Source organism: Lotus japonicus, chromosome 1 (assembly GCF_012489685.1).
Source record: "Lotus japonicus ecotype B-129 chromosome 1, LjGifu_v1.2".
Classification (NCBI taxonomy): Eukaryota; Viridiplantae; Streptophyta; class Magnoliopsida; order Fabales; family Fabaceae; genus Lotus; species Lotus japonicus.
In genome coordinates, this window is record NC_080041.1 from 83,808,044 (window position 1) to 83,880,132 (window position 72,089).

The 72,089-nt window shown below is 35.6% G+C and overlaps 6 protein-coding genes and 1 non-coding gene across 7 annotated transcripts in view; 6 read left to right on the forward strand and 1 right to left on the reverse strand.

Annotated features, from left to right (window-relative positions):
- The window catches only part of LOC130723702 (uncharacterized), a 6,005-nt gene extending 5,822 nt beyond the window's left edge, over positions 1-183 (forward strand). Inside the window, exon 11 of the mRNA XM_057574826.1 lies at positions 1-183. This exon is cut by the window's left edge and continues 245 nt beyond it. The gene's annotated coding sequence lies outside the window, so the exon portion shown is untranslated.
- An 8,016-nt stretch (positions 184-8,199) lies between these two features.
- Positions 8,200-12,145, forward strand: LOC130723716 (uncharacterized). Its single transcript, XM_057574845.1, has 5 exons — positions 8,200-8,892; positions 9,006-9,052; positions 9,150-10,480; positions 10,660-10,729; positions 11,718-12,145. The coding sequence occupies exons 1-3, from the start codon at positions 8,465-8,467 to the stop codon at positions 9,659-9,661; spliced, it is 987 nt and encodes a 328-aa protein (XP_057430828.1). The 5' UTR covers positions 8,200-8,464; the 3' UTR covers positions 9,662-10,480; positions 10,660-10,729; positions 11,718-12,145.
- A 1,068-nt stretch (positions 12,146-13,213) lies between these two features.
- On the forward strand, positions 13,214-13,298 carry LOC130734939 (small nucleolar RNA snoR8a). Its single transcript, XR_009018272.1, has one exon. It is a non-coding gene; the product is annotated as a small nucleolar RNA snoR8a (small nucleolar RNA).
- Positions 13,299-21,257: 7,959 nt separating this feature from the next.
- LOC130748986 (caffeoylshikimate esterase-like) lies at positions 21,258-22,193 on the forward strand. Its single transcript, XM_057602238.1, has 2 exons — positions 21,258-21,268; positions 21,551-22,193. The coding sequence occupies exons 1-2, from the start codon at positions 21,258-21,260 to the stop codon at positions 22,191-22,193; spliced, it is 654 nt and encodes a 217-aa protein (XP_057458221.1).
- Positions 22,194-38,945: 16,752 nt separating this feature from the next.
- LOC130749003 (uncharacterized) lies at positions 38,946-39,458 on the forward strand. Its single transcript, XM_057602260.1, has 2 exons — positions 38,946-39,082; positions 39,128-39,458. The coding sequence occupies exons 1-2, from the start codon at positions 38,946-38,948 to the stop codon at positions 39,456-39,458; spliced, it is 468 nt and encodes a 155-aa protein (XP_057458243.1).
- A 2,740-nt stretch (positions 39,459-42,198) lies between these two features.
- LOC130723767 (heterogeneous nuclear ribonucleoprotein 1-like) lies at positions 42,199-43,871 on the forward strand. The gene is made up of 2 exons (XM_057574896.1): positions 42,199-42,517; positions 42,636-43,871. Exons 1-2 carry the CDS (start codon positions 42,284-42,286, stop codon positions 43,500-43,502), a joined length of 1,101 nt encoding a protein of 366 aa, XP_057430879.1. The 5' UTR covers positions 42,199-42,283; the 3' UTR covers positions 43,503-43,871.
- A 10,927-nt stretch (positions 43,872-54,798) lies between these two features.
- On the reverse strand, positions 54,799-59,040 carry LOC130723777 (AP2-like ethylene-responsive transcription factor ANT). Its single transcript, XM_057574908.1, has 9 exons — positions 58,002-59,040; positions 57,311-57,914; positions 57,097-57,179; positions 56,912-56,920; positions 56,715-56,803; positions 56,539-56,612; positions 56,397-56,447; positions 56,236-56,312; positions 54,799-55,738 (listed from the first exon to the last, which is right to left on the reverse strand). Exons 1-9 carry the CDS (start codon positions 58,312-58,314, stop codon positions 55,098-55,100), a joined length of 1,941 nt encoding a protein of 646 aa, XP_057430891.1. The 5' UTR covers positions 58,315-59,040; the 3' UTR covers positions 54,799-55,097.
- Positions 59,041-72,089: the final 13,049 nt, after the last annotated feature.

Sequence of the window (72,089 nt, forward strand, 5' to 3'; positions counted from 1 at the left end):
GAAAGAAACTAGCCTCGGGTCTGCTGAATTGCACACACACACCGAGCAACTCCTCTAGAAAATAGTGTTTAATACAAGGGACAAGTGGATGAATTTCTTTGTAAAAAAGAATTTGATTGCTTTTTATATTTTTTATTCTTTGAGATAGAACATACTTTTAGTCTACTATAAATTATAACTTCAGCCATCGATCTTGGTACTAGCTCACACACATATTCTGGAAGTTCCACAGTCGAACTACCAAATAAATAAAAAATGGAATGGGCTGAGAATAAAAGACCTAAATGGTAAACGTTACTTTCTATTGAAAAAATCTTATTAGTCTGTTCATGTGAATCTAATTTATAGAAATTGTGTTCAGTAAAATGGAAGAGTTATAAATCTTCGAAATAATAGAGATATTGCAAACATCACCATTGCAATATTCATCAAAGTAGTTCGAGTTTTCAGGTCACAGAGCGATTAATTTACAGTTTCACTTTATTTCCATATTCACTATTTATTTATTTCTCTTCTTTTTCAATCATGTTACATATAACATCTTTTATTTTCTCTCTTTTTTCTGCTTATCACATCTTTTCACTCCATTTACACGTTATAGGAGTGTGAATGAAACTTAACATGAGGGTTGACCTTCTCATTATGCTCTGACCTGTTGTGTTGAAGATTTGCTTCCTATGATCTTAATAAGCAAGAACTAACGAATTAACCCTTTTTTTAAGGTAATGAATTAACCTTATAACATAAGATGTGGTTGTAAATTGTAATGGTATCGCCCCTCAAGGTTGTGAAGGTTAAAAAGCACATGCAAATATAGTGCGAAGGAAACAGAGCAATAGCTTTAGGGACAAAACCTGCACATAACAGAGAAAGGATCTATCAGGAGCACCTAAATGGTACTACTCCTTTTTCAGTTAATTTTTCTTGCAGCACATGCAGCCTACTTTAGATATGTAGAGAAGTGATTGCTTAATTATCTTTTTTCTTCATTAAATTAATCAAGGCTAGCTGAAATGGCAAATAGAAGTAATTGCATGTTATCCTCCACTCACTCTCACTTTAATAATAGTCCCACGGGAAACCAACCTCCAACCAAAACAAAACTGCCCAAAAGAATGCTCAACTAAGAAAACTACCCAACCAAGAATATTCCTTTGGTTTCTGTAATAAATAAATTGAAGGTCATGCATTAAATTGAATTTTTTCTGGAAGTTTTCTATTTTAGCCATGACCTCATTTTAGATGAATTAATACCGTTTAAAATAAGTGGAATGGAAATTACACTCCTATTTTTACTTGAACTTATTAAAAGAACACTAATAGTCAACTTTGAATGGATTTAACCTTATTTATTAGATAAGTTAGACTACGCGAAAAAGAAAAAGAGTAAATACTCAATTTCGTCTTTAGAATTATAAGTATCAAGCAAGTTAGTTCCTAGAAGTAGAAAATACTCTCGCGGTCTATGATTGTATCAAATGTCGGTCAAGTTACTCCCTACATTTGACATCATTAGGGACTAACTTAATTCACATTTGACACAGTCAGTCGGATATTTTTTTCTTTTATAAACTAATTTGTTTGATAAATTTCATAGACGAAATGGAACATTCACTTCAGTTTTTTTTTTCTTCTTTAGTTAACTTTCTTCCTTCCATTTTCTTTTAAGTACAGAGACTAAGACCTAACCGTTCATTGGTGGCAACTTTCACACCTCAAATGTGCGTTTCCAAAAATGACTTGGGGCTCATGCACACTAGCTAGTTGTAGACATGTAGTGTCCGGCAACTTTCAAATCCAATTTGTTGTTTAACCATTTTTGTTTGATCCTTCGTCATTAAGCTAAATCTAATCTTCCCAAAGAAAACCAATTCTAGTACCATTATAACAAAAAGCCTATACCCTCATCCAATTATCCCCACCACCACCATGCTTTGCTCCCTGACATTAAAGTTAATTAATTTGCATGAAATGGAATATATAGCATTTGTTTTAGTTAACAATAATCAAAAGACACACCCATACGTACATCTGAAACATCTCTTAGTTAATAGATTTTTTTTGGGACCAATTAACCCTTTGTGGCCCCCCACGTGTTCCCCCGCTTCCTCCTTTAAATACCCCTCTTCTCTACTTCGATTCCTCCCTTTTCCCTTTCTTTCCTCTCTCCGGTTCACTCTTTTGAACTTCATTGGGTTTTTCTCTCTTACTTGCTGCTTCAGCCATGTTCCTCCACGGAAATGAACCGGTCCGGTTCTCATGTGCTCCGGTTCTTGAAACCATGTTGCTGACCGAAAGCGAAATACAAGACCTGTTTTCCCTCATTAACCAACCGGCAGACCCGGCCAGCCCAAGCTCTGGTTCAAGCCGCTCGGTCTACTCGGCCGAGGAGAGAAAGATGAGGCGCATGCAGGCGAACCGGGAGTCAGCCCGACGGTCCAGATGCAAAAGGAAGAAGCATTTGGAGAAGCTAACGAGCCAAGTGAACCGGATGAGAATTGAAAACCGTGAAATGAAAAACCTAGTAGCCTTCACAGTGCAAGAGCATCTCCTTCTATCCCTACACAATGATGAGTTGAGATCCGAATCCATGACCCTTTTGGCCGAACTTTCAGATCTATATGCAATTTTAGGCACCACACTTCTACATTAATAGCCACTACTACTCATTTGAAACAAAAACAGTAGTAAGCAATGAGACCATATATATATAATTTATATGTTGATCCCCCCATATCAAATTAAGTTCCTAGCTACATGAATATATCGTTTAGTTTAGAAGCTATTTAGTTATATAGAATCAAGTTCTCTTAGTGAAGAAATTAACTATGGAAGTTGTTGCATCAAGGTTGGGAAGAGTAATATAATGCTAGCGTGCCAGAAGCTACTTTTTTTCCTTCTTTCTTTTTGTTATGTATTAACTATTAAGAGATGGAGGAGAACATGGGTTACGTGTGTTGTAGTGGCTAAAAAGAAGCCCTGCGTTATTGGAAGTGAAAAGTGGGGATTTTGAGGATGATGTACTTTTTATCATGTTGTGAACTTTTTCTTTTCCTTTTGAATTGGTAGCTTTTGTAAATTTGGTTCTTTTTAATAAGCCAAAGGTGTATTGAATTTTGTAAATTTGGTGTGTCAGTGAGTGGTGAGGGGAGCTAATGAGCAATACATATAAGTGTTTGAGGCTCGATCCACTCAGTTTCATGTAAAAAAATTAACAAAGAAACTGTTGGAATAAAATGAACAAACGCAAATGTGATAATATAGTAGGCATGGCAACGTGACGGGGCGGGTCGCATTTTGCTAGCTCTGTCCACCCCATCCTTGTTAAGAGTGGGATGGGTTAGAAGCAGGATTTAGAAAAGCGAAGATAACATTGTAATATCCAACATGATCTCTGAATCTGTGAGGTTTTTCAAGACTTCATTAATTTTAAATTTTTTTGTTTAATTTAAATTTTTACTTTTCTAAATAAATCATGTAGAAAACACATTTTAATTCCAATAATTTTTAAAAAAATATACTTCAAGTTATAACAAATCAAATATTTAGCAAATCATATATTTTTATGAGCATGTTTAAAGTCAAATGTTTAGCAAATCAATTTATAAAATCGTTTTGGATGATGACTCCAGTTCATTCATCCATGATCCATCTTGAATCCTAAAAATTCAGAAAGGTTTGAAATCACGAGGGTTGGTTTCTTTTTTTTTTTTTTTTGGTCAAAGAGATTGAGTTTCATTCGATAGGTAATTTGACCCAAATATTGCGACATGAGTTTACTGATCTACTTTCGTCCAAACAAAGAACTTTCAATTCATAAACAACAACAAAACGGACATAATAACATAGAGTACTTGGCCCATTAACGCATCCCATTTTCACTATTTGCCATCTATCTTAAAATTATTGAACAAAAAAAAGAACAAATCTATCTTAAAGTTTAAAAATAAAATGATGTTAGGGTGTGTAAAAAACAAAAAGAGGGATGTGTAAATAAATAATCCATTGGAATGAGTAGTATTTCCGTCAAATGGGGAAATTCAAATCTCATAGAAACAAAACAAAAACAAGGAATCAAACTTCTATTCTACACTAGTTGTATCTCAAGGAAACTCAACGATCACAAAATCAAGAAACATTCCTTGCACCATGCTCCACATCCCAAACAGTCGGAGGATTGACATCCCTAGCAATATCATGGATGAGTGGCCTCAAGCAGTAAAACCTGCAATGTTACTAATTTGCGATTAGTCAACAACCATCCCATAATCGGATTCACTGATCAAGTGATGAACTTGCATATCCCAAAGAAAGTTCACGCCTTCTTGATTGCCGGAACTTCTGCAACCAAAGAATCCATAGTACCCTCGAATGCTTACCATAGAAGCCTTTCACCCAAACACCCATTTCATCCGAACAACACCACCAACCCTCATGAGCTCATTTCTTGGATAGTAGCTAGCATGGGCCGGGTAGATCCAATGAACCCGTCCAACCCAATCCGATCCAATAGAAAAAATGCGGGTTGGATCGGGCAATCGGGTTAATCGGATGGATTTTACTACAACCCAACCAAGTTCGGATCGGATTTCGGATTCAGTCCAAATCCATCCAACCCAACCCAGAATCCATACATATAATAATATTTTTTTATAATTTTACTCATACTTGTAGTGCTAGTGTCGAAGTGATGACTTTTGAAACTTTGAGACTTAAGTATTTGTAGTTATTTGTCATATTTGAACTTAGAGTATTTGTTACATGTTTATATATAGTTATTTGGCATGTTGGAGACATCTAAGTTCTAAGTGTCATGCCATGACATTTAGTGTTGTTTTTCACTTTTTAGGTACTATTTATGTTAGATTGTTTCATGTCATTTGGTAATGAAGTTTTATGTTTTCATGATATTTGGCTATATGTCATTTATGTGGTATTATTTCATGCTATTTGATATGACTTTTTATGTCTTTTTCATGTTATTTAGTATTATAAGATATTTAGTATTTTTTATAACTTTTTCTGAATTTATAATAATTTTTGCAAGAATTTTTAATATTTCAGAGATATTATTACTTTAATATAGCGACCCAATCAATCCATCCAACCCAATCCGAACTTCGTTGGGTTGGTTCGGATCGGGTCCGAAGAAGAAATTCGTGAAATCCAACCAAACCCAACCCAGACAATTTTGATCGGTTCGGATTTTATTTTGACCAAAATCCATCCAACCCAACCCATGTGCACCCCTAAGTTGTATCTCAAGGAAACTCAACGATCACAAAATCAAGAAACATTCCTTGCACCATGCTCCACATCCCAATCAGTCGGAGGATTGACATCCCTAGCAATATCATGGATGAGTGGCCTCAAGCAGTAAAACCTTCAATGTTACTAATTTGCGATTAGTCAACAACCATCCCATAATCGGATTCACTGATCAAGTGATGAACTTGCATATCCCAAAGAAAGTTCACGCCTTCTTGATTGCCGGAACTTCTGCAACCAAAGAATCCATAGTACCCTCGAATGCTTACCATAGAAGCCTTTCACCCAAACACCCATTTCATCCGAACAACACCACCAACCCTCATGAGCTCATTTCTTGGATAGTAGCTACCGTCAACATTACACTTCATGAAAAGAGCAGGTGGAGGTTTCCATATAACCTGCAATAGACCATACACATTTAAAGGAAGGTGCTTTAAAAAAAAGGAATTTGTCTAGTTAAGAAGAATAAAAAATATAGAATTCTTTTCAAAAAAACTATATGCTTGATGTAAGAAAAACTAGGATGCTAATAGAAAATTTAATTCACTATCAAGAACAAACCCTAGCTAAGGCAGAAAATAAATTCAACAAAAGGAAATGGTAAGAGTGCTACACTTTATGATATCTCTTCCACACCCAGTCTTATGTTGTTAGGATTAAACCCTTAGTCTAAGGAGAGTCATACAAGTGACATCGTCCTAGTAGTAGAAACCTTTTTATTGTCAATTGTTCGTAATTCATTCAATAGCCAAAGGGTTGCCTAATGTCACATACAATATGTGAGATCACATCTCAACAAGCGATGACACAGTGTAGAACATAAGTCGTTTGAGTACAAGCATGCACACTCAAACAAATAAGCTAAGACATCCAGTTTAAAACATGATGTAAGAACCCTAAGTTGGGGATCCCAATTGACTCCTGGGCGAAAAAGTTTTTACCTTCGGTTTTAAACAGGGCTTCCAAAATAACAACTCACTCTACTCTTCCGAAGTTGCAAATTGTGTGTCTATCATGAAATCCCAAGACACGACTTTAGTGGCACCAACATGGGGACAGTCCCGCATCTTTGAGAAATGAGGAGTGAAAAAGGAAGTTTTTTGTAGATTAAGAACAAAAAGATCGTGGAGCCAACAGAGACAATGTGTAGGGAGAAACAGGGTCAATGATCCACTTCGGTTTTGAAAAAACACATTTGGTACTCGTGTTTGCAATTGAAGATGGCCCATTTGTGTTTTGGCCATCAGACACATTGAAAAAAATGACATCAATCTTTATTAGTATATAAAACTTGACTGAACAACGTTTATTATTGTATTGCATTTTAATGATGATGTCACTTTCAAATTAATTAGGGCCAGTCCACTTGTCCTAATAAAAATTGAAACAAAACTAAAACCACACAATTGAGAGTTGTTACTACCTAAAACGTAATTTCTATGGCATTTGTCATCTGATCATCACTTTTTAGTTTTTATATGCTTCCATCCCGACAATGATTCAATTCAATGAATCAATTATACTTATCTCTCTCCAATTATGCGCGGGATTAGTATTTTATTCACAGACAATAGCTACGTGCTATAAAGGTAAGTAACAACCTTTGTGTCCTATCAATCATTAACAGCATTACCTTCAAAAGAAGGAATCATTAAGAACATTGAGCCGTGTACTAGCATTATTATTAGTTCTACAAAGTGCATGGCTAATATTATTTGTTATTATATTGGACCATACAAAAGTGGACATTTCTGATTTCATATCTTGTGTTAAATCTAGATATACGGACAAATTGAATAGAGGTACACATGTATTTTAATTTTTAAGACAAAAGGGCTCATAGTCAAATATATAACTTAATTTTAAAGAAGAAAACATGTGTTCTTGTGTTGTAATCAGCATGTTGAACTGTTGAAGTGATTTTCATGACCATAAAAAATTATTTTGAATCATGGCTTTAGAAAAATTTAAACTTGAAGCTTGGAAACTTTCTGAACTCATACTCAAGCTTTGAGCTTGGTAATATTTAGAAAGACAATTTCCAAAATATATATATCAGCTCAAATAAATTATTTTTATGTAAAAATACAGGTAAAAAATCAAAGCATTGAATGTTTGAATAAAATTTGAGTTAACATAAAAACTTAACATCCAATTCATGAAAATAGTTCTGTGAACTTTTTGCCTTAAAAGAGTGTCAATGTATGTTTCTTAGGATTAAGATAATCTCAAGTAAATTGATAATATTAATTGAAATATTACGCCTACTTCTCTCGTTATAAATGTTTAATTAAAAGTCTCATATATTTAATAGGTATGAAGAGAGAAATTTATACAAAATTTTAACTTGTGAAAACTTGAGAATATTTACACTTGGGAGCATCCTCTATTTCTCAATTTGAGTAGAATATCAAATTTACTTTTCTAAACTTAATGCAATAAATCATGTGTAAAGGATGTTAGCACTCACTTCAAGACAAAATATTAACATAACTATTTTTATAAATTGAGATTAAAAGTGATTTCGCATTAACTCAACTGATATTCAAATATACATTTACTTACTGCAAGTGAGGTATTATATATAAAAAAAATCTTTTGATTTGATAATAACAAATTTGAAGTTTAAACTATCAGCAGTACTGAAAGGAAATGGATGGCAGAAGGGAATAGTAGCTATTTATTATTCATGACAATTGCATTTATTACTCAAAATAGGTAGCCAAAGTCATCTAAATTCAAATTGTCGACCCCAGGGTAAGTGGATTTTCAGATTCAAGAAAGCTTTTGGAAGTATATAGCAAGAGACAGAAGAGGGAGTAGTTAAATAAGTAAACCCATAAAAGCTAGAGACCACATCACATAACTCCCAAGTATCCTTCTCTCACTGCAATTGCAGCGTCAGATGATGTTGTTGTCAACCTCGAGTTGTGTCATGTTGGTTGTTTACCTCATCCATTAATCACAAAGTCGGGTTCGATCCTCGCTCATAGCAACATAGCACATTTTTTATTAGTCGTTTATCGCTTAGTTCGAACACACACGATCAGAGGTCCCAATCAATAAAAAAAGATAATGCTCTTGTCTATCCAAATTTATTGCTCTGCTCCTTGTCACGCCCACATTTAACCGCCACATCTTTATAATATATTCCTACCAAATTCAACTGTTTCAATTTGAACTCCTTATTCCCATGGCTTCACCAGAGAAAAAACTTGGAGAATTCCTAAAGGAGCAACAAGAACCTTTCATCCTAGAGGTTTACCTATTAGAAAAAGGGTGTTCAAGAAAATTGAAAAGATCTGATGCAAGCTCTTGCTTCTTCAAGCCTCTCTTTCCACTTTCCAAAGTGCTAACAATCCTACATAAGAAGCTTCACTTTCAAAACCGATCAAAAAGTGCTCTGTTCAGGGACCCTGAAACCAGAACAGAGCATGCCCCTCATGAAACAGTTGTGGAACTGGAAACAGATCGGTTCTCAACCGCTAGCAGCTCAACGGTATTCAATTCATGCTCAGATGTTGATGAAGATGGAAATTCTTTTTGGTCACATGAGAACAATCCTTTGTTTTCTTCAGACAATTTCGAAGTTTCCAGTGTCTACAACATGGAGGTACAGAGGTATGAAGTTGAATTTGAACCCAATTTCTGATTTACACAAATCTTATTTTGTATAAAACTCAATCTAAGTATGATCAGCATATTAATTGGTTTTATTTCTCTTACAAACAAAGCCAGCAAGCTATCAACAATGGAAATCAACACCAAAGATGCATAGAAGGTAGCCGTGTTCCACATACACAATCTAGAAACATTCTTTTGTTGTTTGTGGTTTTTAACTTGTTGTGTTGTTATTTACTTTTAATGACATGTACTAGGTTCTGTGACACATGAAAAATTGAACCATGATGTTTGTGTTTGGGGAAAAGAACAGAGAACAAGGAAAATCACAGAGGATTCACTATTATCAGCTGCTCTGTGGAGTTCACTTATTCAATCAGCAAAGAGATCAGAGAACTATACTAAGCAATTACAAGGGCTTCTTGGGCCAAATGTTTCACAGGTGTTGAAATCTAAAAGGGTGTTACACGAGACAAAGCAACTTCTATTTGATTGTGTGAGGGAGATTACGATGAGTCAGAAAGGTTGCAATAAGCAAATGGTACAATTCATGGGAGCTGAAAATCTGGGGAAGGTGATGTGGGAGAGGACAAAAGAATGGTGTGGAAATGAGAGTTTGGATGATTGTGCCAATGAATGGAGTAGTAAATTGTTGAAGGCGCAGGTGATGGAGATTTGCGTTGAGATTGCCGATGCAATATTGGAAGGTGTGAATGATGAGGTTGTATCAGAGATGATTGAAATTGAAATTTTGACACCAACCATGTAATGAACTTAATTTCGATTGCAGTATCTGTCCACTGCCCATTTCTGACCATTACCTCTTGAGTGGTGTGAGGTCTTTATGAACTCAAAACTTCAAATATGAGCTGCTGAATTTGTACACTGCTGAATTTTTTTCCACAGTCAATTCCAACATTAAGGAACTATAACGTGTCTTTTTCATACAATTGTTCGAGTCAAATTTAGGAGTATATTTAGTTAAAAAACTCACCCACAAAATATGCTAGGCCTAGTTAAAAAGTCCATACATTTGTGGCTGAAAAAACATGTTCTGCACATTAACACCTTATTTAAACTCTAAGTTTTGTTTCATTAAAATATATAGTTTTTAAGTTAAATTCACACTTCCATTAATGCCAATTGGTAACACTGCATAAGATACTTGACAAAAAAATATCTAGGTCAACAAGAACATCCTTAATCCCCGAATGATAGCTCATGTGATAAGAGTTAGGGATATAAAGGTTGAATGGGATGAAGAGTGAAACGCACCGTTTCAGTAAATGAGGGTAAAATAATAATAATAATAATAATAAAATAAAAAGAAGACAGCAACGTAAAGGAGGAGAAATGGGTTGAATACCCATTACTTTCTTCCTCTGGTACCCGAAACCTCACTTCCCCCTTCTGATTCCATTCTTCTTCACCTCAAAATTCTCATTCTTCTCCTTTAATACTTTCATCCTCATAATTTATGTGCTATCATCAACTAAAAAACGTGGATACCCATTGTAGATTAAGTTTGGAAATTGAGTGATTTGAAGGTTACTCATTTTCTGAGTTGGGTTCTTTAGGGTACTTTGAGGTAAACTCTACAACCCAAAAGCTCATAATCCTATTTTTACAGCATGTATGGGTAGTGGGTACTGTCATAGTATAGAGAAATCAAGAGTTTGATTTTTTTTCATGAATTCTCTAAAACCCTAAGTCTCATAAATTGGGGGTTTTTATCTAATCTCTTTGCTACCCATTATTGATGCTCAGATTCTCAAGGAGGCGCTTCTGTTGGTCAAACTGAGGGTGCAGAAAGAGATTGAGCTAGCTCTCCATAGTTGTGAGTGCATAGTTTATAAAGTGGCAAGTTTTTACATTAAATTTTTAATGGGAGAAGTAAAAACCATATATTCAGCTCTTAATAGATATTATCTTAAGTCCATGGGTTTTATTCTATGTTGGAAGCATATGAATTAATTGGTGCCTAAACTCAGTTTTGTTCTTGCTGCCATTTTCCCTCTATATGCAAATTCTTGACTTTTGACCATTTGTGATGTTTTTTTTCTAGACTCTATGTGCTATGATTTTTAAGCTTTACGCTTTTAATGATTTTAGAAGTTAAATTCATGAGGAGGGAAATGAAGCTCAATGAGATTTGAAACGTTAGTACATGATATATATAAATATATTTGTATTTGAGCTAAATCTAAAACTAGATTCTATCAAATCTTATGTTTGGCAAATATATGTGATCAGTTATATTTTGGTGCCGTTAGTCGCAACGAAGAGATAATGCGACATATGTACCGTTCGTCGCAACGAAGAGATAATGCGACATATGTACCGTTCGTCGCAACGAAGAGATAATGCGACATATGTACCGTTCGTCGCAACGAAGATATAATGCGACATATGTACCGTTCGTCGCAACGAAGAGATAATGCGACCTATGCATTGTATGGCATAGTATAATACCGTTCGTCGCAACGAAGAGATAATGCGACCCATGCATTGCATGACATAGTATGATATCGTTCGTCACAACGAAGAGATAATGTGGCCTATGCGATTCGTGCTTTATAGTAGAACATCGTTTGTCGCAACGAAGAGACAATGCGGCCTATATGCATATAGTTTATGGAAGTGATTGTTGTTGAATGGAGAATGTTGACTTAAAGTCTCTTATATATATGTATATATACGGTTTGCCTAAGATCTGATTTTAATGATCATGCCTTAAGTGCTTCTCCTTTCCGCGCACTTTATTTATTCTGCCTCACTAAGTCTTTGTGACTTACCCCATTATTATTTCCCTCAACCATAATCAGAGGAACGAGCCACGACCGATTAGACAAGAACTGGCCTTTCTTTTTGTTAAAGAAATAAGACAGCCGGCGCAAAAGCAACAATACAGGAATCATAGAAGCTCAAGCCCTCAACTCGACCTGAGAAAACAGCATTTCACAAGCAGCTGTGTAGTAGATTTCTGGGCCTTGCTGAGTTACCCATGAGTCTTCACTTGTTTTGGTATGCCTCCATTGTGCGGTGGCTAGTATGTTCTTTTTGGTCGACTCCAGTATGATGCAGCCATAGGGATAGAGAGTCATTTTCTGGTTCTGAGTTGTAATTATTAAACTCACTATGTTAGCGCTTTGTTTGGTTTGTACTCTTAAGACCCTTTGATGGGTGTTATTTTGTTATGATGTAATATCTGGTTGCTGGGTTTCTAGATATATGTTATGACAGGTATTTATCATTTTGATGAGGTTGATGTTGAAAAAACAAAGAAAACTCTATCGAAATTTCAGTAGAACTTGATACTTTGATTTATGTGTCCATACTGTGGTCATATGTATAGGCTTGCCAGGCTAGTAGAGAGTTTGGTTGTTGCTAGTCTGTGCGCCGGTCATGCACCTAGAGTGGGTCGTGACAAAGGGTGAAGGGTTCATGGTTCGAACTCTGAGGAAGACTAATTTACTAACATTACTAACAACTAAAATTTCTCTATAAAAAAAATAAAACATACTTAATCCAAAGAAAATCAAAGACAAGCAAGCTTAGTCATATAATTAGTTACTTTATTACATTCCTCCCTACATGGTAAGTTGACACGAAGCAAACTAGATGGAAAAGACCTTGCAGGTATTTGCAATAGGTGACACAAATCAATAATAAAAATAAAAATGTATCTTAAATAATTTTGTTTAACTAAACTCGGAACGTCGTCTACTTCAGCTAGTTGGTTCGGGATGATCCTGTGGATGGTGTTGCAGATTTGTTGAGAGCTGGCCTCATGAGCACTTTGTTCAGGAGAGTCTAACCTCCTTTCTCTTTATTATTTCTTTTCATTTTTGTATCAAAAAAATTGTTTACTTTAATAATAGTAATATTTCCTAATTTAAATGAAAATTATTCATTTACAAGAAGTCGTTTTGTCTTGTTTGTTAATTTTTTCTGATTTTTTTGTAAGAATCCAATCTGAATTGAAAATGGGCTTAGCCTAGGGTGTATCAGTCCAAAAAGAAGCAAGCCCAAAACCACAAACTCTTAAAACTGAACGAAAACCTACCCATGTAGTGTGCAACTAGCAAGCAGCCGCACTGAACTGAAGCGAGTTGGTTAGGTTAGGGTTTTGAGGCCTCAATTTCACCTTTAAATACCACCACCACAGTTCCTCTCCATTCATCACCTGAGCTTCCACAAATCAAAGCCGAAAGCGGCGTTTACAGAAGAAGATTCAACTTTGTTTTTGAGATCCTTCTGTCCTTGTAGTTAATCTTTGTTTCTTTTTTCAATTGATCTATACAATAGAAAGCAATAGGGGTTGATTGCGATGATTATAAACAATTCCTCGTACTGAATGCTATATTGCATGACAGACACCTTTACACCCATAGAATATGAGCATCGCCCCCTCTTTCATAATTTAATTTTTACTTTTTTTTTATTTGTTTGCGTTTTTCTGATTATATTTTTCTGTGTGGAAAATTTGATCTGAAACGGAGTTGGGTACATGATTTGCAGAGCATGTCTTTTGACAACAGCTTTGTGTTAAGCCCTAACTCCACACACTTATTGAGTGGTGTTTAAAGCCTAACCTGGATTCATTGAGGTTTTGGTTACGCACACCGCCACATCTGGATGTTATAGTTCAATATTAGTGTGACTCATTCATAGAGATATCATGGACAAAACCTTCCTAATTGTTTCAATTCGATTATCATTTTATAACATCATTCTGTAGAACCTATCAATCCAAAATACATTCAAACTTTTCCCAACCAATATTTCAATTAGATTTGTCCAATGTTTCTCAAGAATCTAATTATTCAGTTGTTGCTTTTGGCCTTTTACATTGAAAATAGTACTCCCTTTGTTTTTAAATATAAGACCTAATACAAAAAATTGCGCTTATTAAGAAAACATTAAATGTGTTCAATTAGTGTATTGGTTTTTTAAAAATGCATACATTCTTCCATATTTATCCTTTGTCATTTTCTCTCACTAATTAATGGTAAGTGGTAATCAAAACTTGGGAATTGAAAACATATAATTAATGTGGAGGGTAAAAATGGAAGAGTACAAAACCTTTTGTTAGATTATTGTAACTAGGTCTTATATTTAGGAACTTCAAAATTTTGAAACTAGGTCTTATATTTAGGAACGGAGGGAGTAAATATTATGATCGACTAGGCCTCCAAAATGAAATCTTTCATATTTTTGTTCAAAGTGCAAAATGGTAATTTGTGCGAGGTCACAACCAACATTTACTCTAAAATTCTCTTTTCGCTAATTCAGTAACATTTTTGCGGGTTTAACTACATTGGTTGTGGTTTCATATTTTTAGGGGACTTGTAAGTGTTGAAATAGGTATATTGATTGTTTTAATAGCTTTTGTTTGTAGATTTTTAATATCAATGAATGCTATCTAAGCTATTTTCTTTTTTTTTAAATATTATGAGCTTCAATAAATTTAAACAAAATTATATATTACAAAATATTTCATGGATATTTATTTTGTTTTTATCTAATAGTTTGTGAATTTTTGTGGGCATTATGCCACAAAACATAGCCTTCTTTAGTAGTAAAAGCCAATATTTTATTATCTCGAAAAATAATGCTTGTATTTAAATCCTACATTTTCATCATGATCTTTAATAGAAAAACATGATATTGCAATGCTAATAAGTAATAACCATATAACAACTTACATAAACTTTTAGATTCAATAAACTCTTAGATTCAAACAATTATTGAATATTGAACAAGATTGTTTTCTTTCATGATGTATTGGTTTTCTTTCCTACTGAAAACAAAAAAAAATTGTTTCAAATTTTTTATTTCATAGTTTAATCACTTGATTCTTAAAAACTAATTTTATTTCTAATGTTCCTAAACTTATATGTAGGTAAATGCCGTGAAAAAACGTTTCAAACACATCAAGCAAAAAGAAAAAGTAAGAGTGGAAGGAGTTAGCTACTATAAAAAAATGATTAAAACTCAAAAGGTAACAATATACAACTTGTTTCATAGTGAGTGAATTGTCATTTTGGTCCTTGAGAAAGTAAACGTCGGTCATAGTAGTCTCAAAAAATCTCTAAGTGTGTTGACGTCGGTCATCGTAGTCTCTATCTATATTTGGCCGTTAGTTTCTGGGACGGAAAATGTCCATGTGTCAAGTTATGTGTCACGTGGGTTTTAATTTGGTCCCCGACATTTTCAAAAGATAAAAACCAAATAATTAAGAAAAATCTAATAAAAAACTTAATTACAAAATATCAGATCATTCTTCTTCCTCATCATCTTCAATGTCATCTTCATCTCAACAACACCACCCCCCACTTAAAAAAAAAATCCCAAATCAATTAACATTAAATTATCATGTTTACTATCATGTTGTCATCTTCATCATCACATACTTCACCGTCACAATCATCATTTTTACTATTACAATTTCACTATCATTAAAATCATTAACCTAATATAACCGGAAACTTAACACCACATTAAATTAAGACCTTAATTTACTCCAAATTTGTGAAAATTAAGTGAGAACACCAACTTGTTCGCACTTGAATCACTTGACTCCGGAAATTGAAAATGCCTCATCATGTGGAAAGAAATTCCTTCTCCTTCTCTTTCACCTCTCCTCACCACCACCCCTTTGTAAAAATCCCTTCTCCTCTTCTCACCCTTATTCCTCATCCTCTCCCACTCTGAAACACCCCCATCATCTGAAAAAGCAGCCATCGCCACCTAAGTCCATGGGAACTACAATCAGATCTGGAACCTTCGACCACATTTCACATCCTCTTTGCTCGATCTAGAACCTTCGACCACCGTTCACCGTTCTGGGCCTCCCTCCGTTCAGCGTCATCGCCACCTTTTGAATTAGTGTTTTTGGGTTTTCAAATCGATGTTGTCGTTTCTGGGATTTTTGAATCGATTCTGCTGTTTTAGGGGGTTTTGGGTTCAATTCGATACTAGACAGGGAGAACGGAGGAGCTGGATGGGGATGAAATGTGGGGGAAGTAGGAGTAGGAGCAGGGAGAGGAGGAAGAGTTGTGGTTTAAGGTTTTTTTTTTGCTATTGTTTATGCATATCTGTGATAGATCAAACAATGGAGGGCGAAATTGCAGCATCCATACTTTGGCTTAGAACTAAAACCATTGTTTTCTATTGTTTTTAATGTTAATTGATTTGGTGTTTTTTTTAAAGTGGGGGTGAGGGTTGTTGTGGTGTTGTTGTTGAGATGAAGATGATGTTGAAGAAGATGATGATCAAGAAGATAATGATATGTTGTAAGAAGATAATGATCTTGCTAATTTTTTATTTTTTGTAATTCATAATTTTAATTAAATTTAGTTTGGATTTTCTATTTTTTTGTTTTTTTAACTCATTATTTTAATTAAATTTAATTACCTAGGGACTAAATTGATAACGTCGGGGACTAAATTGAAACCTACGTGGCACATAACGTGACACATTGACACTTTCCGTTCCAGGGACTAACAGTCAAACGTAGATAGGGACTACTATGACCGACGTCAACACTTACAGGGATTTTTTTAACCATTAATGATCTCTAGGGACTAATATGACCGGCGCTTACTTTCTTAGGGACCAAAATGGCGATTCACTCTTCCATAGCACAACGTTTCTATATCAAACAGATTTGTTTTTCTCTTTTTATATAAATATATTTTTTAAACAAGATTGTTTAAACATTCTTAAGAACACGTTCTACGTTTGCTTTTCTTTTTTTTTTATTTCGTGAATATAAATTGCACCCGCCCGGAATCGTGTTCTAGACCTCTTGCCACTTGAGCTATCTAACGGGGACTACATTTGCTTTTCTTGAAAATAAATGGTTCCCGTTACTAGATTTGCAAATTTCGGAAGGTAAAAGAGATGGATTTTGTTTTGGGTTCAATGTTTTGAATTTTAATCCTCAGAATCCAACATTTAAATGTTTCGTGAATTTGAATATTGATAAAATGTATTTTGAATTTCGGTTTAGAGAACTCGGAACGTGAGACCATTCAATGCGTTCTGGGTTTTAAAAGATATTATCTCATTTGTTTTAGAATTTAAACTAGTTTAGACTTTGATCAATACTTTGATTATAAAAAAGATTAGATCATAAGAATGAAAATACAATCATCATAATAAGAATATGGATAATTCAAAAACATAAATTGAGACACTCAATTATACTAATTTGAACTCATACAACTGTTAACAAATACTCTCTCTGTTTCTTAATATAAGAATCAAATAACTACTTCACACCGCTTAAGAAATTAAGTTAATTTAGGTAATTGCATTAAAGTTGTTCTCAATTTATATCAACTTTCCAAAATTACTCATATCTTACTTTCCTTAATCTTCATGCATCACTAATACTTTCAAGAATGATAGCTCAAGTGGTAAGAGTTAGGGCCATAAGGGTTGGGTGGGATGAAGGAGGAAAGGTCTAGAATTCGAACCCTGAGAAACACTATTTACTAACATTACTAACAACTAACATTTGCAAGTTTCAAAAAAAAACATTTGCAGGACCTTGATTGACCAACTCTTTACCTTGATGGTTAGTGGATGATACTCAGTCTTCGTAGTGAGAAGTCGGATTCATAAGAGGTGCTAGAGTAAGAAACAAGAAGGTCAGAGTTGTGATTTTCACTTGGTTTATTTTCCTAGCATACTGTGGAACCCTTAGGACCTTACCCTTATAAGGATAATAATTTAGTGTTAGTGTGAGACGACAAAAAAAAATTTGGATAGAGTTGCATCTGACCTTGGGACTTATACCACGACCCGATTCTTGAGTAGAATGTATAAGGCATGATGTCAGATAAATCCTTTATCACCAAGGATTTACCCTAGTAGTAGTTTTTGTCCTTAATAGGTTGGAAAGAGGGTCTTATTTGTACATTGCAAGGTAAGCAAGAGGTAGTGACACCCGGACGTTGAAGGAGACGCTTTAAGAGGAGGAAAATTAGAGAGAATGTCTAAAGTATGGGTTTGAGCATATATCTTCTTGTGTGATCTCTTTAGATTCTATTAGTATAAAGAGTTGTGTGTTACCCTAAGAGCATATGAAGACAACAAGTGACCATCAATGCAACACCTAAGTACGGTTATGTAGCGGCCCCTGCCAGGTCTTCTAAGCGGAAAGAATCATGGTTGATTCGTTTGAGCACTATAACATTAGGTATTTTGAAGATGTATAGGTATGAGACTATATAGTCAAGCGTAACTTTTAAGATTTAAAGGGTACTACGTCTGCTTTTCTAATGCTTAACCCATTGAAACTCAAGAGTGAGCTTGTTTCTTGGGAGAAACGTGAGAGAAGTGATCTCCTGAGAATTACTCCCAACGAGAGCGTGAGTGAGGACAAAGCTTGTTGGGAAAGACTTGTGATGTTACAATGAAGACAAACGAAAATTTGAACCCACGATACGAGTATCGATAGTTCTAGTTTTGGATTCAATATAATTAATGGCATTGTAAGTGAAGGTTAGAGAATTTGAAAATAAGGCTATGTTTAGTTGTTGCTTACCATGTTCTTATATGTGAATGATTGTTGCATTATTGTTCCTTGAAAGCATTGTTGTGTGGTATTATGAATAAGCATTAGAGTGCTAGATGATATAGCTAAATGATATATACACATTTGGATTGCATAATTGTGAGTTATTTTATGCTGCTGATTGATATAAAACTAGTATGTGAGTCCCTATATGACCAGAGAGTTAAGTACGTTTCCGTGGTAGCAACTACCGTTATAGAGCTTCGTTCAATTTTTTAAGATCCTTAGGATTTTATTTCAGTATGATGAGGTTGTATTGCAATGCATAAGTTGTAGGTATAGAAAACCTTCAAGTCACTCGTGTATTAGAAGTGAAGCTAGAGTGTAACTCCATGCTTTATACCATGTAGAATTAAGTATCTTAAGCCAATCTCGGGAGACGTCAAACTTAAGATTCAATTTAGGTGATCAAAGAGCAGAGCTGAGAGAGAGGTTTAATGATACCGTGAGGTGAGGGTGAATATTCATTTCAATTTGATTGGTTTACTCTATTATATGATTTAGAAATTTCAGTTTTCATCTTGAGGTGAGTTTTTAAGGAATCTCAAGGACCTTAGGGGATCTTTGAGAAATGAAGGTTGTAAGAATCAATGCATGCACAAGAGGTCTCGCACCAAGTTTCTAGTGATGAATGAAGTTGTATGAGGTAAGGTTTTGAGAACTTAGGCAATGAATGAACTTTAAAAAAAGATAATTATGGATGAGATGAATTTTGAGGACAAATTTCTTTTAGGGGGGGGAGGGAGAAATGTAACACCCCAAATTTTATATCTAAGTAATTATAATTATTTATAGTTTTTTAATATGTAAAAATAAGTTAAGAGGTGGTGAGTAATTTAATGAATGATTATTTAATGGGAGTAAGAGGGTTAAGTCCTAATCTTAGAAGGTTTGAGAATGAAATGCAATATATGAAAGCATGAGAGGGGTATTGTAGTAATTAACCTTAGAAGAGAAAATTAGAAACCCTAATCCTCCCACTAATATACACACACGGTTCAGAAAAGAAAAATAAGAGAGGAGAAGAACGAGAGAGGAGAAGAAAAAGAGAGAAAGAAAGAAGAGAGGAGAAGGAAGAAGAAGTAGGAGGAAGATGAAGATGAAGGAAGAGTTTCATCAAGCCTTTCATGGAGGATTTAAGCATTGAGGAGCTTGAGTTCATGTTAACCTCTTACTCAAGAGGATGAAGGTGACAATAGAACCCCTAAAGCCTCTTTGTGTGTGTGTGGTTTCTTGATTTTATTAGGTATGAATGTTAGGGTTTTTAGAATGAAAACTCGGCAGAAATTTATGAACTCTTGAACCATTTTTTGAGTTGTGTTAATGACCGAATTTGTAGAAGTTGTATTCATATGAATTGTAGCCCTTTCTATTAGGAAAAATTTCCTGTTGGTTTCATATCATTTGAACATGTATAGCTCTCATTATGCCCCATTTAGTGACCGAAGGTCGAGCTGTTAAATGAAATCCGTTTTCTCACAAAGATCAATTCAGTTGGGCCTTAAAAAGTTAGAAATGGAAAATGTGTATCTAATATGAAATATTCTCATGGATGTTATGGAACTTTTGACACTAATCTCATGTTATTTGGATATATTTTGGTTGAGTTATGACTAATTTACTTAGCAAAAGTTGTTTTGCATTATAGATTTAGTCTCACCCATGAGGTCTTTGACTTAATTTCTAAGTGAAATACATAGATTAAACTTGTTTGTTGGATTTCTAGGAACATATATATCATCCAATTCGGTGTAGTTTAACGCAACTAATGTCATGAGAAAAAAGATAGGTAAGTCAAAATATTTGAGTTCAGTTTGTGAATTGGTTGAGTTATGTGTTAATATGCTTGTTGTCTCGTAACCTTATTGGATGACTTGGGTAATGAGAATATATTCATGATATGGATGTTTGGTAAGATTGAGTGAGTCTTATTGTATATTACTATGATACGCATGATCCTATAACTATCTTGTATAAGTGATATGTATGTTTGATTTAAACTGTTCATGAGTGATTGTTGTATGTTATGCGTGATAAGATTCACCTCTAAAGGAAATGTTAAGGCATGACTTATGAAGAGTAAAAGTAAAGAAAGACATATTGCATAAGCAAAGAAAGACTATAACATTGCAGAGAAAACCTAGCAACATAAAGAGGGCTCGTATAAAGGCGAATCTTGAATGTTGAGTAAAAGAGAAAAGAAATACCATAACATTTTGGGTAAAACCTACTGACCTTAAAGAGGGCTAGTATAAAGGCAAATCTTGAATGTAGAGTAAAAGAGAAAAGAAAGACTATAACATTGCAGGGCAAACCTAGCAACTTACAGAGAACTAGTATAAAGGCGAATCCTAAATGTTGAGTAAAAGAGAAAAGAAATACTATAACATTGTGGGGCAACTCTAGTGACCTTAAAGACGACTAGTATAAAGGCGAATCCAGAATGTAGAGTAAAAGAGAAAAGAAAGACTATAACATTCCGGGGCAAACCTAGTGACCTTAAGAGAACTAGTATAAAGGTGAATCATGAATGTAGAGCAATAAGTGAAAAGAAAGATTACAACATTGCAAAAATGTGATATGCAAAAAGTGTTTGTGCATGTTGTATGTGTTTGAAGGAGGATTTTTCATACCTTCCACACGGGTATGTTGGAATGTCATTGTTGTAAATGTTGTTACTATTGTCACTGAGTTTTACTCACTGAGCTTTGGGGTTATGACATTCTAGGTTTTTACAGAGAAGTTTGCATCATAGTTCAAGTCAAGTAGTCAGATCATGGTTATAATGTGAGTTGCAAACTTTATGAAGTCGATGCACTTATGCTTTTAAGGAGTTTATTTTATTGTAATTATATTTGACACCCATATAATACTCTCTCTTCCTAATCTAATAAAATACTCTCTCTTCCTCATATAAAAAAAAAAACCCAACCTAACAAAATCTAATATAAAAAAAACCTAATCATCTTCTGGAACCTTCCTCCTCCACTTTCTCCTAATCAAAACTCAATTGAACCCAAAACCCCTCGTGTCCCTTTCCCCTACCCTGTAATGCTACCCAGATTGAAGCTCTGAGAGAGGAAAAAGATTCTGGGATGGAGGCTTTGAAATAGAGAAACGCAGCAACACAGCAACACATCATTCGGATACAAACCCTCAAAAAGGAAACGACATCTCCTGGACCTTCCTAGCCACCCCAAACTTCCTAGCCCAGAAGGGTTTCGCTTGCTTCGCCCTCGACCTTCAAGGCCACGACCACTCCGGCGGCCTCAAAGCCTTCGTCCCCGACGTTGACCTCGCCGTTGACGATTGCCTTTCCTTCTTCACCTCCATCAAGAACCTCCCTCGCTTCAACGGCTTGCCCTGCTTCCTTTACGGCGAGTCAATGGGCGGTGCGATTTGCCTCCTTATCCACTTCGCTGACCCGAAAGCGTTCCAAGGTGCGATATTGGTGGCACCCATGTGCAGAATCTCCGATAAGGTTAGACCCAGATGGCCGATTCCTCATATCCTCACTTTCCTTGCGAGATTCTTCCTTACTCTCTCTATTGTTCCCACCCGAGATCTTCTGTACAGGTCTGTGAAGGTGGATCACATGAAGGTGATTGTTGCGATGAACCCGTTGAGGTATAGGAGAAAACCCAGGTTGGGGACTGTGTTGGAGCTGCTGGGAATCACTGATGTGTTGAGCAAGAAGCTCTGTTCTTATTAGGGTTCAATTTGAGGATGAAAATTTATAATTGGGTTCAATTTGGGGATGAAAGGGTTTAATTAGGGATTGGTTTTAATTAGATTATTAGGTTAGTTTATTATTTAGATTATTAGATTGTTTAGTTAATGATTATTAGATTAGGTTTTTTGTAAGTTTTTTTTAAAAAAATTCTGATTAATTAATTGAGTTGGAATTAATTTTTTTTTTTTTTTTTAAGTAAAAAATTATAAAAGCCACGTGTAATTGACGACTATGACAAAATTGAGATCTGACACACTTTGTCTTTAATTGAATTAAAAAACATTCCTATGGACCAAATTTGATATAAAAAAATTCCAGGCCCTGAATTTGATTCCCTTTACAATTACAGGGGCCTTCTGATGTATTAAGCCAAGTTTTTATTCCGCAAAGTTTTATAAACTCTATTTTCTATAGAAAAGTAAGCTTCTTATAAAAAGAAAGTATTATTTTAGTATTTAAAGTTAGAGTGTTGCAAAGGGGGACAATGGGTCCCTTTGGCGGAGACCTTTTTGCATAGCCAAGAAACTTGTTGGAGAGTCGTTGACTAAAATCGCCAGAGATGCCGAAGAAATGCAAGAGCTTGAGTAAAAAGCCACCTCCTTGTCTTTTTTTTTTTTTGCAAAAAATCAGCTACTTCATTGGCAATTAGAATGCAATCTGAGATCTGCCTCGCTTGAGTAAATGCGAATTGATTTTCAAAAATTACCTTAGGCATGAGAATTTGCAACCGCGATGCTAGAACCTTGGAGATGAGCTTGTAGGCACTTCCAATCAAGCTAATAGGTATGTAGTCGAAAACCAATTGGGGATTTATGTGTCTCGGTTGGAAAACAATTATTAAAATCTGTTTTGAATTTAAAAAAAGGTCAACACACAATTTTGAAAATAAGCCAGTTAGAGTTCAATAAGGAGAAATCTTAGTTTTTTATATGAATTAGGATCAATCTTTTCAGCTGTTAGATTAATCAATTTAACAACATATAGTTAAGTAAGTGATTTTTTTAGTAGATATTTTTTCTTTGATTGCCAAATGATGAGAAGCAAAATAAGTGTTTCCATTAATATTACACATAGATATGCTACTAAATAGAGTAGCTTGTTGCCTAATATCTTCTAGAATTTCCCAAAGTATGGATTGACAATCTTCTGCAAGATTTTTGAATAGATTAACCACCTTTAAGCAGTCCATATCTACTTCTACAACTCGTAAGCACATTTCCCACTATTTGTATTCCATATTGAAATCATTGTGCTTGCCTTTTCTTGTCCAAGTTAACCAAAGTAAGAGAGTGGTTGAATCAGGCTGGCGAAAAGAGCATAGAAAAATGAAAACAAAGGACAAAGAGTAGACCATGCACTATAATTTTTTTTTTTGGAAAAACAATCCATTAGTATAATTGCTTTTTTGAAAAAGTACAGTTGAATGCAGGCTTTGGAAAGATTAAGTTTTAATTCCCTTCATCATATTCTTGCATAAATTTGCTTCCAAATTAGTAGTGTTAAAGCTGAACTATTTTTCTACTGAGCATTTTCAACTTCAGGTTGCTTACTAAGCAGGCTGGAACATTTACAACTTCAAATTGCAATTAGAAGTTTAATGTTGGCAGCAACATTTAGGACAAAATAAGAGTTTGTGGAAACTTACAAGCCTAGGAGTTACACAGAAGTTTAAACAGAAAAAATATGCTTTAATTGAAACATTATAAGATACAAACCACCTAATTACAAAAAAAATTTGTAAAGTTGCTAACATGCACCTTTATGTAGTTTAAGACCTTGAAAACTTCCTTGCTCAGTTGTAAGGTTTGTTTTTTGAACATTCTGGCTTTTGAGTACTTTTAATCCAGCATTGCCTCTTTAATATGTATACGAATTATCGGTTAATGCAGAAGATGGTATTGAACATCCACTTTGTCTATGGGGTTGGGTTGTAAGCATTCCTTGCAACCCTTGATGTTCTTCGGCGACGTAAATGTTAGTGGCTGCAACAGAAACTTCTGAAACCCACTGCGAAACAACCCAACATTCACACCATAACCATGTAATGCTAGGAGTTAAGAGCAAAAATAAATAAGAGTAAAAGAGAGTAACAACTAGAAATGAGAATGAAAATATATCATATATAGAAATTTAAACATTTAAGTGTCTAATAATCACTAGCTAACAAGAAACTTATTCTGATTGGTTAGTTTGTGCAAATACCTCGCATAACATCTGCAACTCTACTTTTTCCTTAATATATGGTTGGTTTTACCCTTTCGAAGGATATTGTTGTAATTGTTTTTAGGCTCTAACCTTAAAGTATGGATGCAAGATTCCATTGCTTATTTTTCGAAAAAATATCACTCGTGAGAATATTCTAGAGGTGAATTGTAATTTCAATTCCTATTGTTAATTGTTTAACCTAAATCATTGTTTAATCCTCATACTGCATCTTCCATAGGTTTTAGAAAAGCGTTCGGAGGAGGACCAAAGTTGAAATTATCGGATGGTGATTGGAAAAAGGAGGAAGTGTATGACATTCTTCAAACATTCATGCTATAAATGAATTCTGAATTTTTTTTTTCGAAAACTGAATAATATTGATTGAATGAAATGAACTTACAGAGAACAATCCTCTCACAAAGGATAAACCCAAAACCTCTCATTTGGTGAACACTACAAGTGAATGAGCATCATTAAAACCTTAATAGTAAAAATTCAATGGGAAAAATCCTTAATAAGGAATAAAAGTATGATAGAACACTAGAAGTTAACTGATGAAATATGGTACTACACATAACACACAGAACATACATACAACAATTTACTTGCTGTCCTAGAGACTAGAGTCTCTCCTACAGAGAATGTTATCTGTCCACAATCTACTAACAACAACAACAATAACCCTATTCTCCCTAAAACTATATATATATATATATATATATATATATCCCTGATACTGGACACACATCAGTTACTCAGTTACTTTCTACAATAACTGCCAACAAGCAGTTTTCTATTATTAAATACACTTTTAAACTAAAACTGCAGATCTACCATTAGTTATTCTCTACAAATAACTGTCATCCAGCAGTTAATCTGACCCATTCCCATCATTTCCTCCCCCTGAAAATACAGCCTTGTCCTGAAGGCTGAATGCAGGATATTGGTTCTTCAAGATAATGTCTTCTATCCAATTTGCATATTTAGTTGACATTCCCTTCCATTGTACTAAAAATTGTTTGATTTTTTTCCTTGCCTTCTTGTTGTCTTGGTTGTCAAGTATTTTGTCCGGCGGTACCTCATCATCTAACTGAAGCTCCAAACCTGTTGGAAGTTGTTCTGCTGTATAAGATCCAATAGTCTTCTTGAGTAAAGAAGCATGGAAAATTTCGTGGGCCCACAATGTAGGTGGCAGCTCTAATTCATAGGAGGCTGTATTACTACCAATACATCCTTTTTTCTGCACTTTTGTTAATTCAGTTGTGCCCTGCAGCTTGACTACACTACCCTTGTAATTGAAGGTCATAGATTTTTCCTTCCAATCCACCAACACCTTACCCAATGTTTCCAGCCATGTTACCCCTAGAATCATATCCACATCTCCAAGATCCAAGACATATGCATGTATGGTGATATTGATTCCCCCTAATTGCATTATCAGACCAGAACACTTCCCTTTTGTCAGCCCTCTATGACCACCACCAAGCTTCACTCCTAACTTCTTCGAAAAATTCACCTCCAATTCCAAGGCTGAAGTCATATGTGGATTGATGAAATTGTGACTTGCTCCACTATCAATCAATACAACTGTTGGTACATGTTGTCTTGCATTTTGTAAAAACAACCGATTGTCGAAGCAGATGCCTTGTCATCTGATTTCGTGAAGCTAGGGCATCAGTCCTCAGCTTGAGTTTCTGTTGTGGGCCCTCTGAAGATTTGTTGCAAATATGTTTTATGTGTTATTTGGGGATCAAGTAGCTATTCCATAAGAGTTTTATTTATGGGTTGTTATTTGTTGAAACAATCTTTGTTAAAAGATTGGTTTCTATCTTTACTTGTGCAATAAGTAAACAAAATCTATCAATATTGCGTTTTGAATTGCTGTTGCTGCAATCTGTTACTTCAGCCCATGCTAACCCTAGAGCCCATGCTACCGCTGCTGAAGTCTATAAAAGGATGAAGACCTAAAACATAAAGACCACCAAAGCTATTGAGAGAGATCAAGTGTTTTAGGATTTGTGATTGTGTTTTGTCCTTTGTTAGTTGTGAATCATCTTTGCTCACTGATTCTATAAAGCAAAGTAGGGTTCTGTGTGTTTGATTGCATTCAAACTTTGATTGTTTATTGTGTTCACCAATCACTGCGGCAGTGATTGAGAGAAAGTAAGAGGGGCTCTCATACTTAGGTTGAGATTCTAAGTAGAAATACACTGGATAGATTAGGAAGTGAACTATGAACTGTTGTGTTCATGAGTGTCTGTAATTCCTGAATCTTGAGATAGTGGATTTCCTTTATTTGGGTGCAAACCCTCCAGACGTAGGTGAAAGTTTTCACTGAACTGGGTTAACAATTCTTGTGTGTTATTGTTTCTGGTTTAAGTTCTGTTTTATCGTTAAGCGATTGTCGAACCTATTGTCCCAGCATCGTGCAGGACATTTGTACTACAAGGAACCTGAATTACAACAACTATAGGAACTCCTTTAAGTCTTCCTCCTATACTGAATGTTTTCACTTCTGAAAGAGTGTTGCTTGAACTTCCAATTACCCCCAAAGCATTGCATTCTAAAGGTCATTTTTTGTTGTATTCATCAACTTCTATTGCAACCACTTCTCCTTCTTCATTCAAATCTTCATTATCTCCTAAGATCACCAATCTTAACTGCTTATCCTTGCATTGATGAAGAGGATGAAATTTGTCACCACATCGAAAACATAACCCCTTCGACTTCCTTTCCATTAATTCTTGATAAGATAAATGGCGTAGGTTTCTACCCTTCTCTACTGAGTTCCTTTGATCTTCTCCATTTATCGTTACTACAGAACTTGAAGATGAAGCAATACCTTTAGTTTGTGTGAAACCTGAAACCTTTGACTCTGAATTATCACGGTTATTTCCCATCCAAATGTTGTTTGGTTTGGTAGAAGACGTAACTGAAACATTTTCTCCTTCTTTCATCTCCAAACTCCATTTCGGATTCTTTCCAACGCTGCTCTTCTGCCAATATTTAGGTAGAAAACTATAGTCACTTACTATTGTAGTAGTTTCAGTAGTTTCTGCTTCTATATCCCGTGCTAACTCCATAGCTTGCAGGCGGGTCTTTGGCTTGAATGTATGGACCCTGCGTTTGATGTTTGGTTGTAAGCCTCCAAGAAAATAGCCTAAATACTGTTCTTCGGGTAATTTGTTTACTTGGGAGGAGAGAAATTCAAAAACCTCAATGTATTCATCTACACATCCGATTTGCTTCAATTCAGTTAGTTCTTCATATGGATTTTCCACCGAATCTGGCCACCATTGTCCTCTTGAGTTTTTCCCAAGTAAGAGGATTCTCAGTCTTCCGCATCAAATTAAACCAGTGGATGGTAGACCCCTCCATACTTAGTTTGGCCAACTTGATCTTCACTTCCTCTGAAATATTTTGAACTTCAAAGTATGTTTCAGCCCTTGTGATCCATCCAACAGGGTCTTCTCCACAAAAAGATGGCAGTTCCACATTCTTAACAGCCATACGATATTCATTAATTCCCCTTGATCAGAATCTTCTCTCTTACTATTGGAACTCTTCTCCATTCTGCTATAACTCCCCTGTTCATCTTCATTGCCCTTGCCCGAAGTCTTTCTAATTTAAGACAAGAGACTTTCCTTCAAAGTTTCTATTTTCTCCTCCACATTGGACATCCTTTCATCAAAATTCCTCTTCATTTCCATGAATTTATCCTCCAAAGAATCCACACACCTTAGCCATTGTTAATGATTCACTTTGCTGGTTGCAGTTTTCCTCCTCTGTATCCGGCAGGTCGGACCAATTAATAGAACACCTAAAGTTAACTAATGAAATATGGTACTACACAGAACACACAGAACATACATACAACAATTTACGTGTCGTCCTAGAGACTAGAGTCTCTCATACAGAGAATGTTCTCTGTCCACAATATACTAATAACAACAACAATAACCCGATTCTCCCTAAAACTATATATATAAGAAGGATCGCATCTTGCTGTTTTCTGGTTTCTTGCATCTGCATCTTGCTTCTCGAATGAAAAACAGTTACTTTGGACCAAGTCACATCCTTCTCGAATCTATTTGAAATTAGACCAGAAAGGAAAAAACAAAGGTAAAGATGAATGTGCAATCTCTTCTTAATCTGTTGTAATCATTTCTTTACTTGATTTTCTGAATTCATAAAGCCCTTGCTTTTTTCAACTGAAATATGGTCTGGTGTAGGAATCATATTCAAATTCCATGTCTTTTGTGAGTGACAAGTTACAAAATTCTGATAATTCATAGTGTTTGTTAAACCACTATGCTATATTGTTATGTATGAATCACTCACTTGCTGTATCTGCCTGAACTCATAGGGTTTTATTGAGGGACTGAATTTAATTATCTTTCTTTTGTAGGATAAAACTCAGAGACAACCAGTTAAGCTTGCTTCAAGCTTAAAAAAGCTTGCCAAGCTTAAATTGTCTACTGAAAAAATAGATATATTAAGGAACTCTATTTTTTCTATGTTAGCACAAATTAAACATGACAAAGAGAGTTCTGCAACTCTCATCTCACAATTTAGTAAATTGTATGACCCGGACCATACAATCTTTATCTTAAATAACAATGTGTCATTCCGTTTTTGGACCCAAGAGGTTGCAAATGTCCTTGGTATAAATAATACCGGGACTGATTACGTACCCCCTACTTCATCAAAAATCCCCAAGTTTCTTTCTGACCTCCAAAGCGAAAATAAACCGAATGGAAACAAAATCACAGCAGCAGATATTGTGAGTCATTTGGAAAATATGCCTATTAGTGATGAGGCAAGCCGATCCAACTTCATAAAGTTGTTCTCTTATTTCGTCATCGAGCAGTTTCTCCTATGCTCAACGAATCCAAAATGGCCCCGCACTTCATTTTGGAGCATAGTAGAGGATTTAGACGCTTTTGCCCAAGTTAATTGGGCAAAAGCAATTTTTGAGAACATATGTGAAGCTCTCACGGATCTCAAGAGTTCAGGGTCTGCGATGGATCAGCAGCTCGTCTTTAAGGCGTGTGCTTCCGTTCTAGAGCTAGTAATAATTTCAGTTTAATGTTCAATTTCTTTTTTAATTTTTGATATTTCTCATATCATTTTTTCCCCGCTATTGATATTTGACAATAATTTTAGGCTATTATATATGAAAGAGTAAAACCAATACAGCCAAAGGTATTGGTAAAATTTTCTGATTCTCCAATCCAAAAGTTTGGTCCTCAACGGAAGAAGGATTTTGGACAGGTTTTGGAAACAATCGAAGCCTCTCAGGTACAGTTTTTTTGCACTCATTTCATGCATAACTAACTATTATAAAAGTATATTGGCTTTGACGTCTGCTTCTTGGCCTGGGTTCGTTGTGCAGCTGCTGTTCTTCATGTGTCTTGTCTTTTTATTTGTTCTGTTTTGTTTCTTCTTAGATTTTGTTTAGTTTTTCGTGTCTGCTTCTAGTTTCTGTTGTTGGTTTGTATTGTATCTTGTTCCTTGTGTTTCTGTTTGTACTTTGGTTCTATATTTATATAAAATTTGGTTTCTCCAAAAAAAAATATTGATAGGAACCTAGCTTCTAGCACAAGTCAGAAAGACTTCACCAGTGTTTCTTCCTTACAATCTCTGATACCTATCATATATTCATTTATTCAATTTTTTTCTGTCATGTTTTCAGATAACCCCATGCCAATGGTGTGGGAATGTAGTAGAGGCACCTATGCCGGAGTCAAATCCTTCTAGGAACCTAGCTTCTAGCACAAGTCAGACAGACTTCACCAAGTCTTACACTCGAAGACAACAACACTAACTGTGGAGACAAATCCTTCACCCGAGCCACCTATGGATGTTCAGCTTGAGAAACCTAAGACGGAAATGAGGAGGTCGCTAAGGATTGCTGAAAAGAAGAAAAAATGATAAGTATCAATCATCACTAAGGATGTAGGCCTGTGACTGTGACAATGTGTTGTTGTTTTTGCTGACTTTAGGATTTTATGAATTCAATTAGTTTGTTGTAACTTGAACTCTCCCCTTTCTACTTGGTTGCGGATCTCATTATGAAGTGTAGGCAAGCTTGCAGCATGTTATACTTTGATAGATTCATCACCTCTTGGTCTTAAAATTTAAAAAATGATTTTAGTCCTCTGTAAACTAATTTTTGATGAATGCAGGAACTATACCCTGATACAGAACACACATCAGTTATTTTTTACAATAACTGCCAACAAGCAGTTTCCTATTATTAAATATACTTTTAAACTAAAACTGCAGATCTACCATCAGTTATTCTCTACAAATAACTGTCAAGTCCCAACTAAAGACAACAATTACACCCATGATATCACCCTTCTAAGCACAAACTAACAAGTCCCAAAATCATACAGTAACCACACAACAATCCCAAATTTAAATACATATCAACGGCAAAACAATATAAATGACTCAATAAACAAGTCTCATTCATGTCTTAATATTATTAACTCATTCAATGTATCGCTACTTGAAATCCCACATTTCTGTCTTCATACCAACGAAACAAAGTCCAGCATGCACACCTGCATAAAAGAAATTCTCGACCTAGTTTTTCAGAATAAGACAACACCTAAACCAGAAGAAAAAAAAGAGTCACCCATCGATTCAAACCCCACAATGCCACAACGGTACCACTCGTGAGAATATTTTAGAGGTGAATTGTAATTTCAATTCCTATTGTTAATTGCTTAACCTAAATCATTGTTTAATCCTCATACTACATCTTTCGTAGGTTTTAGAAAAGCGTTCAGAGGAGGACAAAAGTTGAAATTATCGGATGGGGATTGGATTAAGGAGGAAGTGTATGACATCCTTCAAACATTCATGCCAAAAATGAATTCTGAATTTTTTTTCAGAAACTGAATAATATTGATTGAATGAAATGAACTTACAGAGAACAATCCTCTTACAATGGATAGACCCAAAACCTCTCATTTGGTGAACACTACAAGTGAATGAGCCTCATTAAAACCTTAATAGGAAAAATTCAATGAGAAAAATCTTTGTGAAGGAATAAAAGTACTACATTCACAAGCAAGTCAACCAAAACATAACCTCTAAAACGTCTCACACAACTAAAGACAACAATTACACCCATGAAATCACCCTTCTAACAACAAACTAACAAGTCGCAAAATCATACAGTTACCACACAACAATCCCAAATTTAAATACATATCAACGCCAAAAAAATATAAATGCCTCAATAAACAAGCCTCATTCATGTCTTAATATTATTAACTCCTTCAATGTATCGCTACTTGAAATCCCACATTTCTGTCTTCATACCAGCGAAACACAGTCCAACATTCACACCTACATAAAAGAAATTCTCGACCTAGTTTTTAAGAATAAGACAACACCCAAACCAGAAGAAAAAAAAGAGCCACCCATCGATTCAAACCCCACAATACCACAACGGTACCACTCGTGAGAATATTCTAGAGGTAAATTATAATTTGAATTCCTATTGTTAATTGTTTAACCTAAATCATTGTTTAATCCTCATACTGCATCTTCCGTAGGTTTTAGAAAAGCGTTCAGAGGAGGAACAAAGTTGAAATTATCGGATGTGGATTGGATTAAGGAAGAAGTGTATGACATCCTTTAAACATTCATGTCATAAATGAATTCTGAATTTTTTTTCCAAAACTGAATAATATTGATTGAATGAAATGAACTTACACAGAATAATCCTCTCACAAATGATAGACCCAAAACCTCCCATTTGGTGAACACTACAAGTGAATGAGCCTCATTAAAATCTTACTAGGAAAAACCTAATGGGAAAAATCCTAATGAAGGAATAAAAGTACCACATTCACAAGCAAGCCAACCAAAACATAACCTCTAAAATCTCTCACCCAACTAAAGACAATCATTACGCCCATGATACCACCCTTCTAACAACAAACTATCAAGTCCCAAAATCATCCATTAACCACACAATAATCCCAAATTTAAATACATATCAACGCCAAAACAATACAAATGCCTCAATAAACAAGCATCATTCATGTCTTCATATTATTAACACCATCAATGTATCACCACTTGAAATCCTACATTTCTGTCTTCATACCAGCGAAACACAGTCCAGCATGCACTCCTGCATAAAAGAATGGTGGGTACCTACTGGTTTTGGGAAATGGAGATGAATACTTTTATTTTTTTATTTATCCATTTGATCAATAAAATTCCTATTATTATTGTAAAAAATATGTTTTAGGTAAACAAATCCAATACACGGCCTAAACAACAATGCATAATGGAGAGACCCTTTGAGATAACGAGGAAGAAATGAATTCTCATTAGTCATTACATCTCTTTGTATAAGATAAGATACTACTATTAATAACCACTAGCTAACAGAAAAACTTTTTCTGATAAGTTAGGTTGGGCAAATACCTCACACAGCATGTGCAACTCTATTTTTCCCTTAATATATGGTTGGTTTTCCTCTTTTGACGGATATTGTTGTAATTTTCTAAGCCCTAACCTCAAGTATGGATGCATGATTCTGTTGCTTATTTTTCAGAAAAAATCTCATTCGCGATAATATTCTAAGAAATTTCAATTCTTATTGTTAATTGTTTAACCTAAATCATTGTTTATTTCTCATACTGCATCTTCCGTAGATTTTAGAAATGCATTCAGAGGAGAAAAGTCCAAAGTCGAAATTGTCAGATGGGGATCAGAGCTAGGAGGAAGTGTATTACATCCTTCAAACATTTATATGTAACATATATGAGATAATATTTGAAATTGCTTTAGTACTCCTACACGGATTTCCCACAACATTTTCTTGGACTTATCTGCAATTCAGTTGCGAGATTCCTGATATTTCCTCCAACAAGCATCTATATAATCCACATAATCAGTTTCCGACTCTTCTAGCATTTAGATGTTGTTAACCTTGTTAGTTAGAGTTAGCAACATTTGATATGTTAACACCTCATAGTCCATGTATGTGCAAATGCATGTTGTTTTCCTGTAAGTGTATGATATCTTTTAAACATTTATGTCATAAATGAATTCTGAAATTTTATATGCATTGTTGTAAAGTAAGAAGATCTAAAGTTACACTGGTAACTTTTTTATATTGTTTGGACATTTTAAAAATATTATCTTCTCTACATTAGAATCTCATTATATTTGGGTAGAGCTTTCTCTCAGTTTACCACCACTAAACGTTACTTTTCCGCCAAAGGACTATAATTGAACTCACTTATAAAAATTGGTGACTAATTTGATCATTAACCATTCATAGAATGTAGAATTCCTCGAAGTGAGAAGAAATTCAAATTTCCAAGAATTAATATTTGAATCAAAACCACTTGAAACCGAATTGAAATTCTGTATGGAAGTTGAGAGTGAGAGCATGGAAGGTATGATCTCCGGTGACCGGCCAACGCCAAAGCCACCAGAAGAGACTGGAAGGAAGGCGACGTTCAAAGAGAAGATGCTTGGTGCTACTGCGGGCAACAGGAAGGAGGTTCGCAACCTAGTGAAGGATGGAGTCATGAAGAGGAATCAATTGGGAGGCAGCTGTCTATTCCCATATTTTGATTTCACGGATGACGCGATTTACTCGACAATCTGCAAGCCATTCGAGCAGTGCTTGGTGGTCAAGTTGTTGGGCAAACGGATAGGTTATGGCATCCTTTGTGTGAAACTGAAGCAAATGTGGAAGCCGGTGGGTGGCTTTGAGGTGAAAGACATTCATCATGGGTATTTTTTGGTGAAGTTTGATCTGGATGGGGATCAGGACAAGGCGATGGCCGGAGCCCCGTGGATGATATTTGATCACTATCTCTCCGTCAAGCCATGGAATCCTGACTTTGTTGCAGAGAACACTAAGATCAACACCACAATGGTGTGGATACGCATCCCCGGGTTAGGGTTTCAGTTCTATGATGAAAGCATTCTCATGACTTTAGCCTCTGGGGTGGGCGAGCCGATCCGAGTAGACACAAACACGGTGGATATGCAGCGTGGCAGATTCGCTCGTATCTCTGTAGAGATAGATCTTGATCAACCAGTTATTGGCATGGTAGGGTTAAGAGGGACATGGTACAATGTTGAATATGAAGGACTCCATCTTCTGTGCTCCCACTGTGGATGTTACGGGCACCTTGCTAGGAATTGCACTAATCCACAGCTACCCCCAATCCCTGTAGATGCGCCAGCACCTGTTGCCGTTTCTGGTGGAGTGGCGGTGCAGCCAAACCTGACGTCGATGGTTGCGGGAGAACAGATGAACATGGCCGAAATTGGTCAACCAGAAACGCCCCAAACAATCAATGCTATGGGGTCAATGAGCGTGGAAGGGGGAGGAATTCCCGGGCCTGTTAACAAGCAGATTCAAACACCCGTAACGACTCATGGGGAGTGGCTGATAATTGACAAAAGAAGAAAGAATTCAAACAAAAATAGAGAAATTAATGGCCAATCAAATCGTGGTCAAGGGAAGAAGGGATCTATGCCCGTGATTGTAGCAACGAAATCAAAAACGGTGGAAAAGGGAACAACCCAATCATTAGTATTTAATGCAGGTGTTACCACAAAGACCCACAGTAATGGTGCGACTGGCATTAATGGAAAGAAAAGAGTACGAAGGGACCCACCAAGTCAGTCTCTTAATGCTCTAATCAAAAAATCTGATACCTTGAATGGAGGCATGTCAGCGGCTAGCCCTAGCGTCCAAAATCCATCATTGATGGGACCCAGGGTGCATATGCATGGAACGACACCAGTTTATACACTTCAGGATGGCACGACGTCAACTCTGCCTTTGCAACAACAGACTGGAAGCCGTTACAGAATATTAGGTGAGGAGGACATTGGTAATTTGTCTACCTTTGACTCAGGACAACAGAGTGGTGCCAATCCTAAAACAACAGAAACATAGCCTCATGGTTGCGGGGACCACACCAACTACTGTGTTTATGGATAGTGATAATCTGAATATTATTACTTGGAATATTAGAGGAGCAGTTGGTGCTCGTGGTCAGAGAAGGGTGAGGGATTTGATTAAATCCTTTCATCCTACTATTTTTGCAGTTTTGGAGACACATTGCCAGTTTGCAAGAGTTGCATCATTTTGGAGAAGTGTGGGTTATGAGTTGGTTTGCGCAGCGGAAGCGACTGAACACAGTGGAGGAATATGGGTCCTTGCTTCTGCATCAAGCTCACTTGTGTTTCAAACTGTTGACATACATGCACATGTTGTTACAATTTCCATTTGTCAAGGACTGCGTAAGTGGAATTGCTCTTTTGTCTACGCAAGTCCAAATCCAACAAGGCAGGAGGCACTATAAAATCATATGAGAACTCTAAGACAGCGAACACTGGATCCTTGGGTAGCCATAGGGGATTTTAATGAAATAGGTGCCCCTAGTGAGGTTGTGGGTGGCGACTTCTCTGAGGCAAGAGCAATGAGAATGCTAGGGATGATGGAGGAATGTGAACTCATTGATCTAGGGTTCACAGGTCAAAAATTTACCTGGCAACGTACTCTGAACGGAAGTCGCGACACAGCTAAGCGACTGGATAGGGCGTTGGGAGACATCTCGTGGAGACACCTTTTTCCGGAAGCATATGTGGAGCACTTGGCACGTGTGTATTCTGACCATTGTCCTGTTCTCTTGAGATGTATTGTACGTTTGGGTAATGGTGGAGCACGACCTTTCCGATTCCAAGTAGCATGGGCAACGCATCCGTCCTTTGAACCACTTGTTCGTGACACTTGGAACCGGCCTCCAGATTCCATGGTGGGCAAACTCCATAATGTACGTGAGGCATCCTTAAACTTCAATAAAGAGGTGTTTGGTAGCATCAATTTGAGGAGGAAACGAGTAGAGCGACGTTTACAGGGCCTGCAGGCGGAGCTTAAAGTTTGCCCATATGAATCTACTCTACGCCTAGAAAGAACCTTGCGCCAGGAATATGAACAAATTCTATTATAGGAAGAGATGATGTGGTACCAAAAATCCAGGGAGAAGTGGGTTAAGCTTGGCGACAGAAACACTAAATTTTTCCACACACAAACAATCATAAGGAGGAAGCGCAATATGATTCATGGCATGTTTGTAGGAGATAATGTGTGGTGTACAAATGAGGAGACCCTGAAAACGGAGGCACGACAGTTTTTTACTAATTTGTTTGCTAATGACATGCAGGTACGCAGAAATACTATCATGGAGAATAGCACCCCCACTCTTTCTCTGGAAAGTAGAGAGGGTTTAGTTCAAAGGGTCTCCTTGGAGGAAGTCCGGCAAGCTGTAATGTCTATGAGCCCATACAAAGCGCCTGGAGCCGATGGCTTTCAAGCGTTCTTTTATAAGCAATATTGGCATATTCTAGGCACTGATCTGCATCTGATGGTGGATCAAGCTTTCAATACAGGACATGCAGATGCTTCCCTTCTAGAGACTCTCATTGTCCTCATTCCCAAGGTGGATAACCCTCTTCGTTTCAAAGACCTCAGACCAATCAGCCTTTGCAATGTGGCATACAAAATTATTACAAAAGTGCTGGTAAACAGGTTTAGACCACTTCTTGCTGATTTGGTAGGGCCTCTTCAGGGTAGCTTCATCCCAGGTAGGGGCACGAAAGATAACATTGTACTAGCACAGGAAGTTATGCACACTCTTCACACTCACAAGAGAGGTGGCAGTCTAGTAGCTCTGAAAAATTGATCTCGAGAAGGCCTATGATCGGGTCAATTGGGACTTTCTTAGAGCCACTCTCTATGACTTTGGATTTCTCCCATCTATTGTGGATTTAATCATGTGGGGAGTTCAATCTGCATCTATATCTATTCTTTGGAATGGGTCCAAATTACCTCATTTCACTCCGCAACGAGGTCTTCGGCAAAGCGATCCTCTCTCCCCATATCTATTTGTCCTTTGTATGGAAAGGTTGGCCATTCAGATTCAGAAATCAGTAGCGGAGGGAAGTTGGAAACCGATCGGAATTTCAAAGGGAGGCATAGGTATTTCGCATTTATTCTTTGCTAATGATGTTCTCCTTTTTTGCTAAGCTACAAAGAAGCAAATGCAGGTGGTCGCCGACACTCTGAAGGACTTCTGTGATGCTTCTGGTATGAGGGTCAATCTTGAGAAATCAAGGATGTTTTGCTCTAAGACATTGATCAGTCCACTCAGAGGAACTTCTCTGAAATGATGGGCATCAAGCGAGCAGCTAATCTGGGTAAATATCTTGGTAGCCCACTTCTTAAGGGTAGAGTGACAAAGCATGAGTTTGCGCCTATCATGGAAAAAGTAAACTCAAGGTTGGCAACGTGGAAAAATCGGCTCTTGAACAAAGCTGGTCGCCTTTGTTTAGCCAAATCAGTGTTGACCTCCCTCCCAGTTTACACTATGCAAGCGTTATGGCTTCCAGAGGCTGTCTGTGATTTTGTTGACAAAAGGATTCGAAATTGTATTTGGGGAAAGGGAGATAACACTAGAAGCTGGAATTTAGTACCTTGGGAAGAGATAACTGGTCCGAAGCAGAATGGTGGCTTAGGCCTCCGCAGCACCCGTCTCAACAACATTGCTATGCTTGGTAAACTTGTGGAGGACCTTCTTCATGATAGAGGCAAGCCTTGGGTGATAGCTATGACTCAGAAATATCTTAACAGAAACATGGCCTTCGATGGTGTATACAAAGCAGGGGACTCTTATATTTGGCGTGGAATAATGCGAGCCAAAGACCATGTTAGACATGCGTATGGACCAAGACTTGGCAATGGAGCATCCTCATTATGGTATGATAATTGGCTTCGCACCGGCAAGCTGTGTGATAAGGTTCCCTTTGTCAATATAGTTGATACTGTTTTCAGAATCTCAGACGTGTGGGAAGCAGGACAATGGCACTTGAATTTGTTATCCATTATGCTTCCAGAGAATGTGAAATATGAAATTCTTGTTGTTCAGGTTCCGTTGGCACCGTCGGGACGGGATAGTGTGAGATGGACAGAATCAGCTGATGGCCGTTATAGCACCAGCACAGCCTATGACTTTCTGGCAGGTTTCTCTGATATGAATCTTGGCCCTTGGAAGCGAATCTGGCGTTGCAAAGTCCTGGAAAAAGTTCGCTTTTTCCTACGGTTGGCTTGCAAGAGAGCGCTACCAGCGAATGAGAAATGGAGAAGGAACCACTTGAGCGCTCATGCCAATTGTCCACGCTGCAATGCAGAGATTGAAGATGTGGAGCATGTGTTCCGAGGTTGCTCACAATCCCGTCTACTCTGGAACCAATTTCGTGCTGTTCTACCAGACATCGACGGTGGCCTTACGTTTGATCAGTGGCTCGAGAATCTTCTTCAGCGACGGGAGTGTGGTTTAGAGGTCTCTGTTTGCTGGTGGAACTGGAAAATGGCGAAACAATTTTGTTTTTGGCGACGAGGAATGGCATCTCAACCAGGTTACCCGTAAGGTGCTGTTGGATGCTTCGACATGGCGTGTAGCGATGGACAAGGACCTCGCGGGTAGGGAGAATAGCACCAGTGCAGACCACATTTACTGCCTCAAAGTTGATGGTAGCTGGAACCCGTCCACTGGCATGATGGGGGGAGCCGCTGTGCTTCTTGCTCCTGACGGGTCTTGGTGCGCTGCAGTCTCGAAAAGTTGCTGACATGGCTCTGCGTTCAGGGCAGAATTATGGGCTGTGGAACTTGGGCTGAGCCTCGCGTGGGAGATGGGAATACGCAGCTTGAGCCACGAGTCGGATTGTCTCCAGGTCGTAAACATCCTACAAGCTCCAGTTGTGGCGGACTCCTTCTGGGATCGTGACGCAATTCTGGATGTCAGGGCATGGTTTCAGCGGGAGTGGCAGATAAAGCTCAACTCTTTGCCAAGGGAACAGAACAACACAACAGATTTCTTCGCCCGAAAGGCGGCACGGGAAGGGACACCGTATCAGATATGGCGTCAACCACCAACTGCTGTCTTTGAGTTATTGTACTTAGACGCTACGACGTAGTTTCTTAGTGTTCGCCTAATTTTCCTCTGTAGCAAAAAAAAAACCACTTGAAACCTTGTTGTAATATAATACCTCATATTTGAATCAAAACCACTTGAGACTGATTTGATCATTAATCATTCACAAACATGTTGTAATAAGATAACTCATATCTAGTAGAGTCATATGCTCATTCTCAATGATTATTTGTCCACCTTTCAAGCATAGTGCATCATGTACCTATTCCTTTGGGGAGTCCCATTGACTCAGATCCCAATCGGACCTGGAAGTAGAGTGCAACAACAACAATGGTGGAAAATTAAAATGAAAATGATTCATGAAACACAACACAATGTTGAAGAAGATGAAGATGAAAATGAAGAAAAGACGAAGAATTAAATGAATGGGAAATTGTTGGATGGTGAGGGAGGAAAGTCAAGTAGAATGAAGAGGAGAAAAGAAGAGAAAGGGAAAGTGTATGGTGTGGGGGTGAGGAATGAAAGTGAAGGAGAATGAAGTGTGAATGTCTTAGGAGTTGTTTGGTAGAAGGTGGAATGGTGAGAGAGAGAGATAGAGTAGAGAGAGTTAAAGTGGAGATTATAAAGTAGTCTTGTTTGGTTTGATTAAAGAGAGGGGAGAGAGGGAGTAAAATGGCGGGTCATGTCTACTTTTTGGAGTCTCTCCATTTTGAGAAGAGATTGAAGATAGGAGAGCCATTTTCTTCTTTGTTCCATTTATACCCCTCTTTACACATTTCTTGAACTGTTCAACTGTTTTTTTTTTTTTTTTTTACATTTCAATTTAATTCCATTCAAACTTTGTCTATTATACAATACAAAAAATATCATAAAATATATTTTAAAGAATTAATTAAAATATATATTTATAATAAATATCATACAAATTATTCTATAATAAATATTTCATATAAATATTTTTAAACGAAATATAACTATAATTGAGTTTTAATATTTTACATTTAGTGTAATATGTCATTTTATAGAATAGTAACCCTCTCTCTTCTCTCTTTCTATTTAACCAACAGAAATGAGAGAGATTTCACATCATTCTTTCTCATTTCGCTCTCCTATATCTCTATCATATCAAATATACTATATTTTATACTTATTTCTCTCTACTCATCTTCTCTCTTCTCCACTCTCTCTTCTCTATCTCTCTTCTCTACCAAACAAAGCCTCAGTGAGAAGAAAAGGATGAGAGGTAGTTTTGGGATTAAAATGTATGGATGGGATATTAAATTTAGGCTTAAAAGCAATTTTGGTCCCCCACGAATGTGATGTGTGCAAACATGGTCCCTAAACTTTAAAAATAGCATTCCGAGTCCCCCACGTTACCATCCGTCAACAAAATTAGTCCTTCCGTTAAAAAATTAATGGTTTTAGGGACAATTATGTAATTTAATCCAAAACAATAATTGAAAAATAAAAAACCATGAAGAAACCCAGCAAATACCTCATCTTCATCTTCTTCTTCCATCACATTCATCACTTTCTCTATCTTTAAACCAAAAATCCCAGAAAACTCCATTATCATTCAGATTCATCTGAAAATCATATTCTACAATGTTCCAAAATAACACTTAACCAATTCATTTATGCAAAGCCCTCAGAATCAAGAAATGTTTACCATCGAAAACAGAGGATTGGGAAAAATCTCCCTAGTAAGATCTGGTTTCTCGTTCTCACCAACAAAACGGTTTCTCTTTCCTCCAACTGTCCAAATTTGCTCTTTCCAAGCTTAGGTTAGGTGCTCTTCTTCATCAAACAAAAACATAATAAAATGGGTTGAACTTGAAACACAAACCATCCCCAAAATTTTCTTCAAATGCGAATCACCTTCTTCAACCCAGACCCAGCAGCAATATATTGTGAAAATGATGATGAATCCTAACCCCCAAATCGCCCAGAAATTTGATCGAACTTGGAGAAGAAATCGCCCAGAAATTTGGGAAAGGAAGAAGGGGAGAAAAAGGGCATGCTTCACTCACTTTCCTTACTCTCTAGTTTTTAGTGTTGAAGGTGGCAGGACGAAGGTATGGGGTTTGGAGGTTTTCAGTTTGACGTTTGAGCTTTTTGGTGGGGGCATGGCACGAAGGAGGAGGAGGAGATTTCAGATCCGGTGAAGGAATGACGAATCTGATTTACAACCTAAGCCACACACCCACACACTAAGGAAGAAGAAGTCGAATCTGGGTTTTGAAGAAGGCATCTTCTTCCTTAGTCGTCTCCAAACTCTCTCGATCACTTCTAGGTTTTGATCTTTCATGATAATGAAGATGGAAGAACGATGAAGAAGGAGGAGGATGCATATGAAGAAGATGATGAAACTGATGCAATTTTTTTTTAAAAAAAAAAAAACTACCACACAGGATAATCTCTCCTAATAAGCATCCATGCCAATTAAAATGTGCCACATAGGATAAAACGTTAGTTTTTGGACGGAGGGACCGATTTTGTTGACGGAGGAAAACGTGGGGACTCAAAATGCTATTTTTTAAGTTTAGGGACCATGTTTGAACATATCACATTCGTGAGGGACCAAAAGTGCTTTTAAGCCTTAAATTTAACACCCAAAGAAGTTTGGGCCACAAAGAGTTTTTTTTGGTAGAAGGGCCTCGAAGTTAAAATTGATAGTGAGGTGTACAAAAGGGTAAATGGGCTTATTTGGGGCCGAAAAGAAATCCATTTCCATTTGATGTACAATGAATGATGTTGTGAGAGAGGAGTTAATTTAGGAGCGAGTGAAGGTCAAAAGTGATTGTAGAAAAAGGGAAAGTGGGTGTTTTTGAGAGTGAAATTGGGGATTTAGGGTTTTGTACAGTAACCATGAATTGGAAGATGGATTCTGATAGAGCCAAGCTCTTTGTAGGAGGCATTTCCCGCGACACCACCGAAGAAATTCTCAAACACCACTTCACCAAGTACGGTAATGTCTCCGATTCCACCATTTCCATTGACCGCACCACTCGAAGCCCTAGAGGTTTTGGCTTCGTCACCTTCTTCGATCTCTCTGCAGCTCACAGAGCCCTTCAAGATACCCATGTCATACTTGGAAAAACGGTTCGTTCCCCTCATTTTCCCTTCAATTTCGCACTGTTTCACTCGGTAAAAATTGAATCTTGTTGAAATTTTTGGGAAATTTTGATTTATTGTTAGTTCTGTTTGGTTGTGTGTATAGGTAGAAGTGAAAAAAGCAATACCCAGAAGTGAACAGCAACTACAGCATAACCAATTTCAGAATAATAGAGGGGGAAGTAATTATAGTAGTTATGACTGTAGCAATGACTATATTAGGACTAAGAAGATTTTTGTGGGAGGTTTGCCTGCTACTATATCTGAGGTGGAGTTTAAGAATTACTTTGAGAGGTATGGTAGGGTAACAGATGTAGTGGTGATGCAGGACAGTGTGACTCGTCGGCCGAGGGGGTTTGGGTTCATTACTTTCGATTCGGAGGAGTCGGTGCAGAATGTTATGATGAGGAGTTTTCATGATTTGAATGGTAGACAGGTGGAGGTCAAGAGGGCTGTTCCGAAAGAGGGGAACCCTGGTTATGATGGTTTCAATGGGTTAAGGTATAAGAGTGAAAGAGGAGGCGCGAAAAGTTCACCTCATTATAGTCCTAGGAACATGGTTCCTGGCTATGGTCCTTTGCCTTGGTATAATAGTGATGGAGTATATCCATATGGATCAGACACGTACGGTAGCTGGTACACTATGGGTGGGTATGTTGGGAATGGATATGCAGTTCCATCTGATGCTTATAGGAACTTTTGGTATGGGCAAATGGTAACTGGTCCTCAGGTGCCTTATGCTAGTGCATCGCCGTCCTTTGCATATGTGGGTGGTGGTAGGGTTGGGATAGTAGGTAGCGGTGCTGTAACTTTGGGGTACAATGGCGTTCCTGGGTATGCAACAAATATGAAGTTTGATCAACCTTTTAATGCCAATGGATTTGTTCCAGGCAGTTTGACAGCACCTGATGGGGTTAAGCAGGACGTTGACTCTTCAAGTTTGAAAGGAAGCAATGGTGAAATCTCTAGCTAACAAACGTAATGGTCCTCGGGCCTTAATTCATCTAGGTAAATACTTGCTAACTGCTGCTTCTGGTCTATGAAAGGTTGGTATATTCTTGTTAGTTCTAATTTGTGAAGATACCTTTCTATGTGTCTTAGATGTATAATTTAGCAACCTGTCATGAGTAGCTATGGAGTTTTATCAGTAGAGGATTCAGGCATCTGTAAAATAATTTCATGCATAACCTTTTTTCTTTTCTTTTCTCATTTTAACAGTTTGTGCACTTTGGTTTGTTTGCAGTAGCTCTGTTTCCCTTGCACTATCACATACTGTTGCTTCATGGGTTCTTTGTAGTTTGTACCTTTAGTAAAATGCATTTTTTTCTTTGCTAGGCTTTAACTAGTTGCAATGCTTATTATTTGTTTCATAGATTCAATCAGTTCATGAATATGTGTGTATGAAAATGCATGGATTTTTATTTGGTCAAAAAAATGCATGGATTTCAACATCATCTTTTTCTTATCTGATAGCAGATTGCTCTGTTACACCACCGTGGGTTAAATGTGGTATTAATTCACATTATGTTATAAGAAAGATGCTAATTACACATTTTGCATCACATTCTTTATTAATGGGTGAATTTACATAAATCTCGTTAAATAAAGATTATCTAGTGTCACTAACATCAAATTCACCAGATGATAGTGTTTTTTTTAGCTTTTCTGGAGTAAAACCTTTAATGTTCACATGGATAGACTGAGCTAGTTATTACACTATTCAATGTTGGGTTGGTATTTGCTGTCCAGATTGTAATAGAACAGCTGTAAAATTTTCACGTGATATAAATGCACTTTCCATCTAGAAATAGTAAATTAGCTATTGGTGAGAAAGAAAAAAGAAATTTGTGCTGCCAAATCTATGCATCTGCCTTTGAACATATATAATTAGAAACTATACTTACTAACTTGACTTCACCTACGAGGTGCCATTATTAGTTGAGTTTGTTAGTAGTTCTTTAATTCAACTGCATAGATTGTTATCATTAGGTTGAAATATATTCTAGCGTAGCTATGGACAATGGATTAAGGGAAGTGCTGATTCCGAAGTGGGGGAAGTTGTATCTAATTGAATTAAAATTTTAATCTGAGAACTCAAATTTAAACAGGTGTTTTTGAGGTGCATACATTTTTGAAAGCTCATTGACTTTTGGCTGGAAGCATTTTTTTCTGAAGGACGTAAAGAACTATTTTACTTTCTATTTGTCGTATTTGTATCAGCTGATGAACATGTAGTCATCTGCTTGATCGTGGAATCCGTTTGGTGCTTCTATGGTTTGGATCTAATTACAACCATTATTCTTGGTAAAAGTTGAAAAGACCTCCATTCCAGAAAGATTGGCCTGAACTAGGCATCTTAATGCCACGTTTTTTAATTGAAACCATTGATTTTTTTCATCACCGAAAATGGTGACTCGACTTTCAATAGGCTACCAATATTAACTTTAAATAATTTGTAATTTAGATAGTGAAATTAAGGAGTTCAAATTTATAAGAAAGATATAAGGTATTTATTTTTATTCCCTAGGAAAATATGAAAGGCATAAGGTATATAGAAAACTAGATAATTATTTTCAGAAAATCGTAAAAATTACACATTTTTGCTCAATACCTATGTTGAAAGTTGAAACCTAGAACCTTAAAGAGACTATAAAAAGGAACAAAGTGTTAAACTTTCCATTCATTTAAGTTAGAGTTGTCACGTTCAAGCTGATAACTATAGGACATTATATTATCGTTCTGGGCTGACCCACAATAGTTGTTGTTTGACAATTTGACAATTCAACCTAGCCCTTTGAGGGAACCAAACAGGCCTACCTACCCCCACTTCATTTTTTTTATATAAATATGCTAAATTAACACATTGCAAGTTGTGTGCAGAAAAGAAAATATGATAATGAAATTCATTTAACCATGAAAATATATAGATGTAATGTTGTATAAAAACACTGAAGTTACCATGTTAATAAAATAAAAATAATATCAAATGTTAATCAACGTATATATTTTGGAAGTAAAAGAGACCAATTTATGTAATTGGTTCATCTTAAAATTTTAATAAAATATTGTATCGAATCCCTCACTTATGATTTAACTAATTATGATAAAGGCTTAGTAAATGGTTCATCTTGAAAATGTATAATGAAATATAGCATGAAACCTGTCACTTTAGACTAAATTAATTATGAAAAAAACGACGATAAATGAAAAAACAAAACTGGCCTAATGGATCAATTCTCATTGGGCCAAAAATATATTGGGATTTTGAATTTTACAATCTAACCCAGCTTGACATCCCAAATTTAAGGGTTATGGTTGACCACCACCAAGATTACAAACACACATGCATTAAACAATAAGGGAAACAATAAGGGTATGTTTGATTACAGTTTTTAGAACAATTTTCAAAAACAATTTTTTAAAATAGTTTTCAGAAATAGAAAACAAATTGAATGGTATATTTTCCAACATTTAGAAAACTGATACCTGAAAATTAAAAACTGAAACGAAAAACATTTTTTAGTTGTTTTGGTTTTTTAGTTTTAAAACTAAAAATGAGAACAGAGTTTTTGAAAACATGTCGTATCAAACAAGTATACAGACGTTAAATATTACGTTTATGGATTTAACTCATCTTTTTTTTTGAACATAACTGAATATCATAAATTAAGAAGAATAGAAACCAGTACATCAGAGCTCAGAAAGACATTCAAACCCAGAAAACCTTCCTCCACCCAAACAACATTCGACATAGAGGAAGCATTCCGCGAAATTCTCTTCTCTGCGAACAAATGAAACGTCTACTAAAATTGTGAGTAAACATCATAATCATTAAAAGTGATTGCACACTTAAATAAAATTAATAAAATAGTTCAATGCTTAATAGTTGTGATGCTTACATTACTCCAAGTTTATTACTTTTTTTTTTTGGTACAAACTAAGTTTATTGCTTATTTCTTTTCTTTTATGTTTACTTTTTCGCATTTCCAGAAAAAAAATGTTTACTTTTTCGCTTGAAATATCTACACTTGATAGTTGTACCCGTAACAATTTTCAAATCTAGTCAAGACTACTGTGAGAAAAGTTGAAATGGGCAGTGGACACCTAGTTACATTTTTTATTGGATGTGAAAAAGTTACACCTTATATAAAAGTAAAATTAGATAAAAGGTGATAAATTATATCAGAGTGAAATACATATCATTTTTTTCCTCTATTGGAAATTTTTATTCAAAGAATCACTAGAAAGAAGATCCTTTTCATATATATCATTTTACATTTTATATCTCTCTTCTATGTATCATCAAATATCTAATATCACATCTATCACTTATTTTTTCTCTCTTTCTATCTCACTTTAGGTAATTATAAAGATGTTGTGTTTTTTTTACATAATTACAGTTTTTATAAAGTTAATTTCACAAAATTATTTTATTCTTTTGCATTATTTTCCATCTCGTGTATTCGCTGTATCATTTCTTTCTTTGCTACTTGACAAAACAAGCTTTAACCAAAATTGTAGGTTTATATATATGAATATATGATAGACCCTGTCACACCGCCGACGGAAAATGAGGCAGAAAAGAGCGGGATTACGGCGGCGACGGAGAGAAACGGCGTTAGCTGCCACGTAAATAATGAGAACCGGATCACGAGGCATTATTGTCAGAAGCACAAGATTCTCACTTAGATACGTGATGTTGACACCTCGCTCTTCTATTCCCGCCCTTTTTCTTTTTTCTTTTGTTTAATGAAAATAGTTTAATCCTCATTCTATAATGCATGTCTTACACAAAAGTCAAAACCCTCTATTTAGTTTAGAAAAATCCATAAACTCTTCATATTTTCCTTCCTTGAGTATTTATATTTTATTCACTTTTAATACATTCATATCTATTTTTTTCTTTCATTTATTTTAATTCACTCTTTTTTTTATTTTACCTTTTTTTCTGTTACATTATTCATCATGTCTCCATTTGTTTTATATGAGATGTGAAGTCATTATTTTCCTTTTGTGTTATATGAGGGTAGAATATACTTAGCCAAATAAAAACATTAATTGTTAAATTATTTAACTATTTTTAACATTTTCATAAAATATAAATAATTAATTTTTTAACGTAATTAGTTGGTATAATAGTTAGCACAAATTGATGAACTGTTTTTTCAAAGTAAATTCTAAATTATGTGTATTTTTTTGTTATTATTAAAAAAACAATAGTAAATGTTATACTTCTGCAAATTATGATAACAAGTTAACTTGGGTATGTAAACATGCCCGAGTATATATATTTCCTACCTATATATTACCACATTTTTTGGTTGGTTTGTTTAAATGACCTATGAAAAAAATTGAGTTAAATCATTTTAGTTTTATGTATGTAGATCAATGATATTTAAGATAAATTGAATTTTTTAGACATCAATGATATTTAAGATAAATTGAATTTTTTAGACACTTTTCTCAAATATCATTGGTTCACACATATATATGAGTATATGATAGTGTGATTGAACCAGGGGCGGATCCAGACCGTATATATCACTGTGGCTAAACATAAAAGAAATTATAGACTAAAATATATTGAAAATATTTTTTTTTCAAAAAAGAGAAATATTATAGATAAAACCATGAGAGAAAGTTTCTCATGGAAATAGAATAGTTCACAGTCCAAGGGTGATTAGATGGCAAACACCCTCTGTCACAAAGTGATCTCCCATGGATTTAGAGACATTCTTAAACAAAAAACATGGCAAACAAAATGCAAGGTCATTAGATTCACTATAATTAATCGAATCATACAAATCAAATAAATTTAATAATCAATTATGAACTATGTAATATATTAACACAGTCCAAAATTATATACAAGATATCAACAAATAACAATCTTTATTTACTTTCATTCTTGTCATCTCTATCTGACTTCATGACTATTATTATGTATTAATTAAGAGTTACCACTAATAATATAGTACAATTAAAAAAAAACTGGTGTGGCTTTCCGTCCATGGATTGAACCCAAGTTTTTATACGAGTCATTTAGATAATTCTCTTTTTTCATTTTTTTTAGTAAGCAAACTTATCTTTTTTTTCATAGTTTAATTTATCTGATTACATATTTTGTAGTCGTATATTTATTTTCACAGTACGTATAGCTAGCTAGCTAGCTGTTTTTTATATCGTCAAAATCTCCATGGAAGGAAACAGAGAACGCGCAGTATGAAATTTCTGCCTTAATGGATGCATGTTCATATTGTATAGCAAGCAAAAACGTTATACTCCATTTCCCACTGCCATTTCCAGAGAACCTTGCACCTGAGAAGGACAGGACCAAATTCAAATGAGGATTATTGAGATTTCGAAGAAAGAGCCAATAATATCTATTAATATTTGAGGCTTCCCTCGATGAAACATGGCTTGTTCATAGGGAACAGACATTATTCTTTCGTTTCATCACAAAACATTCACAAGGGGGTTACCTAGGTCCCCCTACAGTACTATAAATGAAGAATACGACATTTAATTTGGAGTATCAATCAAGTTGTTGTATAAGATAAGTCTTCACCATGTTTATTTCCGGGACCATCTCTGGTACAATGCACGCACCCTGTTTGTATTTTTGTATTTGTATATGTTTTGTGGGGGACCTTCCAGCATTTAAACTATCAGTTAATGCATATCAATACTCGAAAAATAGCCAAACATATAAGAAGAAGAAAAAAAAGAGGTTATATCAACTTGGAAACTTGGGCAATGTTTTTGTTCTTACATAATACATGTCTATTTTTTTGATGCAACACTCAATATTGTAGCCTTGTGGGGATGCACAAGTAGATTATATAAATAACTAGTTCTTGTTGTCTAGTTAGAAATACAAGAACAAATCTAAGCATCCAGTGATTTGTTCAGGTATTACATGTGTTTTTTTTCTTAAGCAATGTTTCAGATTTGGGTATTTCAAATGTAAAAGAAACATGAGCTTCATTGCATTTTGGTCCCATTAATTAGTTTATATCGTGTGTGATTAGATATTTTCCTCAATTTTCATATGTGTAATCAATAAATCTTCAATGTTAATTTGGGTACTCCCACCGCTAATACCCGTAAGACTAATTTTCCGTCTCAAGTGTCAGCACACTTCTTTTCAAATTTATGATGTATTTAATATATGATACAATTTTAAAACTTGAAAATTTGTGAAATATTGTTTAATTTTGTAGGATATTTGGGATAAAAGATGTAAGAAATTGAGATTTTTTAATTTTTATTGAAATTTAATATTTTGATTAATGACTTTACCGAGAATACATAACATATGCAATCATTAAACTAATTCAATTTGTGAAGAGTTTTCTTAAAAAATTAGAACTTGAGAATTTTAAGTAGAGTAATAGAGGCACTCAATTTTGCAACAATGGAAAGTTGAGGGATTAAATCTGTAAAGAACATGAGGGATTAAAATTATCCCTCCCTTAAAGATAATTATGAAACTAAAAAACAAGAATGAACATGGTGCACCTTCATTCAAGGATGTCACAGAGCAACTACTATACTATACCCCCTCAATCATGCAAAGTGTTTTTGACAAAATGGGGGCCATGGGATTTCACTGGCTCGATCACGAGGGAGTTAAATAAGGGTCGCTGATTTTGACCTATGCCTCCATGCCTTTGTCCCCAATGAAACATGCTAGCTGATCATCTTTATTTTCTGGGTGCCTTGATGTTCAACTTTAATTATACTCATTTTGAATTCACACCTACCTCATTTACATTCTTTAATTTCCATATCGCCAAGTCCTTTCAATGTCTTTAAAGCAACAATGTAGTAACCCCCCCTGAAATTTTTTCTTCATAAGTTTTCAACTTGCTAGCTAGCACTAAAATCCAGCTCATACGCAAAGAGTAGTGCTTTTTTCCAAAGTTGTCCTTAGTGAGAACTCTTTTTGTTTGTGATTGTTTGCTTAGGTTGTCCACAATTATAAGATTTGTAATCATATTTGTTGACTAATCTATGTGGATAGAATGAAAAACAATAAAATTGAAGTGGATCTTACTTTTTTTTCCCTGTTAAAGGATGAGGTACATCTTTTACTTTCCTATCTTTTTCTAAGAGACTTGCTAGCTTTTTGACCATCGATCATATTCTACAGTTTAACTTATTGCTTTTCATGCAATCTGCTAATTGTTGTGTTTCACTTTTAGACATGCCCTCTTTTCCTTTGTCAAAAACTCAAAAAATAGGGGCTTCTTTTCTATTCAATAAATTTTATTTGGATAAAAAATTAAAAGAAAGGATAAGAGCATCATTGGTTCAAATTCTCATTTCACGGTTTCATTTTATGCTTTAGTTTTTTATCACTAATTAATAATCTAAAAACTTAAAAGATTTGGGGCTTGAAGCGTGGAAAATGCATAACATCACAAATCGTGTGCTGAAATTCAATTTTTATTAAAAAAATTGGGAGCGGCAATAATTGAACTCTAGACCACTTAGTCATACAACCTCTGATAGCATGTTAATCATCAATTATCCCAAAAGCTTAATAGTATTTTAAGAGAAACAATGCAAAGAAAAGAGTGACCAGAAAAAAGAGAGAAGAGAAGTAAAGTGAAGCGAAAGTGCGCTAGGGTTAAAACTGTGAATCATTGATTGATTAAAAGATACAATCTATATACATATTTATCGTACCCCTAATCCTAATTAAATAAGGAAAACAAATATAAGCAGTAATCTAAGTTACATAAAATAAGGTCAGGTTCTGATAAAATACTCTGAAATATGACCAAAATATTATAAGATATATTTATAATATCCTAACACACCCCCTTAAGCTTATAGCTTTAAGCTTGATATAAATATACCATTTAGGAAAATGAAAAACTAATGAGAATATTGGCATTGCCACCATTGTCATTGAGAATTGTTGGGGGAGACAGGGGAACCCATGGGCCGAGCAGCAAGACACCAAGAGATCTCGACGCCACATCTTAACCCAAAACCTTAAGGTATATATTAGGTTTATGGGTCACATCTCTTATAAACTCTTCTCTTCACCCATACTTAACCAATGTGGGACTCCAACTCCGCACTTGAATTCTCAACAATCTCTCCCTCAAGTGTGAGTCACCTCCACATTATCATGGCCCCCTCCGAGGAAGCTTATCCACTCTTGTACCGCCGTTTGCTTCACCGCGTCAACGGAACCCGCCGCCTAGCTACACCGCTAGGAAGACTATCGACACAAGGAGTCGTAACCATGGGTACACCAACCATCGGCTCTGAAACCACTTGTTGGGGGAGACAGGGGAATCCATGGGCCGAGGAGCAAGACACCAAGAGATCTCAACGCCACATCTTAACCCAAAACCTTAAGACATTAGGTTTATGGGTCACATCTCGTATAAACTCTTCTCCTCACCCATACTTAACAAATGTGGGATTCCAACTCCGCACTTGAATTCTCAACAAGAATGCCACAGAGAAGAGAAGGAACCAAAGGGTAAAGAGTTGAAACCATTGTTATTGTGCACTACCAACCTCCGCCTCCATCATGATCAACACATTTCAAAGACAACAAACTATTTTCAACAACACAAAGATTCTAGTGAAATAGAGTGAGATAGTGTAGATGGTGGTCGTTGCCGAAGTTGCAGTCGCCGGACACCAAGGAAAAATGCACCATTGTTAGGAATGGCCGCAACAAAACTTGCACCATTGTGCGGGGAAGGGTGTGTCCTTGTGCCGCCGCGGAAGGAGACCTTGTGCCAACGGGAGTAGAGGAAGGGAGATATAGAGAGCGAGCGAGAGAGAGAAAGAGAGAGTAGCCTCGCGCCGCTGGAGAAGGCATTGGTGTCATTGAGCAATGCCAAAAGTGTATCATGGTTTTAATAAGCCATTGTTAGGACAAGAAAATGGGTGAAGAGGCAGATAGAAAAACACACATAGTCTTTGGGGAAGAAGAGATTGAACCTCCACTGCAGAATTGGATCCACAAAAGTGTGTCGAAGATTAAACCTACTCTCATACTATGTGAAGAGTCAATTATCTTAAAATTTTAAGTTGTTGAGGAAACGACGAATAAATTGTTTTATATTATATTTCTAAATATTTTTCTACTGTAATAATAAAAAATGTTATATATCTAACTTAAATGAAAAAATTCACCTTAATTATTTTCATTTTATTTTCAAATTTTGAAGCTTTACAAAGAAAACCAAGGACATATGTAAAATTTTATTTTATTTTATCTATTTTTAGATGACGATTTTATGAGTATAGTTAAAACTGAAATTTTTTATTTATATTTTTGTGTTATTGAACTATCTCATTATCATCCCCATCATCCCTATTATATTTTAAATTAAAAAAAATATACATCAGATAGAGAAAAATAATTCTTTAAATTCATCATTTTTAATGGATTTTTAATAGTCCTCGTAGGATAGCTCAAGTGGTATGAGTTGGAGACATATGGGTTGGGTAGGGGGAGATCTAGGGATCGATTCCTGACGGGTGCAATTTATCTTTCTGATGTACAAAAAAAAAAGAATTTAATGTATATAGTATTAAATTTATAATTTATAATATATTTTCTAACGATACAAACAACCAACCATTGGATCTAGTAATCTATTTGTATCGTTAGAAAATAAATTATAAATTAAAGTTAAAATAACAAATTATGTGTCCCATTGTGAATATTTAAGCTGATGTGATAAGAAATAATTGAATACTAGTGAAAAAAAAATTACACTTGGAGTAGGTGCATGAAAATTAAACTTATTTTTGCACTCCGTCTAATATTGTCTTTTCATGTTTGCACCCTAGTTATGAACGATTATTATATCAATAATGATAATAATGATATGCTAACACTCAATTGTCTCTTTCATTATCATATTCATGTTTTTTTTTTCACTTTTTTTATATCACATAACACATTATATCATTTAATTATCTCTTTTCTCATTATATTTCTCTTAGGTGGGGGTGAAGAAGTGTGCCTGAGTCATTTTCCTTATTATATAGGCCCAAATAAATAAATGTTAGTTTTACTTGCTAAGAATAGTTAGTTTTCTTTTTGAAACAAAGAATAGTAAGTTAATTTTACTGATAAGTCCAATCATATGATAGAATGCTAAATTTAAATTAAATGATTGTGCAAAAGTTACTTACATTAGCACAGTTACTAAATTTAAAAAATACTAAAAACTGGACAAAATTGTGTTGAATAGTATGAGCATATATGATTTGTACCTAACCAATCTTTTTGATTTGTGTGGCTGCACTAATTTTTTGTTATTGGTTAATGAAAACAACTTTCCAGAGAAACTGTAGCAGTGAAGGTAGCTGGATTCCTTAATGAAATCACTAATCCAACCCCCATTATAGATCAATCTCTAGAAACTGTCATTTTCTCCTCTTGTTAATAAAATTATTTGGATTATTAACACATTATTATATATTATGCATCAAACAGAGAAAGAAACAGCTATTCCCAGCTTCAACTTGGAACTACTTCCAGCTTTCCCGCCATTGATTCCTCCTTGTCTCTTCCTATGGTCAAAGGATCATGAATATAGCAATCAAGCACAAACACTTTGCACACGAGGGGTACACACGTGTGAAAGCACAAACTCAAGTTTGTTATGGCATCCACACAGGACATGGAATCACTTTTACCGCCAAAATCCCAAAGGATTTGGGCAATTGGAATGAATAAAGTAAAAGAAATTTTCAACTAAGTAATGCCTTTGCTTTCTAAAAAGAAAAAGGAAAAAAATTAGAAGTAGTGTCCGTAGTTAATCATGTCAATTTTCATGCATGAATCTTTCCTTTTTGAATAATGAGTGGAGAATTTGTTACCTTTGAGGAAAGGTAGCTCAAATGAGAAAGGTTTATGCAATGATGGTGGTAAGGGGATTGAGGAACACATAAGTACCAAAATGTGATGATGTGGTCAAAGGTGAGTGAGTGTGGTAGCCCTTTGCTTTGTGGGGAACATTGAGCTGGTTTTGTAGTTGGCAGGACCTAGTAAAGTTGCAACTTCAAACATAAAATTCAATAATGCAAAGCCCCACTATAACCTGTACGTGTAGATCAAATGACATATGGTTGTTTCATCTTAAAGCAGATAAAATTAATGTGTTAAATACTTTTGTAAATAGTTTTTCTGCTTATAGCTAATAGTCGACTCTTACTCGAACAAAATTATCCCATGGAGATTACAAGTACTATAAAACATACATAATGCAAAAACATCATTGCTGAGAATTTAATCATTAGTCTCCTTTAATTAGTTCTTACTTCTCTTTCCTTGGAATATGCATATATTCCCATTCAACATTTAGCCAAAAGGCTATGTTTGTAAAGGCAATGTTTTCCACTTTGTTACATAAAGATGACAGATATGTGGCCCCAATTACATTACTCCCACAAATTCCTCCACTCAAAATAGTTATGCCAAATGTCACTTCAAAATTCACCTTTTTTCCTCCCCATCAATGATTTTTCTTCCCAACCCTTTTTCTTTTACATGCAGAATTTAACATAGCATCTATCTCTAGGCATCATTCCAAGCAGCAAAAACTGGCAAATGAGACAAGTTGATAGCAGAAGCTGGCCTCATTGGAGAGGGAAACCAAGAACTAACACCAGAGGAATTGAGGTTGTTGACAATTTTTGTTTCCATTGGAGGCTTTGGAAAGAGTAATGAAGGACCAGTTTTTTCAGGGCTAGCTTCTCTTGAACTGCTTAAACTTGTTACCAGAGAAGAAGGGTTTGAAAAATGAGTCCCAATCTTGCTAGAGTCATAGCTAGAACCTAATGAATCAACCCCAACAAGGTCTTGTAGCGCAATAGAGAAAGCAGCGTTTCTGTAGGTATCACAATTCATAACTTTTTGGTCACAGTTAGTGTTCTGTTCTTGCTGTGGAGGGTGATGCAAAACCATTTTCCAATCTGAAACATTTTCATTGTTGTTTCTAGCTGCAGCTTGGACTGATTCTCCATTGTTGCATTGAATGGCCTCAATTCTTGGATCATTATCTTTGTTTCTTCTAGCCATGTCCCCGGCAAGCAGAACATTACTGGCCATGATCCTTTCGACATCGTATCTTGATATGTCAAAGTTGGTGACAGCATTTGCTCCACGGAATTTGATTGCTGCTACATCATATGCTTCAGCTGCTTCCTCTTGAGTGCCTAAAATGTAATTCAGGGAGAAGATGACTATTAGAATTCAAATTAAGCTTAATCTAACACTAATTTGTCTATATCCCTAGTCAATGTGAGATATTTCAACAAGGAGATTATTTATTATGTTAAAAATCTGAACTTTTCTTAACCATTCTTGCTGAGAATCTGAGATACCTTTTTTCCTATTTATATCATGTTTTTGTGTGAGAGAACAGCCTTAAAAAATAGTGGCATGTTGCGCTCAAAGTGGCCATATGGTCAGCCTTATAAAAGCACTCCCACCAGTCACTCCTCACTAGTGTTTGGTAAAAGAAAGATTGAAGCAGAAATTACATAAAAGTGTCCTTTGAATGTTACTTTGAACAAGCAAGAGCCTTTGATATATAAGGACATTCCTTGTTCGTAAATGAAATGCTAATTATTTTTTAACAGATTAAGTGCTTGATTCAGAACTTGTTCAGATAAGGATATTCAGGGGATTAGTGTAGTTTAATAGGACTCACTGAATGTGCCAAGGTAAAGGTCCTTGTTTCCAGCAACTCTGCCTATCCTAGCTTGCCACCTGCCATGTTGGTGGTGCCTGCATAACATCAAAAAGTTAACTTAGCTCAAATCTTCAAATCAATGGAGTGTTATGAGAGTGAGGCAAGAGAATTTTATGAACCTTGTCACTCCTCTGTACATTGAAGCACCCCTTGAGAAACCACTGCTTTTTCTGCAAAGCAAATAAAAACTTGACCATCATGATTATCACACAATAACGGTAGCTTTTTCCAACATAATTACCAATTAACCAACAAAAGTACCTTCTCAAGTGAGCAACATATTCCTGCCTGGTCATGTTCTTCATTTCCTCAAGTTGGACTTGGTAATTTTCTACCTGCAGGTAGGAAGAAAAATAATTGGAATCTGAAGCATGCAGCTTATATATAAATGTTGAAAAATAAAGTAAGCAAGAAAATGCAAAAGAATTTAAACATACAGGGAAGTTTATATGTGTAGCAGCTCCCCAGTACTTGAGAGCCGCAAGATCATAGGCCCTTGCAGCTTTCTCCTCCATATCATAACCCCCTAAAGATTAAAAAAAAGAAAATAAAAAAATTAAAAATAAATTGACCACACATAAGAATTAGAAATAGTGTCGACATGAAAGAGAAAAGGGGATATTTTGTTACTTACCCAAATATACTGCAAGATGCAAAGTTTGATTAAGTCATCATCAACAAGTACAAACAAAGAAAAGATGAGTTAGTGGACACAAGATAACAATACAAGGGAACCAAAGACTTTAGTAGGAAATATTTTCAAAAAAGCCAAGTTATTATTGGTTAGGAATTAGTTATTTTCAAATTTCACTAACTAACCTTGTCTTCCTTTCCTGGTTTGTCCTTCCTTCTTGCAACTGTTATCCCACAAATGTGCTTCATATCTACCAGTCCATCTATGCCTAATACAGAATAAACATGATAAATAATCAGAAGTTGACTCATTATAAAAAAACAAACAAAAACAATTTTCAAAAGGCAGACACATAGTCAAAGAGAGTTACAAATCTAAAAAATTCATGATTAAACTAACCTTGTGACACCCCTGTACTGAGATGTTCTCTGTCCAAATGTATCAATAGATTTCCTATGCATTGGTTGCTTCTGACCCATCTTAGCAGCGCCTCTCTTTTTCCCATTTCCAGCCACTGAGTCACTCCCAGAAGGTGAGATCTGACTCGGAACAGTGACACAGCTAGATTGAGAGCCAGGACTCATAGATAAACTCAGTGACTGTAACTCACCACCACACCCAACAGAACCACCACCAGAAGCAGCATTTCCACGATCATTCACAATGTTACAGTTCATTTTCTGCTCCACAGCATGCTGAGCAGAATACTCAACTATTTGAGAGCTGCAAGCTGTGACATTTCCTGTTTCCTTGTTTTCTTCCTCCAATGGTGATGATTGATACATCCCATGGCAATCAAGTCCTGAGTAATAAGGATGTGAAAGAAGTTCAAGTGAATGGTCTCTGTTAGCTTGATGAGGATCTCCTGCATTCTGAGTACTGTAATAGATGCTGTCTAAGCTCAGAGACATTGCTAGTTCACTTTCTTGGCCTCCATATTCATGACATCCCATACTTGCACCTAGAAAGTCCTCAAGTTTTGGAGATGAAGTAGGCACCATCCCTTCAATAAGGGGTGATCACCAGAAAATCATTAAAAATATGAACTTTCGAAAGAATACAAAATATTCTAATGGGAAAGGAAATTTACCTGGTGTTTGTGATCTGCTGAGAGCTTCCATGATGCAGAGTGAGCCATCTGATTTGAGAGGCATTACAGTCAAAGGAGAATGGGAGTTACCATTTTCTCCAACACCATAACAGAATCCAGAAGAACCATAGAAGGTTGTAGGAACAGTGTTGGAACCTCCAGAAGCTTGTGGCTGTTGATGATGATGGTGGTAGAGAGGGGCAGAAGTTATAGCATCCATTTTCATGTGAGGTGAAAGAGAGAATCCCAACCAGTTATTATGACTGTCGTTTCTATCATCACTGTTGTCATTCATGGACTTGTTGTTCATCATCTTCTTCTTTTCTTACTTGAAAAAGGTTAGAAATTTTTGCTACCAGAATCTCTCTTACTCAATCATTGCTTGGCAAATAAACTAACCATGTTGAAAGAAGAATCAGTTTTTCTTTTGTTGTTGTTGTTGTCTAGTAACACCTCACAGAGAAAATTCTCCACCAACCAAACTATTGTTCTATCACAGAAAAAACATGTACAAGACCGGTCTCTTTAAACTAAACAAAAAGAATGAATTCCTTATGCTGGAGAGGGAGCGCACACACACACACACACAAACTTCATTCCATAGGGATCTGTGTATATGAGAAAGAGAAAGACCAAAGCTTTTGCCCCCACAAACTCTCTCTCCTTTTTTTTCCCTGTGATTGATTAAGCTTCCTTCATTAACACATTCACCTAGTAGTTTTTTAGTTAAACCCTGGCTTAAACCCAGAATCACAAGAAAGAAGAAATTTTAGAAAATGGTGAGAGAAGAGAACAGACCCCGGAATGTATATGGCAGGATTAACTATTTTGGTCAGGTTTCTGAGGCTTTTTCTGTGTCTGTGTGTGCCTTGGAAACATGAACAAGTAGGCTGCTAGCTAGCTGAATCTAGTGAGCATGACATGAAAAAATGGGGTACTATCTAGAGTGGGCTCGTGAGTGAGAAATTTGTAATTGGAAAAAGTGTTTTATTTTTTGTTTGAGAATTGAGAATGAGTGAATGAGTGTGATAACTACAAAGACGAGAACAAGGCTTTATTTATGTTTGTAAAACAGTGACAACGTAGCTAGCTGTGCTCCCTTAGATAGATTTGACGGGGAAGGACATATCTGTCCATCCGGTCACTTCATACAGTACAGCCATTCTGCACCACTCTGCACACTGTAAATCCTAGCTAACTTCAAATCTAATTAAAATCTACTGCTTCAAATCAACAAAGTCATTCACACTACATTTTTTTCTTTTATCTCATTTTTAATCACATTCTCTTTTTATCTCACTTTTATATTTTTACAAGAACAGAGCACGGGTAATTTTTTACAAAATTCACTATAAATTATAATGAATTTAATGGTAATGCATTGTCAGTGTAATTTTTTTTTACACAAAAATTCAATGATAAATTATAAAATTAGAAAATAAATTTTTAAATTTAATTAAAATAAAAAAGAATATAAATAATTTTGAATATGTAGCACTCAATTATTGAACGTCTGTGTAAAACATTTTTACACTGACGTTGTATAGCCATTAAACTCAATTATAATTATTGAGTATTATATGTATATATATAGACTAATACAACAATTTATTTACTAACACATGTAATTTTAATTAGTCAAATACTTATTTGTCGTTATTATCTCCGATTTATATATGAATGTTTCATCTTAATTAGAAATATTAATTAGATAACTAACTTTGCAATATTAATTGTGTTTCACATTTTATGAATGTGTTTTTTGGCGCAATCTTTCATGTAAAAGATAAACAAATAATTTATACAAAGAGTACGAATAAGTATATAAGATATGTTGCTCAAACTTTAGTCAATTGAATTAGTACCCCACATATTAGAGCAAGAAATTAAAGAAATCATACACACTAATTGTTGTAAATTCTTTGGAAAACTTCCTTGAAGACAATGTTTTTGGTAACATCTTGTTGGTCAGTGTCTTCATTGCATATTAATATCTTGAGACCAGATCTACTCTTAACTCTGGAAACAGTAACATACAATTGCCCATGAGAAAAATCTGGCTTCGGTAGATAGACACCGACCTTAGATAATGACTGGCCCTGACTTTTGTTTACGGTCATCGCAAAAGATACAATCAAAGAAAATTGTCTTCTTTGAAACTTAACTGACATTCTTTCATCATATTGCATCAAATTCATCGTAGATATGTATACAATCTTTTCAATATGTGTGCCAAAAGAATAGTAGCACTAATTATATTTGGACCAATGTAGTCAACAATAAGCCTCGTGCCATTGCATCAGCCAGTAGAAATGTCTAAATTTCGCATGAGCAAAACATGTGCACCTTTTTTTAAATACCAACTTGTGATCAGGAATAGCAGAACATCTAATACAATTTAAAAATTTTGTGGTTAACCAATTAGTTTAATTCCAATTTCCTCATTGACCTTTCATACTGAATCATAGTTAAGATAAGTTTTCTCATCTCCAGGAAATAATGACAATGCATATTGATCAATTGAGTCAACGACATCCAAAGTTGGTGCAAGTATTGCTTGTCACAATAGTACTTGACACAACCCACATTCTGAAGAATCTCGGGGTACATTAACTGCACAATATCTACAATAGGGTTGGAAGATTGATGGATTAGCAAATCATTAGGAATCTGAACATCAAACTCGCCATCGTTATAATCACCCAAATTACCATCACCAACATCTAAAACTCACTTTTGCAAAACCTTTAATTTTCTCATCATCTCGAGAGCATGTGTCGGTCATCAACCTCATATTGTAAATTAAAGTCATAACCTTGCAAAACCTTCATAGCCTTGAGGAGTTAATGGTTGACATAACTATCTCTACTCACCTACCATTGAGAATGACAGATAGGATTTGTCTAAACTCCCCTCCTAAAACAACAACCATTCCACCAAATGGTTTTTTAGAACTACCATTGATTTTGAACCTCATAGTGTTCTTCAAAGTCCTATCTAAGGCTCAAAATCACCCTTAACTAACTATTGTGCCTCATCCAAAATTATTAGGCTAGCAAGTTGTAACAGTTCAGCTTTTGGACCTCCTTGTGGTATCCACAATAAAGAAAGAAGTATATAAAATAATGAATGTGTTGTCCGACCACCTAGGAGTAAAAGAGACGCTATTCCACTTGATGCAACATTCAGTATAATCTTTTTCTCCGATCTTAGTTTATAGGTCAAAGTCTTCCATAGGAATGTTTTGCATGTTCCACTTCCACAGTAACCATATACAAAGAAACAACCACCATTGTCTACATTGACGGTAGTTATAATTTCCTCATAAACTTTTGACTGACCATAGTTCAACTTGACAAAGCATTCATTGTGTAATCAAGTCATCTCTACAACATCAAAATTCAGTTCATTGAGTAACAATACATTTTCGTACACATTTAGTGTGTTATCTTCGACACGAGACATTCTAGAGAAATCCTTGAGAGATTTTTCATTAACTATCAAAATTTTCTCAATCTCCATTAAAAATAGGTTCTTTAAATGATGTTCTTCAACAACCAAATCTATAGATAATTACAATAGTTAAACATGTTCAATAGAAATAATAACGATTTCAATGAATAGATATCAATATATTCTATATTTAGTTGCATAAGTGAAACTCGAAGGAAGTGTACCTGGTTTATGATGGATTTTTCGTAGATCATACAGAATTCCATCAGCAAGTTCATGCCATGTTTTATTCCATACAGTAAAAGGATTACTTAGTGTGTTTCACATTAAGTATGTAACAAATAAGTTCCTGACATAGGTACCGGATGAAAGTGTGGCTACATCGCGCATAGCATCGATGAATTAACGATCATCATTTATCATATTTCACATCTCTCCGTCTTCACTTCATTAACAAGCATTTATATCTTTTGAGTGTTAAAAAATATTATTCCAACTTAAATAGTAGCTTCACCAATCTAGTTCACACATTTTCTACTTAATTTTTTAGTTTACAATATGTATAATATTTTGTTGATATCTTTTCGACCTAGGTGAAATAACGTTATAACTGAATTTGAACCCAAAATAAAAACGCACAATATGTTTGTGTAATGTTCTGGTCGATCCAAAATGTTAATGTTAAAACTCAAATAGTCCGAAAATATATCAACATGCTCAAAAGACCTTACTGCTAAGTATATAAACCATTAGGTAAACTTAGTAAAGGAACAACATGTCCAAGTTATAAGGCTGAGAGGCCTCATGACAATCCCATAAATAATGAACAAACAAGGTGGACATAAGTTAGCTTGTGATCGTAAAACCCATCACAATAAACCTGCAGAGATAATGAAGATAAATCTCGAGCATATAAGTATAGGTGTGATTCTTCATTTAATATACACACTAGGCATTCGTACCAAACTCGAGTTAATCTACCGTGGGGTTTTCTTTTAGCTCTCTCATTGACTCAAGCGTCATAGTTTTTTCTGCATGTGCATCCATCATTGTGACCGCACATTTCTACCTCACCTACTACGCCAAGCTAGACCACACGCCATCACCGGGGACGAGGATAACATCGAAATCTCATTCTCGGGAGAACATGTAATTAAAATTTGTTCTTCTTCAGAAAAAAAAAATTAATATGTACACTTGTACTAATTGTTGAGGATATTCTTTTTTTTTTTTAATTTTTTGTTTGTTTGAGTTTAGTTCAGGGTTTTAAATGACAAAAAAGTAAAAGGAAAATGCAACCAAAAGGACATGTTTACAGTACTATAGAGTGGCAGCAGCGTGAATGGGTAACAACCCATCGTCCACTGTCGATGTGGACAAAGAGAGGTTTATTTGGTGGTTCATCTGATCTGACCTCCTCTGCTGACTATGTGACCCAATGTGAGTGAATTATTCTCGAAAAATGATATATACACACCTTATTTTTTAAACACTTCACTTTCACATCTTTTTATTTCTATCTCTCTCATCTTATCATCTATCACATCTCATATTTTCTCTCTCTTACTTTTTCTTTTCTTCTTATCTCTCTCACCATTCCACCCCTCCACCTCAAAAGAGAGGTGTGGATGAAACATTATTCATTATCCTCCGCTGTTTTTGACACTAAGCAATGGACTGAGTTGTGATTTTGTACAAAGGCTAACAGGGTTGAGGATTATAGCTAAAATAAAATTTAATCATGATATGATAAATTAATACATTCCAATTGAATTTTGATTCTCAATACATACTAATTAAACTCATTATTAGTGTTCAAATGTAAATTCAGTTAATAGATTTACAAAACTTTACTCACTTTTAATGATTTTCATTAATTAATCTCAATTCTTAAATTTAGATCTGATTGATATATATATCTCTAGCTCTTAGCAATTACTAACACTTCTGTGCTCTCGAATTCTATAATGTAATACTAAGTGTGTAGTCAACACCTACCTCCAGACAAAATATAGAAAGTGGGTCTCTCATAAACTTGAAATATTCCAGAAATGATGAATAGAGGGTCCCAAAACAAACTTTATGTAGAAAATGTGGTTCAGAAAATGTACATTTTCTTCCCATCTTATTATTTTCTCGTAATATTTGCTATACATTTTCAACTTCACATAAAATCGTATCCCTCTAAAGAGGATGACTATCAATTAGAAAGTTCAAATCAAACCTATACCTTCAAAACCCCGAATGAGTGAAAATTATACATAGTTAACAATATGAAACAAGCATGTACATAGTTAACATATTTTTGTATATATTTGATGGCACCATCGTCTGTGTAATACACCAAAGAGGCAAAGGAAATATATTGATTCGCCTATAATTCAACTTTTTGTTAAATTAAAAAAAAAAAGTTTTTGCCCAAATATATATAATCAAACATGTTTTTGGCAAAAGTTTTTATCTTGAGAGTGGAAGTTCTTTCAGGAGTGGAAAGATAATTAACGCAGAGTTTGCATGGTCATGGAGACAAATTTTCAAACGGAATGATTTCGTTTCGTTTTGAAGCCATTTGGGAGGAAAAAGAAATGTTACAGTGATTGGATCTATGTGCGTGAGCACAGAGATGGAGTGATTGGTTGGGCTGGCCATTAATTATAACGAAATCATCACCAAATCCATTTGCACTAAACTACTCGGAGTAACTGACCCCTCCACATACTCTCTCTCTGTCTCTCTCAATTTTATGTTACAATCCTTGCCTTGAGTAGCCACCTTACTCTGCTACCTGCCAATCACAGTATGCATTTTGTGTTCTTTCATTTTCACCAACCCTTTCAATTCGCAGCGTATGTGGTAGACTTGATAGTAGGGAAAAAATTAAATAAATAAATGAAAAGATGAAACCCAAGCCCAACCCACCCAAGCCCAGTTTAGGGTTGGTGGGTGGGTTTAGATGAATTACGAGTTATCGAATCTCAATTTCAGTTTAAAATGGCTTAACGCGGTCGGACTCGGTTGCATAAAATGAAATCCAATGGTGACCGATTCCGACCAACATTGGATTAAGGTCTGGTTGAGGCTCAGTCCAACAAGGTTACAAAACTTGGTCACTCTCGACCTCGAAGTCGCGCTCACTCACTTCAATTAGCCGACTGGTTCACTTACTCACTTAAAGAAAATACCAAATCTCATTTCACAATAACCACTCATTCTCAACTCCCATCATGTATTTCTCCTCTTCTCTTCTAGATTCTCTAACCCTAAGACATTGTTGTCTTGCTCACATTCTCACTCTACTAAACCGGCACTGCCTCGCCTTTGCCTCTCTCGTTCAAACCCTCTCATTGTTGACCTCTCACTCACTACAAGCTAGAATGGCAAATATAGCGTCCAAATTTAGCATTAGCCACGACACTGACGATAATTTTGGCCAGTTTGTGTCGGTTAAATCGACACAAAGCTAACACCAACTACAAATTAAAAACATCAGTTAGAGTTAGCGTTGGCTTGATCAACGCTACAACCGTCGCTAACTCTGCGAGTGTACAACTCGCTTCAGGGTGGGAAAGTTAGCGCCCATCAAGCCAACGATAGTGATAAGTGTCATCTTTATATATATTTATATATCATTTTCGACACTTATTTAACCTATATGCTTGAATTATTTATCATCAGTTTATCCATTTGTTAAATGCTTTTACATTCCAAGCTGGGAAGCTTGGGGGTGTCCAAGATACTACTGACTAGGAATTAGTTTTACGAGTTAGTTTACCTTTATGTTGAATGTGTTAGTAAATTTTCTGGTACGTGAGTTAGTTGAAGTTAGTTTCCCCCCTTTATATTATAGCTTCAGTTTCTTGCTTGCTTCTTCTGGTATATACTAATATTTTATTGTGCTGATTTAATGGCTGAGATTCATTCTAGATTTAATATTAAAGATACCAAGCCTTCGTACTGATATTAATTATTGGTAAATTCTGTGGTACCCATAAAATATTTTGGGTATGGTACCCGCATTGAGTAATTTAATAGATGATTATTATATTTTTTTAGGTAAATTTTACATTTTCGCATTTCACTTTCCTATTCAATTAATTTCATCTCATGAAATTTGTTTTTTAATGAAAAATGATTTAGTTGTAGAGATGAACGATTATGGTTGAGATGCGCGTAAAATAACCATGATTGACAGATGAACAAAGCCTAAAAAAACACAACCTACAAATCTCATGTCTCTATGAATGAAATGTTGCATCACTACGATAAAATAACATCAAAATTATAACTTGTACATGCTTCTTTATTATTGAATTATCTCATTTTGGGTACCATACCTTAATTTGGGTTAAGGTACCATAGCAAACACCTTAATTATTATGGAAGACAAAACTGGAAACACTGTTCAAATGCACAGAACAGTGGAAGCAGCCATGGATTTGAAAAAACCTGTAGCATTAATCAACAAGTACTCAGAGGACAGATATTCCATGGATCCAAAATTTGAGAAAAACCACATACATAATTTTGATTAGAATACTCAAATTCGAAGAGCAGACTTAGTTTGAATACTCATAATTTTTACACCTAATTAACTTTGTTTCAGTAGGAATCAATCTATTGCAGATGTTTTGTTAAAGAGCAGACTGACAGCAACACTTCCATCAAACTTCATTTTCTTTGGTTAGGAATTTAGAATGAAATCACGTACCTTGGGACTGGGAGCATACATGCATGCCTACTCTTATTTTTTTTCTAATTAAAAGTTTGTAGCTGATTTAACTAACGGGTCGGACTCGAGCTAAGAAACCAAATTAACGATTTGCTAATATTCTAATTAGTTGATGAACATACTATATTCCCTAATGTATGTTTTTAAAACACTTCAAAAAACTTTTAACGATTATTATTGATAGGTTAAAGTTAAGGTAGTTGTGAGAAATGAAGGTAATGAAAAAAATGGATAAATGAAAACTTAAACAACTCGAAGTAAAAACTTAAAATGTAAGTAAAGACTAAAGACCAAGAAATAAGTAAAGGGTTGTAAAAAAGTAAATTTAATAAAGTAAATGAAGGAAGGAACTTGCAAGTTGTATTGATGATTTGATTGTTTTTTACAAATAACATTCTCTCTATTTAACGGAAAAGTCAGCTAACTATAATAGCTAATCAAACATATCATCACTAATCCATGTCCAGTTATCTACGCAAGTCGCTTAGATCAGGGTAACTGCTAGTGCTTTCCTCTTCATAGATAGACAGAAAGAGTATTTTAACCGATCTTCATTGTATCGACTCGTTCATAGTTGGAAACCATCATCTCTGTTAATAAGGAACAGAACCGGCCCATAAGATGCATGTACGTGACAAAACCCTAAAGCTTCTAAATAACTTCATATTCTTGCCTAAGCTTCTCGGTCTCCAAATCATGTCCGGATGCATGATTATTCTTGTTCAACCCTTCTATTTTGTGGTGCCAATAGCTAACTCCGCACTTATAGCTGTCATACTAGCGACCAACTCTTATGTTACGACTAACTTATCTTTTCGATTGACAATGTATTCATTTGAGAATTTCGGTAAGAACAAGTTTGAGTTGTTATCAGAACACTATAATTAACCAGCTATTAATATCGGGGGCAAATGTCAAACATTTTCCTTTATTGTGTTCTGGAGGTTTTGACTTCAATGAGTTCTCTATGAAACATGCTGAGGCCCAGCCCAAGAGAGTGGACAGAGAGATTAATATTAATAATAAATGAAGGAATCTAATGAGAATCACGTGAGATCCGAAAATCCAAAGAAAATCCAAAGCATATATCATACGGCAGGACAGAAGCGAAGGAAAGGTAATTGGATGATGAGATCACTGCTCCCGGCAGCTATGCTACACGTATAGCTGTAACCTCTTGTGAGTTGTGACCCTCTGCCACCATGTTTGGCTATTGCATATCATTCAAATGTCTCATATGTTACTGTGATCATGTCATGCAAATTGGTCTACAACACTGCAATTATAACCTACTAGGATTCTGTATCCCGTGCGATGCACGAGGTATTACCATTTAATTTTATCCGATACACGGAGAAGTAATTTTACAATTTGTTGAACTTGATTCTACTGGTTCTTCTGAAAATGAATTAAGCAATTTTCATACCAACAGTCTACTTCCAATCTCAACTCGTTTTAACTGTTATCCGATGAATCTATATAAGTGTGGATTAATCACTTTATTTTATATATTACACACTTAAATACAATGCTATTATAATTATTTTACAACAATGTTATTATCAGTATTTTATGCTGCAAGACTCAACCTACCCCAATGATAAAACAAAATTACATTAATAAGATTTTATAATGGCACGAAAATATAGATAATATCATTTATCATTATCAACACAAATAACAACATCTGATTGCATGGGTCTTAGTATTTAAGATGTATGCGACAGTGGCAGTGCACTTGCATGGCAGCACCATTGCCGTTAAGCTGAGCCCCAACATCTTTCTTTACATTTCCTTTGTGAAGACCACAGTCCTTAGCTTTGGCATCCTCCCACCACCGAATACCTTCCCTTTCATGTTGCTCACGTAAAACAAGCGCTTCCAATGGAAATGTATCCTTTCGAATTCAATGAATTCACAGACACATTCATGGTCCTAAGGAAATTCCATATATAATGGCCTTTGAAATTGCAACCAGGTTCCATTTCACCAAGTTGGTACCAGGTGACTGGTCTTTTCACTGCCCAATAATCTATGTTGTGACACCCTTAAGTTCCCTCCTCAAGAGTCTAACCTTCCTCACCCTGCAACACCCTTAAGAAAGCCATGACCATTTCAAAACCAAAAAACCAAAGTGTGAGAATGAGAATCAAAAAAAAAAAAAAAAAAAGACCAGAACAGCCACTAAAAAGAAAAAGTCTAGAAAATGTACATTGGCAATGTTATCACGGTTCCAAAGAGGCAAGAAAAGTCAATTTGCTAATTGAAGCACTAACTGCCAATATAAGTCAAATGATGAGGGATTAAGCACAATGGAGCCACAACAAAGTAAGTACATATGCATTTACTACTAAGTTTTGCACAAGTTCCTTTCCCAAGTAATGATGAATGTGCTTAATTTGTGGCTCGTGAAACAACTCTCCAATCTCAGTACTGAGTTCTTCTGTAGATTGTAAATCCTTATGAAAAGGTTTCTCGACAACAACACATGTCCATCCACCAAGGTCTGCTAATAAAAGGAAGAAAATGCAACCATTAATAAACAAAATCAGATCCAGGATAATAACCAGGAACAGAAATAACAAAAGAGATTAGTAAATCCAGGAATACTAAAGGCACAAACGGTTGCAAGCATATGAGAAGCAAGAAATTGCAATCACTTTGAGGATAAAAAAAGACGGTTAGAGAGAGACTTAGAACGAGCAACCTACAGTGGTAAATGGTGGAAACGCACAATTGTTCTAGTATCTCAAATCCATATAACAAAATAACTTCCATAAAAGTCATGGAATATTACTTTTTGAGAGATAGGTTGGTGGTGACATAGTGAAGGAAAAGAAAATCTTCAGGTGGGAGTTTCACATTCCAAACCACGCACGCCACTGAGCAAGCCTCGATGCAAGAGCTAGAACCAAAGAGAAGAAGAGACAATAAGAAAGTGTAAAGCAAAACTGAAATTAACAAATTAGGGAGATGAGAAATGGGAGAAGAAAATCACTTTCATTTATACTCCGCATTGAAAAGAACTATATTCTGATATAAGAGAATGAATGAATTTTCTTTATTCATAGCTTCACACCATTAAAGAAACCAATAAAATCGGCAGCCCTTGAGCAGGAATTTCGACCCAAGGAACATAGTAACAGAGCCATAAAACTGAAATTGATAAAAACCTAAAAGAGGATAAATGCTCCTAAAATATCAATGTATAACAAAATATTCTTTCCTCATAACTGTGATACAATAAAAAACAATAAACACAAATTAATGAGAACATATTTAACATATTGATAATCTAGCAAGATAATAAAACACATCACCATAAAATTAAAATAACTTGTTTTATTTGAAGGTATGAAAAACGGTAGAAAGGGGGGGTTTGAATAACGTTTTCAGTACAAAACTTCCACCTTAAAGATTTTGGCAAATCTTTCGAGAACTTAAGAGCTAAAGATAAGAGATAGAAAAGCACACAAGGATTTTATCCTGGTTCACTTGATAAATCACTCAAGCTACTCCAGTCCACCCGTTAAGGTGATTTCTTCCTTCTTAGAATGAAGGCAATCCACTAATCAGGTAAGAGTTACAACTGCACTTGAAACCTACAAGTGACTAACAATTACACTGACTTAGCTCACACTAAGATTCACTCTCTTAGTCTTCTCTAGGATCCGATCAACCTTGATCTCCTAAAGGAACTAAACAAACTGTTTATCAAAGAATTGTTTACAAGAGATTTGCTTCAAAAAAGCTAATTGTAAACTCAATGAATTTCAGATGAAAGAAAGCTTAGAATATTTTGAATATGTCTTGCGCGTGTGTATTTCTTTCTCTTTAGTTTCTTCGCCACTTCTTTCAATCTTCAGCCTCTATATATACTCCAAGGATTAGGGTTGAGCGTTGCATGGGAAATGCTACCGTTGGAGGGCAGTTCTGGAAAATCCAGCTTCTGCTGTGGCTGAGAACGTTAGGTAGGTCGTCAGGAAGGTACACTTGCTTTTGTACTTGGATAGCGACTTGACCTTTTAACCTAGGAGACTTCTGATCAGGGGAATACTTCATATTGGAACTTGTGAAGCCGGTTGATCAGAGTCAGAGGGAAAGCACAGATCCTCTGACCATTGTATCTTCTGATTCTGAACTCAGAGGGAAGAACATGGCCTTCAGAGTTTCTTGCTTCTGGACATCAGAGTTTCCACTATTCAGCTTCTGGATCTTCAGAGTCTTCTACACCATCAGAACATCTGAACCTTCAGTGTTTCTTGGTTATCAGAACTTCTGGATCTTCAGAGCTTCTAGCGACTGAGTCCACATCAGAGTTTGTATAGCTTCAGAACTTCTGAAGCTTTTCCACTGTTCATACTGAACATGGTGAATGCGAAAGCGTTGCTTGGGTTACCCTTTATACACAGTGCTTCTGATTTGTGTGAGATTGAATTGAGGTCAGAGCCTGTAAATAGCACACTCAGAAAAACACGTTAGAGTACCACAATTGTTCATATCAAAAGGTTAACTTGTAATCATCAAAACATAGAGTTGTACTACTAGATCAAAACTTGATCTTACAATCTCCCCCTTTTTGATGATGACAAAACTAAGATTTTTGATGAACAATTCTTAAACATTAAACTGAATTCACTCAGAGTTTAGAGATATAGAATAAGACTTATCCTGATGTGAATAGTTTATCTTGCTCATTCTGAATTCAAGTCACTGCTTGATTCTGAGCTTAGCTCCCCCTGAATCTAATACTTGATGAAAACGTTAGTAAAGTCTAGATTCTGAGCTAAAAAATATAAGAGTTCAGAGTGAAAAGCTTATGACATAGATGAAAAACGAATAATCAGAGCGCATAAGTGATCAGAGTCATGGACAAGGTATCAGAGTCTTGGGTATCAGAGTCAACTTAGAATCACTTCAGAAGAAGTGAAATGTATTCCTTGTATTTGCCCAGTGACACATCTATGGTCATGAAGGTGGAACTCTTAAAATCTCCAAAAGAAAAATAAGTCACACTAACACATCTTACAAATCAAAAACTGGGTTTACTCCCCCTTTTTGTCATAAGCAAAAAGCTTGGGGTGTGAAAAACTTAGCTTGAAGTACAAGGTACTCCCCCTTAGAGAAGGTCTAAGTTTAAAAGAAAATGAAAACGATGTAAGAATCAGAGTTAGGCGAAAATAAATAGAAGAGTTAATGCAAGGGATGAACGTTTACCACCGGTCAAGTGAGTAAATAGAAGGGTCAGTTACCAAGAACTTAACCTCGAGAAACTGTAAGAGCATTAACTTTCAGAGAGAAAGTGAAGCCTATAAAAAGCGTTGGAGAGAAAGGTAAGCTTCACACCTCGAATAATTTTCAGTAAAAAAAATGGCATCATACAACGTAGCACTAGAAGAGCTGAGGAAGAAGGCCTTTGAAGAGGACTTGTTCCTGAACATTAGGCATCCAGAGGGTACAACGACCATCGCGGAGCTAACACGGACACTGCTGGAAGAGGACCTGCGTCCAGAGTTGGAGAGAGACCTGAAGGAATTTCTTGCCTTCGTGGAGGAGGTGCAAGAACTCAGCCGGCTTGAACTCAAGCTGCTGGAAGAAAAAGAAATCTTGGAAGAGAAGTTCAGGACTTCAGAAGAGATTCTGGAGAAAGATGAGCTAAAGGTCAGACTCAACAACATCCAGCATGTACTGGAGCGTCTGGAGAAGAATAGGTCAGAGCAGCGCCAGGAGTGCAGAAGAATGAGGAGGGATCCTCCATTCTAGATTTATATGATGTAAAGAAATATGATGTAAACATAGAACAATTATGAATAAAACAAGTTTGGCAAACATATGTGACATAAGGATATAGTTATGCATATATAATCACAAACGAACAAAAGAGAATAAATAAATAAAAAAGAAAC

What these genes read in the sequence shown, in the direction of transcription:
- LOC130723716 (XM_057574845.1), top strand. Translation starts at nt 8,465, where the DNA reads ATGGCTTCACCAGAGAAAAAACTTGGAGAATTCCTAAAGGAGCAACAA. An exon ending in TACAACATGGAGGTACAGAG is followed by an intron (nt 8,893 to 9,005) that starts GTATGAAGTTGA and finishes TTACAAACAAAG; the next exon opens with CCAGCAAGCTATCAACAATG. An exon ending in ACACCAAAGATGCATAGAAG is followed by an intron (nt 9,053 to 9,149) that starts GTAGCCGTGTTC and finishes GACATGTACTAG; the next exon opens with GTTCTGTGACACATGAAAAA.
- LOC130749003 (XM_057602260.1), top strand. Translation starts at nt 38,946, where the DNA reads ATGGACAAGGACCTCGCGGGTAGGGAGAATAGCACCAGTGCAGACCAC. An exon ending in CTTGCTCCTGACGGGTCTTG is followed by an intron (nt 39,083 to 39,127) that starts GTGCGCTGCAGT and finishes CTCTGCGTTCAG; the next exon opens with GGCAGAATTATGGGCTGTGG.
- LOC130723767 (XM_057574896.1), top strand. Translation starts at nt 42,284, where the DNA reads ATGAATTGGAAGATGGATTCTGATAGAGCCAAGCTCTTTGTAGGAGGC. An exon ending in ATGTCATACTTGGAAAAACG is followed by an intron (nt 42,518 to 42,635) that starts GTTCGTTCCCCT and finishes TTGTGTGTATAG; the next exon opens with GTAGAAGTGAAAAAAGCAAT.
- LOC130723777 (XM_057574908.1), bottom strand. Translation starts at nt 58,314, where the DNA reads ATGATGAACAACAAGTCCATGAATGACAACAGTGATGATAGAAACGAC. An exon ending in CAGCAGATCACAAACACCAG is followed by an intron (nt 57,915 to 58,001) that starts GTAAATTTCCTT and finishes CCCTTATTGAAG; the next exon opens with GGATGGTGCCTACTTCATCT. An exon ending in CTACACATATAAACTTCCCT is followed by an intron (nt 56,613 to 56,714) that starts GTATGTTTAAAT and finishes TCCTACCTGCAG; the next exon opens with GTAGAAAATTACCAAGTCCA.